The sequence below is a fragment of the Megascapheus bottae genome, chromosome 7 (assembly GCF_031878675.1).
Source record: "Megascapheus bottae isolate mThoBot1 chromosome 7, mThoBot2.hap1, whole genome shotgun sequence".
Classification (NCBI taxonomy): Eukaryota; Metazoa; Chordata; class Mammalia; order Rodentia; family Geomyidae; genus Megascapheus; species Megascapheus bottae.
In genome coordinates, this window is record NC_143515.1 from 41,262,836 (window position 1) to 41,321,469 (window position 58,634).

Sequence of the window (58,634 nt, forward strand, 5' to 3'; positions counted from 1 at the left end):
GGAATTACAGCTGTCTAGCCACCCAGCTAAGACTCCATCTTACAATATAGTACATTAATTAAAAAAAAAAACTAATGCTGTATTTGTTAATCTCATATAATGTCCTATTTTAATACTTCTACATCATACCATTATACAAAGGGTATATTTAGATTGATGATTTTTTAGTAGTATGTAAAAAATGCTACATCTTACAAAGAATATGGTAAGTCATCATGTAATATGAGCAAACCAGATTTAACAAAGAATATGGTAATTCATCATGTAATATGAGCAAACCAGATTTACCGAGCTCTTTAAAAACAAAAGTACCTGCTGGACTTCAATAGCTCACTCCTGTAATCCTAGCTACTCAGGAGGCTGAGATTTGAGGATCACGGTTCAAAACCATCCTGGGCACTAAAGTCCATGAGATTCTCATTTCCAATTAACCACCAGAAAAACTGGACATGGCTCTGTGGCTCAAATGGTAAGCAATCAATAGTATTGAGCTTAAGAGCTCAGGGACAGCACTCGGGCTGAAAGTTCAAGCCCCACGACCAACCCAAAAAAAATAAAAAAATTAAAAGCCCCTAAATTCTATATTTGGTATATTGAGATCTGAGTCAAAATAACTAAAAATTTTCAGATTTACTATTAGCTCTAAATAAAGTTCAGTTTTTTTTTTTTTTTTTTTTTGCCAATCCTGGGCTTGAGCTCAGGGCCTGAGCACTGTCCTTAGACTTTCTCAAGGCTAGAGCTCTACTACTTAAGCCTCAGCACCACTTCCGGCTTTTTTTCTATGTATGTGGTACCAAGGAATCGAACCCAGGTCTTCATGCATGCTAGGCAAGCACTGTACCACTAGGCCAAACTCCTGGCCTAATTCTTTTTAACTAAACATTAGTAATATCTACTTCCTAAAACTTGGTTAAAGTTGACTCAATATTTTACCAACTACCAACTCTAAATGGTACTATCTTATTATACAATGTACAATGTTGTATCTTGCCCTAATTCTTTAAACTCACTGAAAATAGCACAATGCTTACAACCTTCATGACTAAGTAAAAAAGTATGCAAGAGATTTAAGGATAAAAACAGATTACATACTGAGCTAGAGAAAGACTTACAGTTTAATGTTACTGGAACAGTTTCTGGGGGAAAAAAATGGCCTCTTCGCAAAAATGTAATCAAATACACAAAAATAAAGATTAGTACACACAATAATTAAAAATACAGTGACTTTATTCCCACTTTTATACAGTCTCCAGATTCTATCTGATAAGAATCCTCATCTCTAAAAACACAAAAATATTTTATGAAAGCAGGTTATGAGAGAGTACATATAAGCAATAGTTTGGCAGAATTTTATCGACTCTAGTAGTTCATATCCCCCAAAAACAATTTTTTAAATTCAAAAAATAACAGCTTTATTTAATGTTATACCTTAACTTTTAAAATATCATGCTCTAGTTAAATATTTCATCAACAACACTGTATACAAATAAAATATTACATAAAATATATTTAAGAAAATGTTTTGGTCTTTGATCTGAACAATAAATAAAAACACAGGCACTTCTACACTGAGACAGGGAAGCAATCACTACTCAATTATCTTATATGTAAGTAACAATGTTGACAATATGGCAAGAATAGAATCCTGGAGTTTTCAGATGAAAAATCACTTAAGATCTGCAACTTCTATCTTTTCACCACAAGTTCAAAAGTCGCATATGCTTTTTCTGATCCACACTGAAAAGTCATTAGCCTATGTAATTGTCAGGGGCGGTTCAATCTTCAGTTGGCCATTATGGAACCACACTGATGATTTTCAAAATACTACAATTAGATAATTATGATCATACCACCCAGCAAATGAAATACAAGAAAAATTAAAACATCTTGCTTCTTATCATAACCATAAGACCACAACACAATACACTGGATGTGATACATGGTGATTTTCGTCTTGCAAAATGAACACAAGAGAATACTGTTGGGTGGCAGGAGATTTCTGACAAGAGTTCATTTTTTAGACAATTTTTTAACATGCATCCAAATATCATGGAAATAAATGCAGCTCCATTTTACAAAAATCTCTGGGTCTTGTATAACAGAATCTTAGTAGCCAATAGGTACATCAACACCTAGATTACAGATAAGGTAGTTGTTATAATGGAAGTAAAGAGTATTATGTAAAAGGGCAAAAGAAAAATAACTTAAAACAGCCAAATTCTAGAAACTTATTATTTCAGATGAGAAGGGGCACAAAGAAGAAAATAGTGATCACTAGTCAACGGGAAGGATCAGAACCATTGATCCTATATATCCCTATGAATACATCATCATCAGCTTTCCCTTGTCATAACAGTACCAAATTGAAGGGCTCAGAAGCCCTCACATGGATATCCACTATTACTGAAGGCAATTCTGATGGCTTATCAGAGAAATTACCCTAAAGTGAGGATACAACATAAGTAGTAGTCAACATATGCCTTTCTATGCAAAATTGAGCTTCTATACTGCTTAGCATTTTAAATGAGCACTTTGCAAACGAGACCAGATATCAATCATCTCTTGAGGTTTTCTACTATGTACTAACATCAGATCTACGTAAGAGCAAATGTTATTCTTGTTTTTCTCCTCAATATCAAATGTCCTGAAGCCTTTGTGTTTCTCTGGAACGAGGCCCAGTTTCTGAAGGCACATTCCAGTATAGACATCATCAATGGGGTACAGATGGACCCGGTCAGTTATATTGTACAACCTCAGGGCCAGGTGGCCAGAATAGAGGAAGCCACCGCCCCCAGCGTAAGGTGGGTAGACCCCAGAGTAAACAACTTCTGGGATGTAGTACTTTAGTTTCTTATCCCGATGAGGTCCAGCATTGTGGATCACGTCACCAATAAACAGATCTTTGGCTTTGTTCTTGGATATGCTATTCAAGTAATTCAGGATGTGATGGGTATTCACAAAAACATCGTCATCACCCTTGAACACGAACTCGGCGTCTGGGCAGGAAGTACTCACCCACCTGAGAAAGAGCACTTCTTTCAGAGACAAGTTAAAGAAAGTGTCTCTGTAGTTCCACATCAGAATGTCTTGGTGCTTCTCGCTCTCAAATTTCAGCATATCTGAAAGGTCAGGGTGGTTGTCCTCTGGAGGAGTCTGGCCCAGCAAGAAAACTCTCACCACTGTCTGGTTGCCCACATTCGTTTCTCTACCCCAGGATTCCCGAATTGCTTGCCTCCTGGCAAAATGAGGAGTGAGGGACTTAATTGCCAGCAATAAGAAGGGTTTCTTTGCACATTTATTTGGTTGATCTATAAGCAGTGAATAATTTCGACACCTCAAATACAGAAGAAAGTCTTTAAATCTGTCTGGCAACTGGTTAAAATCTGTCACAACTGATGTGACCCTCAGGTCAGGCTCACAAAAATTCAGATGGCTTATATTTGAAGGACCATACATATCCCCTGTCTGGTTGGCCAGCATGCTCAAAATGGGATTGTACCGCCTGTTCAACTTCTCTTGTTCTCTGTTCCAGTATGCCTGGGGAGGGGTAGATGTTTTCCAGAACTTTTGTTTGGGTATTATTACTTCCCCCTTTACATTTTTTTCTTGGCTACTGCTTTTGGAGACTTCCACAATCAAATAAATGAAGACGTTTGCCATCATCAGGATACCCAACAACTTTACTCTTCGACGTCCAACACTCATGTCTCATATCTGGAATAAAAGGAAGGGGTGTGATGATTATCAACTTGCAAATACATTTTAACTCATTTACTTTAAGAGCAAAGACTTCAGACTTGCTGGTTCCAGTTCAAATCATGGCCCTTTTTCTCTAGTGTTGTGGTTTCAGACTGACAGCATAATTGATGTCTCAGCCTCCCTGTCTATTAAAAGCAATGATAATTAATCCCATTATGTAGGATGACTGTAGAAAATAGATGGTTTTGTACAGAAAGCTTTTAGAAGTCTGTCTGACCCATAGTAAGCTCTATGTAAATGACAGTGAATATTGCCATTGCTTTAAATACCCAGAAAGCACAGGTAAGGATTACTAACCAACCTCATGGCTGATTACTTTGCCTACAAGGGTACACATAAACCAGTACTTTGCAAACTGATTTGTTTACAAATTGTCATAACAAATTTTATATTGTGATCCAATACACACATTTGTGTACTGAAATGTATATTGTTCCATGTCATTCACTTTAAATATCTATCATACTTCGTTTTTTGAACAATACTGGCCCTAACCCTGAATTATTTCCCAACCTACCATTTTACAGATGACAGAACTGAGGCAGAGAAATTAAGACACTTGTTCAGTTGCAAGGTTAGGAAATGTATTAAGCAACAGAGAAAACATGAAGAAATAGAGAAAAAATGAAGATTCCTAACAGTGTTGTTTCAAAAACCAAAATGGAGACTACCCAAATAGCATCAAAAGAACATGGTAGGGGCCGGGGGTTTATTTAGCCTAGTGGTAGAGTGCTTGCCTAGCATGCACGAATACCCGGGTTCGATTTCTTGGTACCACATACATAGAAAAAAGCCAGAAGTGGTGCTGAGGCTCAAGTGGTAGAGTTCTATCCAAAGACAGTGCTCAGGCCCCGAGCTCAAGCCCAGGACTGGCAAAAACAAAACAAAAAAAAAAACCCATGGTATAATAAGAACAACAATTACTGGCACCAACAGTACACGATTAGTGAAAGCCAGACCTCAAATTTCTTTTAAAGATTTTGTTTGTTTGTAGTGCTTAAACTTAAAACCCAGCATATGCTAGCCAAGCACTCTACCACTGAGCTAGATCCCCAGACCTTAAATTTTCATTTATATAAACTTCAAGAACAAGCAAACAAATCTAGGATATAGAATTCCAAAAAAAGACGATAGAGTTGGGGTTTGGAGAGGGTCAGGAGGGAACTTCTTGGGGTGTAGAAGGTACTGTGCGTGTGCTGATGTAAGGGTTTGACCCATGAACCCTGAAAATCTGTGCATGATGAGAAAGAGAAATGTTAATGAAATTCCAGGAAATCTCAAAGGATTTTAGGCTGTGAGCTACAGAGGAAGAACAACAAACAAACATACAAAAACTAAAGAACAATTCTAAGATCCTAACACTACTGAAATAGATGGCCTGAACAAACACAACGAATCAGACAAGCCTGCAATTAAGATGACTCAAAAGTCAAAAGGAATGCACAATAAGGAACAATACAGATTTTCTTCTGAGGTAAATTACACAAGTAGGAATCTACCACTAGGCATGTGTATTCTCCTCTCAGGGGCAGAGGTGGAGGCTCAGCTAAAGCCAGGGATTCTTTTTTTTTTTTTTTTTTTTGCCAGTTCTGGGCTTGAGCTCACGGGCTGAGCACTGTCCTTGGACTTTCTCAAGGCTAGAGCTCTACATTTGAGTCTCAGCATCACTTCTGGCTTTTTTCTATGTATGTGCTACTGAGGAATCGAACCGGGGTCTTTGTGCATGCTAGGCAAGCATTCTACCACTAGGCTAAACTCCAGGCCCAAGGCCATCAGATTCTAATGGCAGCCTTTCTTCTCCAGCCCCTGAAACAAAGTTGTCTAATTAAGTCTAGAGCAAAACTTACTTTTTCAAAAATACAAGTGGATCTTTTAAGTTTACTGGGGTCTAGTAAACAGTCCCTAGGTGAAAGGATACTGATCACAGTGTGGATGCTGTAAAACAATTACAGGTGGGACATCCAGGGCAGATCAAAAGAATCTACAGCAAAAATCCACAGATGTTCATGAGTCTTAAAATCTACTACATCTCAACCTAGTGGTTTCTATTTACCACTGCTAAACAGCTTCAGTTAGGACATACTGTCAGCCCTCCACAGCCACAGACCAAATATGTTCAAAGAAAAACAGCTGGGTCTTTCCCAACACACCTGGGCTTTTCGCATTTATTCTTCTTCCCTAAATACCGCAGCATAATAATTTATACTTTAGTGGGTATGATTTAAAAGTACACAGGAGGATATATGGGTGACAATGACATCTATATAGGAGACTTGGATATCCATGACTCCTGGTGTTCTGGAGTCAAACTAATCTCCACAGGTACCAAGGCTGTATTTCTTTTCCTTATGTATGTAAAAGAAAAAAAATATGCTTGGACTCAGAGCCTAGGTGCTGTCTGAGCTTTTTTGTTCAAGGCTAGTGCTCTACCACTTGAGTCACAGCTCCAGAGGTTCTGGCTTTTTAGTGGTTAATTGCAGATAGGAGTCTCACAGTCTTCCCTCCCAGGCTGTCTTTGAAGTTCAACCCACAGATCTCAGCCTCCTGGGTGGCTAGGATTTTCAGAAATGAGCCATGAGTGCCCAGAGTCCCCTTTACTTATTTATTTTTTGAGAGACAGAGTCCTTGAACTCCAAAGCTCAAGCAATTCACCCGCCTCAGCCTTCCAAATAGCTGGTACTACAGGTACTCACCACCACTTCACCCAGCTTTGTTTTCTACCAGCCTCTAGCCCAAGCCCCCAAACGTTTGCACATTATATCTACAGGCATGCCAGATGAGTCAGTAGATTCCCATTCGCACACCATCTCTCCTCACTCCCTCAGCTGCCTCCCGCCTCACCTCTACCTCTTCAGACTGAGCCAGCAGAAAGAAGTGCCCTCTTGTACCTCTCTTCCAAGGAGGAAACCACCAGACATTTCTTACTCCTTATAGTTTAAAGGCACCCTAGGTCATATTTCCTGAATAATTTTGAACTGTCTATACCTAAACCTCAGTTCTTAAAGAGGGTGATTCTTTAGGTTAGCTCCAATCAAACAAGCTTTCTTTCTTCTTTTTTTTTTTCTCAAGAGGCACTGATCCTTGCTTTATTCACTCAATAATATTCAACATTGGGAATCGTGTGGGAAGATAAAAAAAGAAAAAAAAAAAAAAAGGAAAGTTGGGATCATCACAGCAATGGCGACAACTCATGAGCTTTCTTTCTTACAGGCTCCCTAAAGGTATGAGTCTGCCTGGCAGGCAACCTTCAGCGTCTTGCTAGAGGCCTAACTCACAAGGGCAGAACGGAAATGAACAGGAACTGCACAGGTATCTGATGCAGGTAAATAATTACATCATCTATTTTAGAAAATAAATCACAGATACAGTTAAATTAATTGCTGTTGTTGCTTCTCCTTTTTTTTTTTTTTTTTTTGGTGGGTCATGGGCCTTGTACTTGGCCTGGGTGCTATCCCTGAGCTCTTCAGTTCAAGGCTACCACCCTACCCTTGAGACAAGGCCCACTTCCCATTTTCTAGAGGTTAATTGGAGATAAGAATCTCAGGTCCTTTTGTGCTTGGGCTGGCTTTGAACCTTGATCCTCGGATCTCAGCCTCCTGAGTAGCTAGGATTACAGGCGTGATCCACCGCCGGCTCTGCTTCTTCTTTTAACTTCCAGATTTGAGCCAAAATACTTTATTTATTTATTTATTTTTTATTTTTTTTATTTTTTGCCAGTCCTGGGCTTGAGCTCAGGGCCTGAGCATTGTCCTTGGACTTTCTCAAGGCTAGAGCTGTACCACTTGAGCCTCAGCACCACTTCCAGCGTTTTCTATACATGTGGTACCAAGGAATCAAACCCGGGTCTTCGTGCATGCTAGGCAAGCACTTTAACCACTAGGCCAAGTTCCTGGCTCCAAAATACTTTTTTTAAAAAAATGGTTATTTCTAAATTATAATAGCTCTCTTAATGCCAAAACAGCCCTCCCGCATACCACTACTGGCCTCTAGGTCATGAACTCTACCTAAGCTGAAAGCTGCAACAAGGGAAGGAATGAGGATGAAAGGAGAAAAAAAAAAAGCTATAATAAGGAAAGATTTGGAAAGTACTCACATACTGTTCACAGGCAGCGATCAAATACTAGGCATCAGTTTTCAACCCAGTAAAATGAGACAGTTTCTGAAATTTCTAAGGTAAAAGACAATAGCTTATATAAAGAAAACACAGCAGGTTGTGAACTTCAAGAGCTTTCTCTGTCTAGGAAAAGATTCAGGATAAATGATACATAAAAAAGAAAAAGACTGCAGGTAAGCTAACAAGTCATACAACCAATTAACGGGGAGGACAGGGATGACTGGGATGCAGCCCTAACACCACGGGAAGCTTCTGTCATGAAGCCACCAGACCTTCTTGCTGAGACTACTTTGACTAATACGTAAGGTTTGCTGGCCTTGGTTATAATGACCAATCTCATCTGCTAGAACGCGGCCTTTAATTTTCCCCATCCTCACCTTGCATTTGTCTCAAAGCTTCAATCTGCAAGGCATCCTCCTGCCCACTTCCCACCTGCAGCACATCCCTCCTGAAGGCTGACAGGATGCCACACTATCAGGAAGGAAAATGGAGGTCCGGGAAGTATTATGTAAGAATTAAGTGAGATGAGACCTTCTGCCTCCCAATGTTGGTAGGGTTCTCTGCATGTCCTCTTCCTCTACAGGGCACAACTGCATTCTCATAACCTCGCACAGGTCCACAGTGAAGTCTGAGAGACTTCATTGAGAAAGCAAAAGACTGAAAGGACCCAACGCCTGGGGCCATGTACAGCTGATGTTACAAGTCATCAAAGCAAGGAAAATGGGAGCCATACATACCGGCTTCTGCCTCTTCAGAAGAGGACCAGTTTTTCTTGTAAGAGACTAAATGCAAAAGGGCTCAGTTTGCTTTACTTGCTAAGGATCTTGCTAAGGCTATTTCTTCCAAGACCACTTGAGGAGGAAGGGTAAAAAAGGCAATTATTCTCAATTCCCAGAGATTAGATGTTGGCTTTCACTTGGGACTCAGGCACAGTTCTTCACGAGCACTCTGCTTTTAGACTCTCGGGAAGAACTGAAGTGCACAGAAAGGAGATATAACACCATGACTCCTATAAAGCATCTGTGGGAAAAAGCTAAGTATTTGACTAATTATTCCCACTGCAGAAATAAAACCCAATTCAGTGTCCTTTTTTGAACAGGAAGTTACACTTTAAAAAGAATCTGAAGAAAAATTACTTGTCCCAAAGCTGGGGGAAAATATATATAAATCCTCATGGTGAAACCTGGAATTTTTATTGTAATAGAAACAAGAGAACAATCCCATATTCAAACAATGAATTTAGCTTTTCACTTTGTTCCCAACATGGGCAGGACAAGAGAAAAAATTCCATATTCAGACAAAAAATGACCTTAGACTGTTACCTCAGAGGCAGTTTTCTAACTTGAACACTTCTCTGTTTAATAAAACACAACTTCCTTATTTTGCAACTAAAATGTTTAGAAAGACAATGTGGGAGCAGGAAAACATTTGCTAAAAATGGACTGCAAGACAGAACTGACATTGTGCTCAAACTATGTGACTATCCAGATTAAAAATACAAAGGCACAGGCCCAGTTGATGGAGAGCAGCGGAACTGGAGGCCTGTTGTTCTGGAATATTGCCCAACAGCTGCCACATCAACCCACACCTCAGAGGTACAACCGTTGCTGCACATCTGAAGACTACCTGCCCCAGGAGGGGAACCATAGCATGCCCGATGATGCGTTGGCTCCCACCTCAGGCAGCCCATCTGCGGCGACCAGGTCCCCCCTCCCCCCCCCATACCCTTAATCACCCTACCTGACCCCTGCACTGTTTTGTCACCCCATTCTGCAGCATCAGTCTTCTCCTTAGGCTGTCATGGACTAGAAAGGACTGACTCCTGCTTCCGATCATGTGAACACATCTGTTTTATTTTAGGCAGTGTGCACCAGGAACAGGCAATCCAAGGATGCAGCTACTCTGAACACCCCTTCAGTTTGGGGGGACACTGAGTACAGAGGACTGAACTTGCCCAAGGTCACAAAACTGGTAAGTGGATTCAGCTAGGATTCAAACCCAAGCAATGTGTGAGGTTCTAGTGTATGAGGTTTAAACTACACTTCAAGTGAATGCAGCCACACAGGCTTCTGATAAAAGAAACTGAAGAAATGCTAGTCTTTTTTTCAGTAGTAATCTTCTTACATTTTTCAAAGCTTTATATACTTACTAAGTTAAAAAAAATTAACAAATTATAAAGAGTCAAAACCCAGATACAGAAGACAAGGAAAAGTAACATTTACTAAATTAATGCTCTAGCAAAATGTAGACCAACTTTCTCCTCTCCTCTCATATGAAGAAATGGGGAAAATGAGAATCCCAGGTTTCTAGCAGCAAGCAATGGAGTAAGGATTTGAGCTGTGTGTCTGGTCCCTGGTTCCTACGTCCTGTACTAGAAAGTAGGGAAAGATTACCAAACCATAAGAACAGTGACACCTGCAAACTTTCTGACCTATAGAAGCCATTTCTCACCCTTGCCCCTTAGTTTTTTAACTAAGAGGCTGTTTTTCATCCCCCTCAAAACCATCATCAAAGACATCAATTTTTTCCATTAGCCTGTTGTGCTATTAAGTAGTAGCCATAATTGGACTCCCTAGGGCCTCCCTCCTGCCCACCCACAGGAGATGACCAATACTCCAGCATTAAGAAAGGCCTTCCATCAGTACTCCAGCCATGAAGATTTTCAATTTTCTTCTAGACTGTAACATAGCAAAATGATGCCACTGTCTCATTCATGGACCCGGGCCTGGAAGCCACTCAAGTGGATGATGCTAAAAGGTTCTCTCCAGATCTAAAAGCTCCATAACCACTAAGGCAAAGTGCTGGCCATCAGTCCAGGCACGTGTGACGAGGGTAGCAGCAGCCTTCTCATGGAACACGGAAAAAGGAACAACGCCAGTGGCACACACCCTAGGCAACATACTTACAGCCCAGGCCAACATGCCCTGTAGCTCCCCTAAATACCAGGGTTTTATGATTTGGATCTTAAATGTCTCCAACCTCCAAGACCAATGAGCTAAATTAAGGCTTAATGGACAGCCTGTACCACTAACTGGGGATAAGAACTTTAAGAAGTCAGTCTTTGAGGTAAGAGATTACTAGAGGCATGTCCTGGAAAGGGATACTGGAAGGTTCCCCTCCCCCTCCTCGAGCCCTCCCCCCTTTCTCTATGTCACTTGTTTTTTGTTTTGTGCCAGTACTAGAGCTCGAACTCTCATTTGGCTTCTTCTCCTCAAGGCTGGTGCTGGACCAACGACTTGAGTCACATTTCCACTTCCTTTCCTCCCCTCCAGAATAAACTGTGGCACCACAGGCCAGAGTAATAGAACCAAGTGAACATGAGCTGAAGCCTCTGAAATAGTAAGTCAAAAGAAACTTTTTCTTCTTTAAGTTGCCATATCTCAGGTATTTTATCACAGCAACAAAAAAAAACCTAACACACAGATTTAAGGGTAAAAGAGAGGCAGAACCCACTTGTAATCATGAATTGAAAGAATCAACCAACTCCTACCCTACCAGACTGAGGAATCCCAGCTTGTGGCTTGACCTCCAGCAGTGTGTAAGTTAGCAGCATCCGCTTGAAAAGGTCCTTCATCCTGCTCAAACATAACAACTCATGATGCTCAAAGATACAGAAGGCCTATTACAAGAGATATGGAGTCTCCTTAAGCCCCTTGCTCTAGAAGCCTGTCCAGAGTGGCTTTCTTAACATCACCTACTATGCTACCACATCTGTTGTCTGCTCCTCGCCAGCCCTTCCCAAGCTCTGCTCAGACAAACAGGGGCACAAACCATGTGCAGCTAAGTGGTTCTGGGGGAGGAAAGAGCTCCCAGCATCATGCTGCAGATGGCAGTTGAGGAGGCATGAGTGTGGCAGCTCAGTGGGACCAGAGGGCCTTGGCTGTCCCTAAAGTTCATTCCCTAACAAGAGAAGCAATAGGCCAGGGTTGGAGCCAGGAAACGCCAGGGATCCCTATTCCCTCGAGAGACTGGCCCAAGGCTATGTGTCTCCCTCTATTTTCTGGTCTGTAAGTCATAAAATTATAAGCTAAGTTTAAGGAATTTGGTGCCTAGTTATTAATTTTTCCCTTCATGACCAAAATTGAAAGGGAAAAGTATTTCTAATGAATCTGTTCATCTACAATATCGCCACAGGCAGCATTGCGGATCAAAGTATCTGGCAGGGCATGTTCTGGTACTCATTGTTACGCCTCCCTCAAAGCCCAGGGTGCCTAATTTGTTCAAATTGTATTTGTCATTTAAAATAAAATTAATCACAGGGATGGAGGTGTAGCTCAGTAGTAGAGCATTTGCCTCGAATACAAGAAGGAGATCCTGGATTCCATTGTCAACAATGAAAAACAAGTCAAGACAAAAAATGGTATTAGCCACTGGACTTACTCTCCAAATAAACACAGAATTTTCAAAAAGGGGGGGGCAAGGAAACAAAATAATAACACAGAGAAGTCAATGTTTCTTGCCTTTAATAAACTGAATGTGTTTTAGGTCCTTAGTAGGAAGAATATATAACTTGTATTTGTGTGTGTGTGTGTGTGTGTGTGTGTGTGTGTGTGTGTGTGTGTGTGCGCGCGCGCGCGCGCATGAGTGCATATCCTGGGACTTGAGCTCAGGGCCAGAGTGCAGTCTCTGAGCTTTTTTACTCAAGGCTACAGCTTTACCACTTGAAGGTGCACACCTCTATTTCCAGCTTTTTGGTGGTTAATTGGAGGTAAGATTCTCATGAACTCTCCTGCTCAGGCTAGCTTTGACCTGAGATTTTCAGAGCGTAGCCTCCTGAATAGTTAGGATTACAGAGGCATGAGCCACCAGCTCCTAGATGTAATCGATGTAATTGGGTTTGTTTGTTTTTTAAGTTAAGGCTAGTGTAGCCAAGCACTGGTGGTTCCCACCAGTAATCCTACCTATTCAGGAGGAGGCTGAGATCTGAGAATCATGGTTCAAAGCCAGCCCGCCCAGGCAAGTCCATGAGACTTTCATCGCCAATTAATCCTAGAGTGCTAGCCTTAGCTGTAAAATAGCTCAGGGACAGCACCCAGGCCCTGACTTCAAGCCATAAGGCCAACAGAAGAAGAAGAAGGCTAGCAGATGTTTGAGGGTGGAGATGTCCTAATCCCTCTTCAGTCTGAAAACCAGTCTAGCATCTTCAGTCGGATCAGAGTTCAATTCTGCTGGGCCTGTGGCAAGTTATTTCACTTCTTTCAGTCTCACCTTTTTCCTTATAAAATGAAGATGACATAACCAACCACATCAACTTGCTGTCGACCATGTCATGGATGTTTAGTAGTTCTTAAGGGGTTCTGCTTCCTCTACCCAAAACTAAAATGATAGCACATGTATCAGGTGGTGTTCTTGGCTGCCTCTGTAGTAAGTTTTCTTCTGTCTACTGCCATACTTAGTTCACCTATAAAAGGAGGACTCCCCATTTTAAGCTTCTGAATGGTTTCAGAATGTCTCAACGCAGCCTTCTAGTTGGGCCTCCACTTGTTATAGGTCAAGTTCCAAGTATCTGGTTGAAAAGCCCGGCATTTCTCTGAATTGCTTCTTTTCCTGGCTCCAAGAGGAGTGCAGTGTTTGGCTCACATCCCTCACATCCCATCTCTCACCTCTCCTGTTCAGTTCACCCTAGGCCACTATTCACTTCAATACTTTCTAATTACTCTCTACTCTGCAACCAGAGCTTAAGCTCAGGGCCTCATAATCTCTCTCTCCCCTAAAAGATGATTTACTCAAAATGGCTGGTCTGACTATCACATTAACCTTCTGGGAATCAGAGAATCTGTCTTCTTCTAGCCCAGTTGGCCCAGCTGACAGTCATCTGCCATCATCAAGGTGATCGATCATCCTGAACCACAACACTTTGCAATTGTCATGTGAAGGGCACTCAGGATTTATCAAAGGGACAGAGGTGTTGGTCATGTGGTCAAGGTCATGAGCACAGTTGGAATTAAATAGAACTAGGCTAATTAGATCTATACAATGGAAAAAACTTGGAGGATTTTCTAGAACTCGAGGAGTTTTAGAAATAGTTCACATTAGACTTGAGGAGATAAGAGTTAGACTTGAAAAGGCAATTGGCTGTGAAGTGCAGTTGAGCCCTCATTCTCAGTCAGGCCACTGTACAACTAAGCAGGCCATGCAACTAAGTCAGGCCTACATATGACAAAGCAAGCCAACCGAGCATCCTCCTGTGTAAAGATGCAGTGTGTGGGATTCAGCAATGCTTCCAGGTAAGGTTCCAGCTCTCCTCCATGGCAAACCCAAGCTACCCTCTTCCCCACCTCCAAATGGGGGGAGGGGAACTCTATCTCCCCACTAGCCCTCAGCAAATGTTACCTACAAGGAAAAGATAGTGAACATATAAGAAATGCCCTAATACTGATCTACAACCTGGGGGCAGGGGGTATCTATTTACTTACCAGGGAATAATCATTGTAGAAATGATTGCTGGTATAGTCCCCTCTGGGGAAGGATATAGGTGGCTTAAAAGCCCTTGTTAAGAAAGCTGTATGTGGTGTGGGATAAACATTTCCACTCCAACCTCTAAGAGCCATGTACAAGCAAGTAGAGTCTAGCAGGTTCCCAGTGCAACCTCAGGGGGCTCTGAACACTGACTCTGCAGACTTAGCTGGTCTGCACGTTTTTCAGTCTGGAAACATAAACCTGTCTGTGATTCAAGCAAGGAAAGCTTAATTATACAAAGATATGATGTGTGTGTAACTGAGAAGATGGAGAAAAATTTACAAGGTGATTTTTCATTTACAGATGAAAAGTACCCACAAAAGGACCAGTTTGAAAAGAAGGGTTTCAAAATTTGTTGAAGAAAGTGCTGATGGTGGAAAAGTTCCTGAGATGGTCCACGGTCACCAGGGAAGCAGGAATAACCCTCTGTGTTAAGGGATGGATAGGTGAACTGGTACACAGAATGGAGGGCGGGCAGGCAGAGGGAGGTATCAGGGTGCTACTGGAAGTGGCAATGAAAGTGGCCTCCTCCTGTAGAAGCTGCAAATGAGTGTACAGGTACAGGTGAACAAGAGCAGTTCAAGGAGTGCTTAGGACACGAATTAAGTGGCCAGCTCACTAGGTGGTCATCCCATTTGGCCAGGAGTACATCACAGGCTCTGGAAGAGGATATGATGCAGGCTGGACAAAGTACAGACAACTCTGTCTCAGGCTTCCTGTCTCACCACTGCTGCCAGTGGAAAAAGCAGCAGCTGTGTGCTGGTGAAAGCTGTGTCCTACAGCCACCACGCAGTGCAGGGAAATCACTGGTTCTCTAGCAATCTACAGTCTCACATACACATTCACAGTGTAGACAACACGCTCAAAAAGAAAAATCCTTTCCTCTTGCAAAAGGAGTAAGAACCCTCAGTTTACACAGAGGACAAAAGACTCAGATCCATTTTCAGAGACAAGGCAACAACCAGCAAAAATTTGACACATATTATTGTCATGTGCCATTTGTTGTCACAAGTCATAAAAGTCTGTATCATCCACCCCAAATCATCTCTAACTCCAGAGATGAAAGGATAGAAAACGTAAGTCCTGTACCCTGACTTGGCAGACAATCAAATGAGTGTTCTTTGGGTGATGGTAGGGGACTGGAGCAGGACCCAGTCAGGCCTGCACAGGGCAGAATACAGAATTCAAGGGCCAGCAGAACAGGCATGGGGTGGGATGGGATCACACAGTATCTGCCAGCACCAACTAACACAGCCAGATCAAGGGCAGATAGGCACTGAGGCCACCCTAGAAAGAATGGGTTGGAGCTGCTGGTGGGGTCTAGGGTCTCTCCTAGGAAGAAGAGTCCTGCTCACAGCTAGCCTGACACATGCTGCTGCTGGATAGACTGTAGAGACAAGTCTTCTCTCACATTTCTATTTAAAAATTGAAAACTGCATCACATGGGAATATAACATAAGGGAGAAATGAAGGACTCCAAATCAGATGTCCACGATGATCATAAATAAAGTGGACATGTGTTCACTAAGACGTAATTTCTATAAAGCACAGGTTTGCTTTGTCTCTTTTCATCAGACCTCTAACACACACATTTCTGACAACTTACAGGAACATTCTTACCAATTGCTAACCAAGAGGCACAGGCTATTTCTAACATCAAAAGACATGAGAGCAACTTACTATAAGCATATTTTTTTCATCATCATCTGAACATTTCTTTTGAAAATTACAAAGGGAGCACAACCTTTTGAAGGCATTTTAGTGTCTAACCAAGACATTCCATGTACCCTCACTGGCCACCAAAAAGGAAGGTCAGACTAAATGAAGCTCTCACAGCACATCTAAGGACATTGTGAAGTGGTCCATACTTGACCAATCCTTACCTGACACCCACTTGACAAGCTTCCTTCCTGATTTCCCTACTCTTTGTATCCTTTTCCCATTCTATGTCAGGACACTCTCCTCTCACTTAACCTTCACAACAAGCTCAAAACTGTGAAGCAGTTAGGTTGAGGTCAGAAAGCTAATCCTCATGGACACAGTTTGTGGACTGAGGAGCCAACCCTGCTTTAAGTTCTTACATGGTCCACCAGCAACAATGCCACTTAAAGAAGACATCAAGGAACCCCAAATGACATTACACTTTTTAAAAATAATTAAGGGCTGGGACTTTAGCCTAGTGGTAGAGTGCTTGCCTAGCATGCACTAAGACCGGGGTTCGATTCCTTGGTACCACATACATAGAAAAAAGCCAGAAGTGGTGCTGAGGCTCAAGTGGTAGAGCTCTAGCCTTGAGAAAGTCCAAGGACAGTGCTCAGGCCCTGAGCTCAAGCCCAGGACTGGAAAGAAAGAAAGAAAGAGAGAAAGAGAGAAAGAGAGAAAGAGAGAAAGAGAGAAAGAAAATTAAGGAACAGAAATCACTGCATGTGTGAACATCCAGGAAAGTGAAACAATCCAAGGGATTGACATCTTTTTTTAAATCAAATTAAGAAGGAATGGTGTGAACAAAATGATTGAGTGGGAACCACTCCCACACAAGGAAGCCTTAGTCCAATAACACAGGTCCCTTCAGTGCCAGAGTTAAGATTTCCTGCTAATGTGTTTTATAACTCATGAATAACTTTTGATTCATTTCCATTAAAAAAGGAGAAATCAGAAGAACTTAAACTCATCTAGTTGCACTCAAGTTCAGGCAAAGCCTTCAGGCAGAGCTATTTATACAGAGAGGGACTGAACCTTCCTTCTACCACCCTGCAGCACCACAGCCTCACTGAAATGAACCCCAAGGACCTAGATGGACCCTAGCCATCCTGCTCTGAGAGAACGGTCAGCATATAACAGGAAGACAACCAAAGAGCCAGCAGTAGCCGTCCTGACCAACCAGCACTGGACAGTCTGACCTCCTGGTTAATTCTAAAAAGATATACACACATTCCATACAGGGATCACAGCTCATCCATTACCAGGAAGAGCAAAGAGCCACAGGAGGAAGCGACATCAGCAAGGAGAAGAACCAGGATTGCCATCATTTCCTAGCAGGATTGTTAATCCAGTAATGAAAATTATTTAGTGACATGGTCTTTTTCCACAGTCTACAGTTTCAATTCTTAGCTATCAACACAAAAACAAACAAACAAACAACAACGAGTTCATTCATCCCACTCACTTCCTCTGTCCCATTATTCTCACTGCACTTAAGCTTGTTCTTATTAATTCCTTCTGTTGCAACATCTCACCCACATTGCTCTGAATTAGCACTCTGTGATAACATGTCTGACACTCCACAGGATGTCTGGGCTGTATCTCTAGAACAGTCTGCCTCTCAACAGGCAATAAATCTAATGACAGTAAAGGAAATAAAGGGAAAAGGACCTACTTAAAAGGAAAATCTTTTTTGTTTGACCTTATTGATCAAGAGTCTTCAAACTGCTTGAAACAATCATTACTGGATAATTTCATATACAGGACCTAAATTTCTAGGCCCACTTGTTTTTTGTTTTGTTTTGTCAGTCATGGGGTTTGAACTCTGTATCTGAGCGCTTCAGGTAGGTCAAGGTTAATGCTCTACCACTTTCAGCCATAGCACCCTTTCCAGTTTCTGGTAGTTAACTGAAGATAAGGGTCTCACCAACTTTTCTTTCCCAAGCTGACTCTGATCCTCAGAACTCAGCCTCCTGAGTAGCAAGGAGGCATGAGCCACCAGCACCTAGCTCAGGCCCACTCAAACCATCTCTCTCCTGGTTCCTGGCCAGTCCTCTCTGTCAGAGTCATAAGCCTTTCTCAATTTGTTTCCCTTCAAATACCCCATCCATTAGGAGAACATTACCTGCTACCTTCTCAAGGCAGTAAGCCACCTGAAAACATCTCTCAGGAAACAGTCACACACAATTAAATAAACCTATAAACAAACACAGGCCCAAGGGATGGGGGAAGGGAGGAAGAAGGCAATTAAAAATTAATAAAAACGCTCATGCATAAATCTCTCTACTGGACTCAAGCAGAATTTCATTATATAAACTGGCCTTGTGTAATTGCTTCTGGATGTAAGTAGGCCACCAGCCCTAGCTTGGCAATTTTGTGTCTAGAGATAGGGCTTACAGGGAGGCAGCCAGTGTCTAATTTAATGTCAGGTGGCTCTACTCAAGCCTGTAGGTACATATACAGAAAAGCTGGTGAAATAAATTAAGAAAAAGTATTTTCTTATAGGTACTAAAAAGTGACTAATGAGCCTAGAGTTTGGCCTAGTGGTAAGAGTACTTGCCTAGCATGCACGAAGACCCGGGTTTGAGTCCTCAGTACCACATATATAGAAAAAAAGCCAGAAATGATGCTATGGCTCCCATGGTACAGCTCTAGCCTTAAGGAAGCCCAAGGACAGTGCTCAAGCCCTGAGTTCAAGGCCCAGGACCGGCACACACAAAAAAAGTGACTAATGTCATTGTACATAGAAAAATGCATCAAAATTCCAATTAATAATCAGGCAAAATTAAAGATGACTCCCTTAAGAGTTTTTTTTTTTTTTTTCGGTCAATCCTAGAGCTTGAACTCTGTCCCTGAGCTTTCAGCTCAAGGCTAGAGCTCTACACTTGAGCCACAGCACCACTTCTGGTTTTCTGGTAGTTAATTGGAGAAAAGAGTCTCATGGACTTTTTGTGCCCAGGCTGGCTTTGAACAGTGATCCTCAGATCTCAACCTTCTGAGTAGCTAGGATTACAGGTGTGAGCCTCCTCGCCTGAGCTCAAACTCTAGATTGACTTTTTAAATGACATCACCTCCACTACTTAGTTCCACAGGCTGTAATAACTGACTGTAAACAGAGGTAGAAAAATTTTAAAACAATCACTTTAATACTAAGCACTAGGAAATAAAAGACATGATGCCATTTTTCCTGCCATAAAGAGTCAGTGAGGTATGGTGACACTTGTACTCAACAAGCTAAGACAGAAAGATTTCAAGTTTGAAGCCAACCTAGGCTTTGTAGCTAAATCTCTGAGAAAAAGAGGGGTGGGTGGAAATCAGCAGGAAGCCAGGTGCAGTAGCTCACACCTGTAATCCTAGCTACTCAGGAGGCTGAGTCTGAGGATCAAGGTTCAAAGCCAGCCCAGGCACCAAAGGACCTGAGACTCTTATCTCAATTAACCTCTAGAAAACTGGAAGTGGGGCTTGTTTCAAGGGTAGGGCTGTAGCCTTGAGCTTGAAGAGCCCAGGTGTAGTGCTCAGGCCCAGTTCAAGGCCCATAACCCCCCTCCCCCCCACACACAAAAATCAGCAGGAGCAGAATGAATAAGTTTTATTTCTTTGTTCATTGTTGATGGCTTAAAAAAAATTTCCCTGTGTCATTACTGTGAACATTTTGCTTTATGGTCAGTAAATACTGGGGAGGTAAAGGACAGGGAGGAAGCTAACAATAGCCCACAGTCCCAAGCATTTCTTCATAGCAGTATGCATTCCTTTGTAAGAAAACATTTTGTGATTTTTTTTTCTTAAATAAGCAATTGACAATAACAACTTTTGGTGGTACTTTTTTCTTTTTCTTTCTTTCTTTTTTTTGCCAGTTCTGGGGCTTGAACTGGGCCTGCGTGCTGTCCTAGGGCCTCTCTCTGATCAACGTTAGCACTCTACCACCTGAACCACAGCACCAAGTCTGGCTTTTTCTTATTGGAGATAAGAGTGTCTCGTGAACTTTTCTTCCTGGGCTGGCTTCAGACCACAATCCTCAGATTTCAGCCTTCTGAGTAGCTAGGACTACAGGCATGAGCCACTGGCACCCTGCCTAGAGATACTTCTTACAAGACAAAGAACAAATAACACACTTACTGACCACTATGCCCTGGACCCATCAGGTGCACAGTTCTAGAAGTGGTTATTAAGGTCTCCTCACTTTAAACAGTCCCTTCTGTGATGCTCCCACAGGATGGAAGGGCATACAAGAACTGAGAACTCAAATGCCCCCATAACTTTCAGCATAGAACAGTGAAGTTGGTGTGCCAGACTGGAGGGGAGACAGTCACCCCATACTCTTTAAACACTCCCACAAGATCTGAATCTAGATCCAGACATATCACCCTTTGACCCCATTCCTGGAGGCCTCCTGCAGGACAGAACCTTTAAAAACCACAGCTGCTCTCCCCATCCCCGTCACTGCTCAGGCCATCCCCACTCCACCTGACTGTCCTCTCCCGTCTCAGTCCTCCCTCATCCTTGAGGGCCTAGGTTCCAATCCTGCCTCCTCTTCCGTGAACAAATTGTGTCCCTCAGGATCCCCATCCAAACTGAGGTTTCTTTAAAGAGAGATCTAGGCACCTGAATCCACCAGTTCCAGTAGCAGTGCTTCCAAATGGATTAGCTCCAGGATAGCTGAGATCCATCCCTGAATCCCACCCCAAATGCTTTGGAAAGGACCTGCTTCTGGGATCCCAACGATTAAGTGACAGGTACCACTCCTCATTCACATGATGCAAACCCTGGGATGCCACTTTTCTCTAGCCTCTTCTCGAAGATTATTCTCCTGGCAGAAGACAACCTTCCTAGTGACCCCAATGCACCCTGGAGGAGGGCACAAATAAACCAAATGGGCCTCTCCTCTAGATTCTACCTGATTCCTCTCCTGCCTCTTCTCCCTTTCTCAAACGTTGATTAAGGTCTATTGTTGCTAAGTTGCTAAGAAAAAATAAATAAATCACCTGGATTTAAAATACATATCTCCTCTGGAAGAGTGACATTTTGGCCTTTCATCCAAATGAGCTTTTAAGCAAGGACAAAGGAATCATTCAGTCATTCAACCAAGACTTATGGCTACATTTGTAAGGAGGTGAAATAGTAACATAGCCTTCCACAACACTTGCCAAGAAAAATGTGTGTTATGTTACCAAAGTAAAAGATATGGTGTTTAGTCAAAATATAGGCAGACTGATGAGCTAAAAATCCAGTGTCTTTTAACAAGAAAATTCAAAGCACCCCAGTCTGAACTATTTCAGAAATGGCTGTTATCACATACTGAAGAAATGACAAATGTGGAATCATCAGAGACCATAGCAATCCATCTTGGCACCTCCATCCATCTATGCTATTCCACTAGACCTTGTTTTTGTTTTGTTATACTGTCCCTGCATGATCTACCATTCCCACAGTTTTCCTTTCCTTTCTCTCCCTCCTAGATGGTGTCATGAGTGGGGTAAGGATGAAAAACTGTCATGCCATTCCCCAAAACCACTGGTGTCCACCTGAGCCTTCACTACACTACTCAGTGTCTGCCCTTGCCTGAAATTTCCATTAGAAAGAGATTTCTCCCCCTAAAAGGACCTATCAGAACTTAAGGAACAGAAATTCAAAAGAGAAACATTCAGTTAAAAATAGGAGCATTCACAAGAGATATTTTAAGTTCATTTGAAGAAAATAATTCCTTATGTGGTGAAGAGAGAAGAAAAGTAAAATGGCTGCATCTCATTTAAAGAACAAAAGTTAGAAAAGTTCCTCAAAAGCTTAATTGAGCCACCAAATAATACATGTAAAAATACATCTCACTAGTTCCAAATGCCAAATGTAGTTGTTCCTTGGTACTAAAGAGGGATTGGTTGGTTCCAGAACCCTGGAGGATCCAAAAACCCTGAGATGTTCAAGTTTTTAATATGCGGGGGGGGGGAACAGTATTTGCATATGAACTACCAACAACACAATGCCTAATACAATGTAAATGCTGTATAAATAGCTGTACAATGTGTTTAATTTATTATTGTTATATACCCTCTATTGGAAAACTCAGATATGGATTTAGAAAAGCTGACATCATAACAAAGCCACTGTGCTCTTTCAATGTTAGATAAATATAGTTGATTGTGAAAATTACCAAGCTTCCCATTGAACAAGCTAGGGCCCAACTTGAAGGTTTTGATCTTTTTAAAATACAGTTTTGCTACTCCTTGATCACGATTAGGAAAAAAGAAGCACTAGGATGTCAAGTGCTTTCCAAAGAAACTACATAACTTAGAAAACTTCGAAGCACAATTCTGGTTTATGGCTCCTAAATACCTTGCTAGAGTGTTAACACCTACAATATGAATTCCTGACATCAGGGGACTCATACAATGCACCTGAGAAAGTGGCTGTTCAGGTTTTACATTATTTTGCAAAGGAAGGGGTGTGTAAAGCCAACACTTAGGGCTGCCATGGTTACCAAGATATCTGATGTCAACTTTGGAACCAAAACCTCCTTCCACAAGATCTCAATCACTAGTCAGTCATCCTACCCAGGGTCGCTCTTACAAGACTCTCACCCTAGTTAAAGTCCTGTGGTTCCCCTGGGGTCTTCTACAGACAGAAATCTTCTCTCTCTCCCCTCACCCCCCCCCCCCCCGCCCTCTGGCAAAGCTCTCCCTCTTTGGTAGCTGTGGCAAGTTTCCTTTGTCATGTTCCCTGCTCTGCTCTGCCCGGACCTTTCCAATCTCCTTTACCTCTACAGACTTCAAGATGCCTAACTCTGCTGGCCACATTTGTACCCCATCCCAAGCTCAAGACTACACCTCTGGCTCTCTTGGTTCCTGGCAGCTTTGATTTTGAGTCTTATCTCTCTCCCCCACCCCCAAGCAGGCCTCAGCAGCGCTGGGTTAAGCTTGTTGCTGCTCTTCCCTTACGCCTTGTTCCCAGGACACTCAGATGCCACTATGCTGGAAGAAAAAGCAAAGCTGCCCAAAGCCCAATATCTTTCTTTTTTCTTTTTTGGCTAGTCCTAGCACTAGGACCTCCACGCTGTCCTCGAGCACTTTTGCTCAAGCCTATAGCCCTCTGTCATTTGAGCCACAGCACCACTTGCCGTTTTTTTCTGTGTATGTATGACCAAGGAATAGAATCCAAGGCTTTGTGCATTCTGGGCAAGAACCCTACCACAAAGCCACACTCCCTGCCCAAGTTCAGTATCTTAACTCACCTCCTCCACACCTCCCTTAACTGCTTTCCTTATATAAATGACCGTGAGTCATTTTATCTCTCACCTTTTTAAATACAACATACAAGCACACACACTTTATACTGTACCATCCCTGCTCTGTGAGGCCCCCAGTGCCCCCACTCACAAGCTAATTAGGTGGTCTAAGTAAACAAATCTCTTAACTTACTTAAACCAAGCAGTATCTGTCTAAAACAAACAACAACAAAAAGAAGTTACAGGGCCAATCATTAGGCCAGTAAGTGCTTAGGTGGAAACAGGGAACTGAACTGAGAATAAGGACACGGCTGTGCTAAGCAGGATACTCAGGGAGAGAACAGTGGGGTAAGCTGAGGCAGAGGACACAGCAGGTACCATAGCCAGAGGCAGGAGAGCTAGTGAGGAAGAAGCAGGTGGGAGAGGAGGGTAGACCACCAGCAACTTGGTAGGTGACAATGGTGGAACTTTGCCTTCATTCTGAGACATGGAACCAATGGAGGAGTCTAAGTAGATAAGTCACTTTAAAAAGATCCCTCCAACCTCCTTCAGAGAAGAAAGAAGGGAAAGGGGGAGCTGTGCTAGGGGCCCTGAACAGCCTGGACTCTGACCAGACAGGTCACCACACCTGCTCCACAGCAAGAACTTTCAGTAGCTCCCATTACCTCTGAACTATCAGGTGCGGTGCTGTGGCCCACTGCCCTCCTCCAGGCTCCCCACTGCTCTGCTGGCAGGTCTCCAGGAGCCTTCTGCATGTCCTCTATGCTCCTTGCTACAACCCCTCAGCTGCCTGACTTCCTTTCTCTGCCCCTGAAGTGTTATTCATTCTGCCAGGCAAAGCCCAAATGTCACTGCCCAGGAAACCTACTGCGAGCTCCAAATACAACTGCTCATCCCTCCATTCCCAGTTAAGTATCCACCTACTGCAAGACCCAGAACTTCCTGACCCCTGGCATGTGTGAGATGCTCAATCCGTGCACGTGGGCTAGTACACAGGCTTCCTGCTCACTAGCCACTACCCCGAGCTCTTAATGATGGGCTACTACTGTCATGTGGAGGGGTTCCACTGACATAGCCACTGGGTGACAGAACTCTTGACAAGCTGGACAACCACAAGGAGTGGACAAACTTGAATCTAGCCTTTGGTGACTCCTGTCCTAGTGTGCCCACACAGTGTCACAGTTGCCTAATGTGGTTTTACTTAAATCTACAAATGCAGAGAATAGCACTCAGAGGGACTAAATCAAACAGTTAGCAGCAGTTACAGTGCCAAGTCATGGTGGAATTTCCATTTCCTTTATCTTGAATATTATTTCTAAATAAATAACTTATAAGAAAAAAGAAGCTTTTTAGGAAGAATGCCAAAATAGCACCACATCATAAAGAATGAGTCCAATTTTTTTTAAGTATTCAATATACATACACGTGAGAGGACTGGCTATTTAATACACTAACACAGAAAGATTACCAAAGTTAAAAAGGTTTAAATAGCTTTTTGGAAGTAGCAATTAAAACAATTGGCCCTGTGCTCTTATATCTGAAATAATTGTCTCACAACGTTAAGTGGTGTTGAGGATCTTGGGCTCTTATCAAAGTCTCTCATCTCAATCCCAGGTGCTCTGGAACCCAGTGTATATTATTATATTAGCTCCTGCACATTAGCTCCAGTCACATAAGCGAGCCTGCCACCCTGCATCGTATGTGTCAGGGACGACCCCAGCGAGGAAAAATGTACATTTAAACGAAATGCCTCATCAACGAAGTGTTGAATCAAGAGATCTGACTCTGAAGAATTCTATGTAACTTTTGAATGAAATAGTTATTTAAACAGAGAAAATATGGTTGCTTTAGTCATCATTTTTTGTTTGTTTGTCAGTCCTGGGACTTGCACTCAGGGTCTGAGCACTGTCCTTGGGCTTTCCTCAAGGATAGAGCTCCACCACTTGAGCCTCAGCACCACTTCCAGCTTTTTCTGTGTATGTGGTACTGAGGCATCGCATGCATGCTAGGTAAGCACTGTACCACTAGGCCAAACTCCCGGCCTTCATCATGTTCTTCATGGAATAAAAGAGGGGTCAGGAAAATGTATGTTACTTAGATGTATCCTTCACTCAGGTCAGGCAATGCGTCTATCCATAGTCACACCATGGAGTGGCAAAAATAAAATCTGAATTCAACCAGGTCTTGTGAAACAGAGCTGGGTGATTCATTGTGTGATTCTACTTAAATGAAATTGAAGAACAGACCCTTCCAACACACACACACACACACACACACACACACACACACACACACACACCACGGAAGTGGCACTGTGGCTCAAGGGTAGAGTGGTAGCCTTGTGCCTTAAGCTGAAGAGCTCAGGGACAGCACCAGGCCCACAGTTCAAGCCCCTATGACCTATAAAAGAAAAGGGGGGGAAAAACCCTAACCTGTGAAAATATAACAATGAAATCCCCCACTGTACAGCTAATGAAAACTAATTTTTAAAAATCTATACAGAAAAGTTGTAACAATTCTCTTTATGAGGTGAGGGTATTGACTAGAGAGGAACTCGAGAATCTTTTGGTAAAACAGACTTCTTGATCTTAAGTATCAATGCCCTTTGCATACACAACTCTATGCTGTATCTCAAGAGGAAAGAACAACTCCACCAACGTATTCCAAATTCATGCTCTTAAACATCACCCAATCACTGACAGAGCCTGAACCCAACTCTAGAATTGATATCCTTGGATATTCCCTTTATTAAAAACATTGTGGTAAGCATGCATATCCTCAACACATCAGAGTTAATACATCTGAATAACAAATCTGGTTTAAAATGTCACAGAATGAAAAATAGAAAGTATCAGTTTCCTAGCTACTGGGAATTTCCCCACTGCAGCAACATCAGCTTTGAAGAGAAAATGAAAAAATAAAATAAAATAAACTCTGCTCAAAGGGAACACTTACAGGAGCACAGGAAATAATTTGTGACAATTATTTTAAATGTGGAGTTAACACAAATATTTCAAGGTACATTATTCTTTTATCAACAATGTAGATGCTTAAAAAGTTGAATTTTATTATAATAAGCCATGCCAAGAAGACAAAGCTAGCGAGAAAAAGGCATTATATTCACAGATGGAGCATGCAAACACCTTTACCCAGCTCAACAGAAAACTCAGTACAAATATCTTTTTCCGGCAGTAAAGTAAGCAGAGGCCCTACTAACATTCTCCATCAAATAACAAGCTCCTCTCACTGAGGCTTTGTAAGGAGTGAAGAGCCGCATCACCAGTAGATGATGATGAAATCATTACATCAATTCTCTCAAAGCCTTACCCCACACATGCACACACCTCTTATCCAAACAATAATTGCCTCTCCAGAGAGAGGACTATATTCATCCTACAATTTGGAGATAGATTGGTAAGTGCCTCCTAACAGCTAGGGCACCTGAGAGCAAGGAGAAAAAGACAGCTGGATCCACACCTGTTGGGGGTGGGCTATCCTCTTTATAGGGTGTGTTCCATTGTGTAGCCAGGAAATATGGCTTCTAAATGGCCACAGCCTTTTTTCATTAGTGTTTTAACCTTCTGTACCCATTAAGCAATTGATGAAAATGACTTTAGCTTTCCCTAAGCATTTACATAGAAGACTAACTGGCCATTAGGAGAAATTTTATTCTGGTAATTTATGCACCACTATCAGTCATATGACAATGGATTGATCGCATAATCAAATAACCCAGTTGCAAGATTTCGGTATTTATAAATTAATCTTGTGCATTTAGGAACTTTAAAAGTTTGAACAGACTGTGTAATAGTTCTATCAAAAAAAAAACTCATTAAGTTAGAATAAAAGCAAAGATTAGTGTCAAGGACAAAGAATTTCAAGGACAAATCAGTCAATAAATTATGGTAAAAAGAAAGAGAGGGGAGAGAGAGGAGGGGGGGGAAGAAGAGAAGAGAAAAGGAAAGGAAAGGAAAGGAAAGAAGGAAACCAAAGACGGGGAGTTTGGCCTAGTGGTAAAGTGCTTGCCCAGTATGCACAAAGACCCGGGTTCAATTCCTCCGTACCACATACATAGAAAAAGCCGGAAGTGGTACAGAAGATAGAGTGTTAGCCTTGAAAATGCCCAAGGACAGTGCTCAGGCCCTGAGTTCAAGCCCTAGAATTGGGGGAAAAAGAATCAAGAAAGAAAGAAAGAAAATCAGAATTGCTAGGAGACATTAAAAGCTTTCTCTTTGAACAAAGGATTTATCTTTTCTCCTAACCCTCCATCAGGTGAAAAGGCTCCACACATTTGTCGAGGACATCCCTGCTTTATACAATCATGGAAAAATAAAATGATTAATGTTTTTGGATTCAGTTTTTTAAAACAAAGACACTCTTAGGGGAGGAACACAAAGGTGCAATGCCTCAATGCCTCTGATCATATATTTATCCAAATGAACTCCAGTAAATAGAACAAGAGCTTTTTTTCTCTCTTTTTATCTTGTTTGTTCATTTATCTGTCTTTGTAAAGGGATAAAAATGGGTGAACAAATGCAGCAGTGGTACTCACTGTCCAACAATAAATGTATTTATTTCCTGACTTATGAAACAGTAGCCCCTCTGTATATCACCCTTATAATTAAAAAATATATATTTAATGTTAAAAAGCAAAGAAAATACACATTTGAACAAACAGTACATAAACAACCATGAAATATCAGCTCCACTTTTCTATTTTTAGCATAACTGTAGTTTATCAGAATTAGAGAAATCCAACTGAACTCTTAAAATAAATCCTGGAACCTATGTGCCCAGCTCCTTCACAAGTCCAGAAAAATCAATTCATAGTATTTTTACAATAGACAAATTATATCTACTTTCCTCAAATGCAATTTCATTCTTTGAATTTTAAAAACCTACTATCTGTGTCTGCCAAATTCCTGATTTTGAATCTACACGTATCTGATCAGTCCCCATTGGATCATGATTTTTGGCAAGGAGAGGCCAGCACTTCTTAACTCCTCTGGGGCAGTGCTAGGAGATCGGCAACCATCCTATTTTGTCTTCAAAAACAACAACAACAAAAAAAAACCATCCTGCTAAGCAAGGTCCCAAATCGAAATAGGGGAAATGAGGCACAAGTAAATAACAACTTTCTCAGGGTCGAGGAACAGTGGTGACAAAATCAAGACTTGTAAAGGCTGGGAGGAGGGACAGGTTTATTCTCTACTCAAGTGGAGTTCCTTCCTCCCACAAGGCTCCAGCACTTCTCTGACCTGCAATCCTGATCTGGTTTTAAGAACACAGGTATCCCGGGTAAAGTTCCCCAGATCCCACCGAGCTGAATCATCTCCATTCAAAAAGAAACAAGTGGTAGCTAGGGCGGTGGGAAGCGATGGCCCTGCTCGGCCAGCCCTCCCTGTGGGTCAGCTCTCACGAGAGCCCCGTCCCCCGCCCTCCACGTCCTACTCCAGGCCCGGTCGTCGCCTCCTTTACCATCCCATTACCTCCCGAGGCACAAATAATTACGCTGGGAGAATTAGTTATAAAACGCAGCCCACATTCACCAACCGGCTTCACAACCTGAAAAGCTAGGCTCCAACAAGCGAGGAGCAGGAAAATAAGGTTCTAATTGTCCTGAACAATTAAGTTTATCGAGTTGGGGCGGCCATTGGGGAGGTACCGGAGCAAAGATAAACAAGCAGGAGAACCCTTCCCAACCTAGATTATGCCGTATTTTTGAAGATGACCTTCCACGCCGTGGCACTTAGGAGTTGTTTCTCGCCTGCCCTTCTACTTGATGGAAGACCAGGGGAGTTCAGCGGCTCTCTAATCCCCGGGGTGCAAAACACTGAGGGCTAGGAATGAATCGGGTGCTTCTGTTTTTACCGCCTTCGGAAGGGTCCGAGGCTCCCCACCTCCTGCGTCCCGGGCGAGTTGCCGGGTTAATCATTCAACACGGGCGGCGTGTGTGTGCGTGTGTGCGTGTAACTACATAGGCATACATATATACTAGAGGTCAAAGGAAAAGGTTCCCCCTAAGTTACGCAGAAGCCGGTCTGGGGGCCCCCGCGGCCGAGCTCGCGGTGGGGGGCAGGGAGAGGCTGCCGGCGGCTCCCGGGCTCGCAGAACACCTGATCTCCCCATGCGGCACCGGAGGCCGGCGCAGCGCGAGGGTGGGGTGCGGGGGTGCGGGGGCGCAGGGCGAGGGCGCCGGCGAGCGAGCACACACCGCGCGTCCCAGCCCCCCACAGGCGCCGGGGCGCCCCAGAGCAGAACACCGAGCCCGCCGATGCCCCTTCCCAACCCGGCGTCGTCCGCCCGGGAGCAGGAGACCCGGAAGATGAGGTGCGGCGGGAAGGGGACCGTGTCCAGGCCCGGGGCGGGAGGGTGCGGAACGGAGCAGGAGGCTCCGCAGAACCGCAACAAGGTTTCGCCATCTCCTTCCTCTGGGGTGCCGAGGTGCCGAGGCCCATAGGCGGCTGGAGCCACCCAGGAGCGGCTTCCTCGGCGGAGGCGCCGAGACCCGGCCGGAACTGCAGAGGGGTGACACGGGAGAAGGGGTGCGAGGGAGGATCGGGGGGCGAGGAGGTGGAGGCATGGAAGAAGAGGGGGGCGGCGGGGCGCCCCCACAGTCAGGGCCCTACCTTGCCCAGGAGCAACTCCAGCTCCGGGGGGGGGCGGCTGGGGCGGGGGATCCCGGCCGCATCCACGTCCCGGCCGCTCCGCGCGGCTCAGCCCGGGGACCGCCGCCGCTCACGCTCCATGCGCGGCGCCCGGGACAGGTGGCCCGGCGGGGTTGGCGGCGGGGATGGATCAGGCTCCGGCTCGCCTCGCCTCTGGCACTTGTTGCCGCCACCGAGGCCACAGTGATACACTCCCAGCTCCGACTCCCGGCGCCGCCGCCGCCTCGGGGCGCCAGGCTGGCCCCGCCCCAGCCCCGGTCCGCTTGCCAATCAGGACTAGCCCCGCCCCTCGCGTCACCACCCCGCCCGGCCGCCAGGCAGACCCGCGCCCCAAGTTTCGGGAAGGCCGGACTCGGGACATCTAGGCGGCTCGCAGAGCCATCCCTGTTTCGAGTACCCTGCGCCTTCCAGGGGTCTTCCCATCCCCCCGCCCTCGCCAGAAAAGCCTAGGATTTGGGTGGGGAAAGAAGGCTCCAAAGACAGGCAGTCACCCCCCGCCCGCGCCCCTCGGTTTAAAACTCTCCAAGCCTATCGTGCCGCAAGTCCACCCTAAAACCCAAACTTCTTTTTGTCGTCGGTGAGAGACTGAGGAAGAAACGACTGGGAGGAGGACTCCGACGACCTTTCCTGGCCAGGCCCGTGCGTAACTGGGTCCTAGACGGGATCCTGGCGGTCCCTCAAGTACTAGGGACGGCAAGAAATGATTCCACGATGGGGGAGAGGGCAGCCTGGGCCCAGGAGGAGTCGGGAGGTTCTGGGTTCTTGTGGTGAGGTGCACAGTGTTTTCTAGAGGTCCCGTTCAAGTCTCAGGAAGCAGGAAATGCAAGGTGCGGAGGGCACTGGGTCGCAGCCACGGGGGCTGGGCTGATCCTAGGCGCAAACAGCTGAGCGCTGACCCCCGGGAGGCCGCGGGACTTCGCGGGCTGGAGGTGGGCGGAGCGCCAGTCACACCCGCCCCGGGCGGGGGGACCCCGGCCCGCCGGCGCTCAGCGCCCCTGCAGGCGCCCCAAAGCTCTGCACAGCACAATGACTCCAAGCTGCTGTCGACTGCAGTTTGGAGCCCTAAGGTAAACCCGAGGGTCGGGGAGGGACCCAAGCCCCGCCCGAGGCGCACCGCTGACCTTAATTCTCACCTCCACTAGTTGAAAACCATACCTTCCGGATAGGCATAAGGAGGGATTGAGAACACTCAGCCCCAACTACTGCATTTTGCTTTTTCTTTCAAAAGACACCTGGCAGTCAAACTCAGATAATGAGGTATACCTTGCCATAGGGTACTGGTGGCTCACGCCTGTAATCTAAAGAGCTACTGAGGAGCTGAGATTTGAGGATTTCCACTGAACTCCAGCCCAGGCAGGAAAGTCAGTGAGATTTTTATCTCCAATTAACCACCAGAGAACCGGAAGTGGTGCTGTGGTTCAAAGTGGTAGAGCACTAGCATGGAGCCAAAAGAGCTCAGGGTCCGGGCCCAGGCCCCAAGTTCAAGGCCCATGATCAACAGGATGCATAGTCACGTGGGTGTGGCTCTCTAAATGGGAATTCTCAGTAGATCTGGAAATGTTATAGTTTTCAATCTTCAGGCTTTTCTACTTTGATCATATAACTCTCCTAAGACTGACACTAGTTGGTCTCTGTATTCACAGAAAAGAAATCTGGAATGATGATACATCATGTGGACTGTTAACCAAGGTTACCAGGTTTGGAACTAAAGAAGGCAAAAGAAGATAGATTTTATATTCTTATTGACTGGACTTTGTTTTTTCAGCTTGACTTACTTTCATAATTTAGAAAGCTAATAAAACTTCTTTGTTTTTGTTTTGTTGTGGGGTCTAGTCTTCATAAATGTTTTTTAATTGTACTGAGAGTTGAACTCCCTAGGCACCTCTGAGCCACCCTAAGGTCCTTTTGTTTACTTTTTTGTCTCCCCCCACACTTTGTTTGTCTTTATGTTGTTTTTTGCCAGTCCTGGGGCTTGAACTCAGGGCCTGGGATCTGTCCCTAAACCTTTCTGTGTTCAAGGCTAGTGCTCTACCACTTGAGCCACAGCACTATTTCCAGCTTTTTCTGTTTATGTGGTACTGAGGAACTGACCCCAGGGTGATGCATGCTAGGCAAACACTCTACCACTAAGCCACATTCCTAGCCCTCATTGGTTATTTTGAAATAGGGTGTGTTTCCTGCCCAGATGTGTACTTGGGTTTCAAACGCCCCTATTTCAATCTTCCCTATTGTACAAGGAGAGTCTGGAATCAAAGACCTCTGTGAAGGCTGCTGTTGCACCGTGATCTACCCAACTTCAGCCTCCCAAGTAATGAGTATATGTGAGCCACCGGGTATATTGCTCCTAATAAAACGTTTTCAAGGAAACAGAAGCAGGAACCAGTAACTCACGCCTGTAATCCTAATTACTCGGTCTGAGATCAGAGGGTCACAGTTCAAGTCAGCTCAGACAGGAAAGTCCAAGAGACTCATCTCTAATTCACCACCAAAATACTGGAAATGGAGCTGTGGCTCAGCCTTGTAGAATGCTAGCCTTGAGTAAAAAGAGCTCGGGGACAGTGCCCAGGCCCTGAGTTTAAGCCCCATGACTGACAAAAAATAAATCAGAAATTAACAATTCCACAGAGTATAAATTAATAGATAAGTTGAATCTGTTCTTTAATTCTATGTCAAAGTAATTTTTTTGGCCAGTCCTGGGGCTTGAACTCAGTGCCTATACACTGTCCTGGGACACTTTTTGCTCAAAGTTAGCACTCTTCCACTTGAGCCACAGCACCACTTCTGGTTTTTCTCCTGTATATGTGGTATTGAGAAATCAAACCCAGGGCTTCATGCATGCTAGGCAAGCACTCTACCACTAGGCTATGCTCCCGGCCCCCTCAAAATAATCTTGAGTCTATGTTCACTTTGGTTTAAAGGTTTGCTGGGCTTCTGCTTTGATCATTAAGTGTTATAAAGGGACAAAGCTGACATCTGAAGATTTTGCTGCATTATCAGACTAGTATTTTTTTTGTTTTTACTACAGTGTGTTTGGGTCTGCATCTTCCTTTTAAATGCTCTCTCAGTAGCCACAGACATGCTTTCAAGGATTGCCAGCCAAGGAGTTTTTAATTCAGGAACTGTTACAATGTCAGCTGGCAACCCACAGGGACATTATGCTTGTGTCCTTCACAGCTGCCAAAGGCTGTCCAGGCCCTGAAATTAAAACATAAGGGCATTCTCTCCATGGCGCTATTAATTAGTGCAGCTGGAAATGCATCAACAACAGTTTACACTTGTGACTTGGAGAAGTAATTCAGTGCTGGATTCTAAGCTCATTTTGGCTCCAGTCCTTTCTTTTAGAGGAGGACTGAGCTTCATCAGCAGGGAGAGATATAATATTCATTTCTTGGAGATAGGACTGAAGTGGTGTCAGTGGCAGACACATTCTTAACAATGTGCTTAACAATTAAAGCTGCCAGAGTTATGTAATTACTATTAGGTTATGGGCCAAAGCATAGTGTAAGGTGGGAGGCCCATTTAGGAAATCCAAGAGAAGCTCCTGGATGGCTCTGGTTACAGAAGGGCAAGTTGGGAGGTAAGTAGAATGCAGACTAACCAGGGCGTGGTATACCATGGTATTTGTACACCAGAGCTTGAACAGTCTCTGAAAAGACCTTGTAGGTAGGAATTGTACACTCACATGTGTGATTTGGGTAACTCACTCTGACCACAACGTGAAGAAGAAATAGAGAGGGCAAGCGTGCAATGGAGGGGCAGTTAGAAGAGTATCTGCCTAGACAAAGAAGTAGAGCCAGTGGAGAGAAGCCAGACTTGAACAGTTCTTGGGTAATTGCTTAGATGGGGGGAATCTAGGAAAATCCCAGATGACAGTGATGCCATTTTCTGAGTTGCCGAATCTAGGAAAAGAGGGTTGTGTAAAGCCCACCAAAGCTCAAGCTTGGTCAAGGCCAGTTACCGGTGAAACATCTCAATGGAAGGGTCAAGTGAGGAGCTGGTTGTAAAAGTTGATTCTCTGGAGAGAGTCTGGGGCTGGAGAAACTGGGGTGGCTGTGATAATAAAGGGATAGGAGTGAAGTCATCTCCTAGAAGAGTGTAGACCTGAAGAGGACCTACGACTGAGTGCTAATGAGCCTTGGACATATATCTAAGGGCTGGATTATTTCATAGAGGAGGTGGAAAAGCTGCAGAGATGGAGAAAGAGAAAAATCTAGGAGCTTGGAGAGGTGAGGGTTGCAAAATTCAGAGAGCAAAAGTGCTATGAGGAAGAAGTCAACATACCCAAAACTCAAATGAAATGAATATTGAATAGCATACAGTAACAGCCACTGGTGTAACCGAGAGTGGTGGAGGGAAGAGGTGAGCCCTAAGCTGGAGTGGATGGAGGAGTAAATGAGTGAGACGTGAAGAGCGCAGATGACTCTTGAAAGTTTTGACAATGAAGAATCAGAAAGAAAAAGCTATAGATTTATTCTCGCTTGTATATTTTTATTGTCATATTTTAGAATGGAAGAGATGGAATACATTTCAGTGCAGATGGAGAGGATTCCATAGGGAAGAAGATTAAGGTATAGCAGCGAGAAGACCATGGATTCCTGTACCCAATCCAAGATGGGTGTGGTCAAGAAGGGGATGGATGATCAGACTGAATGGAGAGGTTGAGTTCATGCAGGGATCACTTTTTCCATAGGGAGGTAAGGGGTGGGTCAAAGACAGATGTGAGACTTGAAAAGCAGAGAAAGTCTCACCCAGTCATTGCAGGTTAGTAGGGTTGTGATGACCAGAGAAACAGCCAGATACTGAGGTAGCTTGACCATCCATTTGAGGTTGGTTGCTATGGGCTTTTAAGGTGCCCTTTGGCACCTCTAACAGATCAGTCGCCTATTCTAGCTCAGGCTCAAGTAGCAGAATTACTAGGGCAGGAAGCAAAGGAACTAAGAGCCAAACCAAGGATGGCCTATCAGAGAGAGAGAGAGGGAAAAACAGACCAAAGGGGTCAAGTTCAAGTCAGATGAGAAGAAAAGACATTGGGTCAAAACAAGGGCTTAGAGCCGGGAGTTTGGCTTAGGGGTAGAGTGCTTGCCTAGCATGCGTAAAGACACGGGTTCAATTCCTCGGTACCACATACATAGAAAAAAAGCCAGAAATGATGCTGAGGCTCAAGTGGTAGAGCTCTAGCCTTGAGAAAATCTAAGGACAGTGCTCAGGCCCTGAGCTCAAGCCCAGGACTGGCAAAACAACAACAACAAAAAAAAAACACAGCAAAACAAGCGCTTATTAAATAAGAGATTTAGGAAGTGAAGTTTAGGTCCCTGGCAAAAATCAGACAGTAATAGGGAAAGAATAGAAGGCAAAGTCATTGGAGAAGATGAGATCAAGGGGGTACCGAGGGCCTATGTCAATAGATTGTTTGGGATATGTCAGGAACTGAGACTGTGGCATTGAAATAAAGAGATTGGGTCTAAGTGACATGGCCTTGTCCTCACAGCCATTCTGGTGACTTGCTGGTGGCAGGGGCCACTCAGCTCTGAAAAGCCTAGAGGTGAGAGAGGCCATTCATTGAATTGCAGAGGTGATGCTATTTAGCCTTAGTAGAGCTTTTGCTACAGAGAGTGCCATTCCTTGATTATCTCCCTAAATGGTTAGATTCACTCCCCTGTAAGTACCTCCCTATGGAAATTTGAGGCATATCCCCTATATGAAAAGTTTAAACTGACCACTGAGCTACTCCCCTACGTGGAAAGTTCCAGTGGTACCTGAGCATTTCCTTACATGGTCCGTTTTGTTGGATTTGGATTGCTGCCTCAAACATGGAGGTTTTGACTTTAAAAGCTTTGTTCAAGCTCTGCCCTGGGCTGCAAGTCTTTGAGACAGGAGTCCACGTGCAGTCACTGGCTCTCCAATAAAGACTTTCCACTCCACCTCTTAAAGCATGGCTTCTCAGTTTTCTCGTGACTGAATTCCAATAAAACAATATGAAGGCCAGTGAGACAAAAAATAAAGTTTTAAGTGTGTTAAGTTAAAGGAAGTGACCAGATCAGAAGATGGAAATCACCAGGAAAGGAAAAGGAATTTGGCTGGGAGGCAGTTCCTCAAGGGAAAACAATGTCAGAGGTAAAGAATGAAGAGATAAAACACACCCCCATTCTGGGCCCTGAAGGACACCAGAGTAAGAGACTGTTGCCTCATCTCCCAGCCCTTCAGGGAAAGGAAAGAAAGTGAGAATTTAATTCTGAGCAGAGGTTAGGAAGAATGAGTGCAGGCATGCATGCTTAAGTTGATGAGCCAATCTTTGATGCAATTTTCCTATTGAAGTCTGTAGTTCTGTCAGGTGTCAGAAAGGATGGAGGGCTAGAGTCCGTGGTTCTCCTCTTTCCCCACCCATTCAGCAACGCTGGGGATTGACCCCAGAGCCCCACACTTCATGCACACACTGACACCAAGCTACAGCCTCAGCTCTTACAATGGAGGGGTAGAAGATCCATGCAACAAAGTTTAAAAATGAATGGCACAGTGATTTTGCCTCTATAAAGCCTGATTCAGAAGCTCTATAAACCTTGGTAGTACCCTGCTCACTTTTTTCCTGCCCAAGATTTCCACCAGAGTAAGACATAAGATAGCCTCACATCCCTTCTCCCCCTTCCTTCAGGTCTTTGTTATCACTAAGATCCAGAATCCAAAATCCCAGGTTTCTCTTACCGCTCTTCCTCAGAAGGATATTGACTTCTTAGACTTGGGGATATTTGCAAACTGAGGCTTCTAAAACACAACTTTCTCTCAAGGTTATTGCTAGGAACAGAGTAGATTAAATCAAAGTACTCTACACTCTGAAGCCTGGTATGAAAGTGAGTGAACCCCAAATATGCCCCCAGATACATCCACAGCTCTCCCAATAGCCCTCCAAAAAAAGACCCAGAGTCCCTGCTTCAGAGGAAGCTGTAATTTTGCCTCAGAGACAAGACAGACACACTCAAAACAATTAGAGGAATACACAGCTGTGTCTGATTAAGTACTAAATTGTAAAGTACAGACAATAAAAACTCTGAGATTAGGAAAAGGAACAATTAGCCAGAGCTGGGAAAGTCTGAGAGACTTCCTGGAAAAGGTGGAATGAAAGGTGCCCAGACTGCTCATTTATTTTAAGAATTCCTTAACCATTCCTTCTTGGCAGCGAAGACTGCTGATCTGCCATGGATATCATGGATCTACAAAAAGGACATAGGTAGCCAGGTGCTGGTGGCTCACACCTGTAATCCTAGCTACTCAGGAGGCTGAGATATGAGGATCACCGTTCAAAGCCAGCCTGGGCAGGAAAGTCACTGAGATGCTTATCTCCAGTTAATCACAGAAAACCAGAAGTGGCACTATGGCTCAAGTGGTAGAGTGCTAGCCTTGAGCTGAAGAGCTCAGGAACAGCACCGAGGCCAAGAGTTAAAGCCCTATCACTGACCAAAAAAAAGGATATATATTTTATCTAGATTGGTTTCCCTCCAACCTTTGCTACTCCTGGAGCCCTGCCCATCTATCACACTCCAGAGCCTAGGCAACAGTGTAAGTGTATATAGTTTTCCCTGGGCCTCTCTAACCTTTGACTTTACTATATCATGATTCACTTTTGTGATGAGGAAACCAAGGCTCTTTCCTTCCTTCCTTTCTTCCTTCCTTTCTTTTCTTTTTCCTTTTCCTCTTTGTCAGTACTGGGGCTTGAACATAGGGTGAGTACTGTCATTTAGCTATTTCACTGAAGGCTGGTGTCCTACTACTTGAACCACAACTCTACTTGTGGCTTTTTTGGTGGTTAAATGGAGATAGAGTCTCATGGACTTTCCTTAGACTGGCTTCAAACCTTAAACCTCAGATCTCAGGCTCCTGAGTAGCGAGGATTATAGGCATAAACTACTGGTCCCTGACTCTGAGGCTGATCTGGAGTAAGTTCCCCTGTCTCTTGATGCTAGCTGGTATTTTTGCCTAGCTAGATTGCAAGCTGTTGAGAAAGCAGACCTGGATGTCTTTCCTTAGCTCTCAAGCTTTATGGTTAGTTTCAGTGCACTGAGCTAGCCTAGACCACCTGCATGTCCACAGAGACAAAGTCCTAGACTACACCTGCTTCCTATGGTCCTCACTGCCTTTGCCTGGCTAACCAGGGGCATCCACCAACCCACCATTCAAGAACAAGACCTGGACCGGAAATGTGGCTTAGTGGTATAGTGCTTCAGTACCACATAAACAGAAAAAGCCAGAAGTAGTGTTGCGACTGAAGTGGTAAAGTGTTAGCCTTGAGCAAAAAGAAGCTTAGAGACAGTGCCCAAGCCCTGAGTTCAAGCCCCAGGACTAGCAAAAAAAAAACAAAAAGAAAGAAAGAAAAGAAAAAGGAAAGAAGGAAGGAAGGAAAGGAGAGAGAGACAGAGAGACAGAGAAATAAGATCCACAGAGCTGCTCTTTCAGATCCCAAACATCCACTTGTACAGAGCTGGCTTCCATCTTCTGGGTCCTGCCGCACCCGGCTCCTGAAATCCTTTGGACAGGGCTCAGAATGAAAGAATCCTTCCACAGAGACAATTCCACAGCTCCATGGCCTGGTAATACCCCCTCCTCTTTCATCAAAGACCTAGCAAAGATTCCAGCATGCTAAGGACCAGGCACACAGATGGAATGAGCAGCAGAATTCCCCCAACTGCAAGTATACTGTGAACTTAGGTTGATCTAGGATAGCAGACAGTATTCTTGCTAGTCTGTTAATCAATCCCAGGAGGGACTATGAAAACAATAAGCACCTCTGCCAATGGGTGAAATATCAGTTACAGATGGGAAGTGTGGAATCTTGACACTGGAATTCTTGGAAAAGGCCCCTAAAGTGACTTTCCAGAGGCCAAACTACCTAATACCACAGATAATTTCTTGAGTGTCAGACAACTCACAGGTTAAAAAAAAAATCACCTAGCTTCTAAGGCAGAAGCTTTGCTCCCAAGGTTACTGTGACTTTGCAACAATGGTGGGGTAGGGGGAACATGAAGCTTCCTTATCAGATACTAAAAACAAATCTTATCATTCCCAGGGGACTTGCTCCATATCCCACATGCTAGAAGAACTGAGGAAATTCCCAGATTAGTGAAGTCCAGCTAGTACAGGACGTTGGGATAGACATTTGAGGAAGCATGAATAGTTTGTTGTCTCCTCTAGGGTCATCATTTTGTGTTGGAAATGGAATTCTCATTAAGGAGAAATGCAAAATCATATTCCTAATTATCATCAAACTGCAAAATTGTATTTGAGAAGAGAGGTCCCAAATTGCAGCATCAAACATAAGACAGTGCTACTAATATGATTTAGCAGGACATAAGCCTATTATAGAGTTTAATGCCTCTTAGCTGGTATCAGCCCTCCTAAAGCTTCCCAGGGTCTAGAAAACCATCTCCATTGTAAACACAACTGTTATCAAACAATGACTTCCAGGGGCATAAGAAAAATCCACTGACATTTACCAAAGGCCAACACTGCCTGGCTAAAGAAAAAGAGAATGTTTCCGGGAAATAAAGACTGATGAACAGCACTTACTGAGAAAGGATGTCTATCTGGCTCTGAATCCCAAAAGCCTTTCAGAAAGCCAGCTGTGGATGTGATGGTGAGGTCTACCCACCACCTGGAGATACTCAGCTAGGCCACGTTTTGGCTGCCGCTAGTGAAAATCATAGTAGAAAATGCTCAGATGCAAATCCCACACTGGAAAGAAACTTAGTGTTGGTCTTCCTGAGGATAGCAACACTCATCTCAAAGAATTCCAGGGGAGGGGGTTGGTGAGGAGGGAATGAGGTTGTTTATGCCTTCAGACACTAGGTGACTAATAAGTGTTTGTTTCCCTGCTTTGTCTTGGTGATGGGTCCAAGTACATACCTGGTATGCTAGGCAAGTCTTGACATTTATCCTGGGTCCACAGAAGGTACTGCCATCCTGTCTCATTCTGTTAAATCACCATCATGTAGTACAGAAAAACCAAATTGTCTATTCCTGAGAAGAGCCAGTGGCTTGGTCTATAAAACCCAGTGGCTTAAGAGAATAACAGGCAAGTCTGTCCCATGGCTAAATCATCACTCAGAGGGGCAGAGCTTCCTCCTCAAATGTCAGCAAATAGGAAAATTAAACAACAATGGGTATCCACGAATAGTTTTCAAAGAGAAACAGGATACACATAATGACACAACATGTGAAAGAAAGAAGTCACACAGAGAATACACATGAAGTTCAAAAACAGATAATAATAGCTAATCTACCATACTAGGTATTAGAGTAGTGTTACCTCTGGATAAGGGCAGAATTTATTGAATAGAGGAATGAGCGAAATGTCTGGATTCATAGAAATTTGACTAGTCTCTTGACTAGAATGGTGGTTACATAGGAGCATACAATTGTCACAACTCAATTTCAGATTTTTTCCATTTCTTTTTCTAGAGGAAAAAAAATCAATCTTTTAAAAATTAATTGAGAGACATGAACGTATTTTATGGTTTGTAAATTATACTTCAAAAAAGGAGAAAAGAGGGGCCAGGTGCATAGCCTAGTGCTTGCCTAGCATGCATGAAGCCCTGGGTTCCATTCCTTGGTACCACATACACAGAAAAGGCCAGAAGTGGCACTGTGGCTCAGGTGGCAGAGCACTAGCCTTGAGCAAAAAATGAGTCCAAGGACAGTGCCCAGGCCCTGAGTTCAAGCTCCAGGACTGGAAAAAAAAAAAAAAAAAGAAGAGGCATGATGGCTTAAACCTGTAATCCCAGCTAATCAAGAAAGAAAGCTCAAAAAGATCACAATTCAAGGCCAGTGCCAGCAAAAAATTAGGAAGATGTGCCTTATTTCAACAAAAGAAACTCAAAGGATGGAAAAAGGCCACCGTCAGTGTTCTTACAGCAGCTGGCAGTGCTGCCACCCTCTCCAAAGGATGGATTAGCATCCCTGTGGCCCCTCCCAGCCAGCCTTCTCAGAAGCCAGCTGCCAGCTGCAGGGCCCTGATGCCTGCCTGTCAGCACCCCTGCATGTTGACCCTTCCCTGACCAGCCTCCAGTTCCTGGAAAATTGCCCAAATCACTCCTACTTAAGACCTTTCCTCTAAATCAAACCAACCAATTGGTCTTGATGGTGGCCTCACCTCAGGAGAGGAGATGAAAAGAGGTCGTTTCCTGCCCCCTAATCTCATGGGCCCCATCTCAAAATGGACTACTTATTTCTGGTCCTGCCACTTGCACTTCCTAGTGCCCCTCACTTTTGCTTTACAATGAACTCTTACGCTGGAGGTGTTTGCTGTTGTTGCTATTGTTTACTGTTCAGACAATGAGGACCCACTCACTCATGTATCACAACTGTTATCCCAGCTATGTGGAAAGTATAAGTAGGAGGATCACAGTCCAAGCTGGCCTTGGCAAAAACACAAGTTTGAACCTTTTGAAAAACAGCAAAAACCAGAAAGGGCTGGGGAGCCAGGCACTGGTGGCCCAGAGCTGTAATCCTAGTCATTCAGGAGGCTCAGATCTGAGGATGGTGGTTTGAAGCCGGCCCAATCAGGAAAGTTCATGAGATTCTTATCTCCAATTAACCACCAGAAAGCCAGAAGTGGCACTGTGGCTCAAAGTGGTAGAGCACTAGCAAAAAAGCTCAGGAACAGTACCCAGGCTGTAAGTTCAAGCCCCACTGTACAGGATCTCCCTAATAACACGAATACCTTTGTTGGATCCTCAAGACTGCCAAAAGAAAAGGTTTTTAGGCATAAGGAAATAAGGGCAAGAAAGAAAGAAAAAAAGTTCCTTACCCATCAATCCTACACTACCATTTTAGACAATGGTAGTGTCTCAGTGCCAAACTCTAGAGCAGTTATAAACCAGCATTTCAAAACAAAGTACAGATGGGAGGAGATGAATTGTTCTAAAAACTCATGTCCTAGTCTGATAATTCAAATGTACCCTTTTCCTCTCAGTTTGAAAGCCTTTCATCACCACAACTTGTCTTTCTCATCTTAGGAAATTAGGCTTCGGAGTCAGCATCCCTCCACCCCTATCAGTGCACACATGTTATTGCGCAACATCGGCTCTATAAATTTTGTGACTTAAAAAGTCCTATTTAGTTGATGTACTATGGATGACCATCAAAAAAAAATCTGAGCCAAGAGAGCTGGGATCAGCAGGAATCTTCCAAGAAGAAGGAATATTGCCCCAAATCCAAAGGTCCCCAGAGGGTAAGAAAACAGGACAGGCAGTTGGAACTAGAAGAAAAATAGCACATTGTAGATTCAATTCCATCATTAAGTACTGCGTGACAAATCCCTTCTGTGCTGTCAGGGGGATTTATAGCACATGACAAGAAGACCGTAGGCAGGGTAGGCTCCAGCCCAGCCTGTTATGGCTCTGCTTCAGCTCGACTTCTCTACAATTCTCTTGGCTCTATCTTCTCCCACATCTGCTCCGTTCTACAGCTATTTCAGACATCTCATTCAGAGCCAACAGCCAACAAAAGAGGAACAGCTCTTTTCCACTGTCTCTTTACATGACCTGGGGAAACCTTTCCTATGATTCCCAGTCAGATTTCCCTTTCCATCTCATTGGCTGGCTCGGAGTCACATGACCATCACTGGCAAGAGTAAAGAATGAACTTTTTAAAACAGGAATGAATGAATTTAAGAATGAATTTCTTAAAACAATTAAGGTTTACTGTAAGTCTCCACATAAAGAGTATGGACTCTGCTGGTCCAAATTGCAGACAGGATTTCTTAGCTCCAAGAAAGAGATATTTACAAGTAGGAAGTGCTCTACACCAGCACCTGAGGGGAAGTGAAGTAAACAGGTACAGATAGAGAAAATCGGAAATGCAATGCAATCATTACATTTTAGCCCATCCTTTAAGGGAGCTGTGGAGTTGGCTCAGAGTTGCTCCATAATGGATGACAGGATAAGGCCTTTTTACTTGTACAATCTGCCAGTCATTAGTTGTCAGCTGCCTTTGGTGAGATGAACATGACCTCAGGCAAGTCAGCTCTCTTCAACAGAGGATAATTCTCAGAGATAGACTCGGGGGAACACTGGCTGCCATCAGTGTAGTAGAATGCTGAGGGAACGAATGCTTCAGTCCTGGAGGGAGAGATTGGGTGCCCAGCAGGCCAGGCACTGCAAGGAAGATGGCTGCTGCATGGGCAATCTTTCAGGTCTCCAAGAAAACAAACGAATCCACACTCTTGTCTGCAGAAAACATTACACAGCCTTTACCAGGACTATCTCAGGAGTCCCATGATCTCCTTCCCTGGCTTGGTTCCCTTAGAGAAATAGACAGCCTCGCGCATCAGCTCCTGGTCTCTGGTCTTTAAGAGGGCAGCCAGGAGATGGTTGTGCAGACTGAATTTGGGTGGGGCCCAAACCCTCAGACTTAAGAGGCATGATGCTCACAAGAATGAAAAGCTGCAGGATTAGTCTTGAACAAGCCAGGAGCCTGCTAAGCCCTGGCATCTGCCAAACTTCCCAAATCACACACATTAGACTGTTCAGTTCCACATTCCCAAAGCGTGCTTCCTGCCAAGCTACCCAACACAGTTAACACAATTGGAAAATCAACACGAGCAGTCAGAGTAATTATAGATATGCAGGTTAAATACATAAGACTTTATCTAGAGTTTAAATTGACAGTCAACAAGGGTCTAAGCCAAAACTGAGCTTTAGACCAAAAAGGGGGGAGGGGCCTTTCCAAAACAAAAGGGATGGAAAGGATATTTTATGATTTTTTTCCCTCACAAAATATAACAAATTAACTAGTCTTCCATGCTTATCTGGCCTCTATCACCCTACCCCCCACTTCTCCATCCTCTATCCTGAACATTCCCTAGCTCCACAGCCAAGTGGACTACACAGCCAAGTCACAGGAAGTGTTAGGCACTGGGGAAATTACTTAGCACACTGTTAACAGCTAGTTCAATGACCTCAGAAGTAAAGCCAGATATACGAGTTTTGGTGTGCACATTGAGGAAGTATCAAGATTATGTACTATGGAAACCTCAAGCATTTCAACCAGGCAAATAGAGTGAGGAACTTGAACCCAGTACTGGACTGCTACAGAAGCAGAGACTCAAGAAATTTCTAATGATTATTATTACTATTATTTTACAGTGCTGGAGATCAAACCTATGACATGCTTGCAAATGCTCTGCCACTGAGCCACACTCTCAACCGCTATTCTTTTTTTTTTTTTTGTACTTTTTTTTTTTTTTTTTGCCAGTCCTGGGCTTGAGCTCAGGGCCTGAGCCCTGTCTTTGGACTTTCTCAAGGCTAGCACTCTACCACTTGAGCCTCAGCACCATTTCCGGCTTTTGTCTATGTATGTGGTACCAAGGAATCGAACCCGGGTCTTCGTGCATGCTAGGCAAGCACTTTAACCACTAGGCCAAACTCCCGGCCCCTCAACCGCTATTCTTGTTTTAAGAAAAACAAAAACAAAATTTTTCCTTAGTCTAGCACTTGAGACACCACCAAGTCTCCTTGGAAGGAACGACAAGAAGATCCCTTGCTTATATATATATATAAGGTCAACAGATATTTGTTGTTCTGAGTAAAAGAAAGTGACTAGGTTTTAATTATTATTGTTGTTTTTCCCTCTCTGTCCCTGACAAAGGATACACACACACACACACACACACACACACACACACACACACACACACGGGATGGGGTGGGAAGGGAGAGAGAGACAGAGGCAGTGCCATGTGGAATTTGGGCCAAAGATGGCAGGCCAATTCCTCAGCTTTCTGTGGGAAGCCCTGAAAGGAAAGGGCCTAGCACCATTTCAGAAAGGTGCTCTGGGAATTCACAGTAAATATGAGATCTAAATGTAAAGGGAGAGAAGACAATGTGCTCTCTTTTGCATATGGTATTTACTATCCTTATAATCAGCATTCATTGTTGTTTTATACCTGAGAGAGTAGGCAGGTAGGGTAGAACCAAGGAGAAACAAGTTTTTACCAGTGTGACCAGCAACCACTTAGAATCAGGATGTGCCAGGCAAAAACTAGAATAGGACTTAATGGGAAGCTAATTCTACTTCTTTTTTCTTTTGGTTTTGTAGGCTGTTGATTTAGCTAAAAGGTGCGTTTCTGTATAAGGTAACAACTTTTACAGGAAAGAGCATGTTTTTTTAGTAACTTGATGACAGAGGAAACAAGTTAAGGAAGGAGGGATAACAAATGGACATGAGGATGGGATGAAGCTGTGTCACGTAGGAGTCATTGAGTAAAATGCTACACGAGTGTCAATTAGAGCAAGATCCAACAATGGAAGATATGGTCTTTGCTCCTAAAACATGAGCTATTTCATTCAGACTCACAATTTTATTCTCTTACAACATGGGGCCTGGTAAATAAAAGGGGCTCAACCAGTCTTTCCTGAATGAAATATCAGCATGTCTGGTCTTGAAAAGAGGTGGTGTTCCCTTTCCATTAGAAAAAGTTTCCATAAGCCAAGCGTAGGGGCGCATTCCTGTAATCCTAACTACTCGGAAGACTGAGATCTGAGAATCAGGCACAAAAGACTCTGAGACTTTATTCTCCAGTTAACCACTAGAAAACCGGAAGTGGTACTGTGGCTCTAGGGGTAGAGTGGTAGCCTGGAGCTGAAGAGCTCAGGACAGCTGCCAGGCCCAGAGTTCAAGCCCCATGACCAACAAAAAAAAAAAAAAAAAGAGAAAGAGAGAGAGAGAAAGAAAGAAAGAAAGAAAGAAAGAGGAAAACTTCCCATATTCTTTTCTTCAACACTTTTAGGTTAGAGTCCCAATAGGTATCTCATGTTCTAAGATATCAAGTACCATTTCTGTTCTCTTAGTATTTAATACTGCACTCCATTAATAAGTACTGGCCTTGAGCTGAACACCAGTGGTTCATGCTTGTCATCCAAGCTATTAAGAAGGCTAAGATCTGAGGATCATTGTTCAAAGCCAGCCTGAACAGAAAAGTCTGTGAGACTATCTCCAATTAACCAGAAAAAAAAATGCTGGGCTACAAATCATATAAAGTGAAGTAAACCAAGCTAAGAGACATAAACGATATGTATTTTCTCTCAAATATGGAAGCTAGATCTAAAATATACTGGGGGAGCCAAGAATTTGGCCTAGTGGTAGATTGCTTGCCTAGCAAGCATGAAGACCTGGGTTCAACTCCTTGGTGCCACATATATAGAAAAATCCAGAAGTGGCACTGTGGCTCAAGTAGTAGAGCACTAGCCTTGAGGAAAGCCTAAGGACAGTACTCAGGCCCTGAATTCAGTCCCCAGGTCCGGCAAAAAATAAAATAAGATATACCATAACAAGATAAGTTATACAGGATGCCAGGCATTCACATACAGGGAGACCAAAGGAGGGTACACTTAGAGAAACACAAAGGCACAATGCCTATGTGCATGTAAAATGTAGCCCAGGAAATGGAAGCAAGGGAATCTTTTTTCCTTAGTTGTTGTTTTTTATTTTCTTTTTGTCTTGTTCATTAGTTTATCTGTCTGGGAGATAATAGGAGGCACAGAGATGGAAGAAAAAAGAGTGAACTAAGAATGCAGCAGTGGTACTCACTAGACACTATGTTGAAAATGAACCATAAATGAACCATACAACTTGTATGTGAGGATGGGAGGGAAAAACTGGGAGAGAGTGAGGGAATGAATGACATTGTCCAAAAAGAAACGGAATTATTACCTGATATATATAACCATATCCCCTCAGCATTTCTCCTTATAATAGTGATTATTAAAAAAAACTTAAAATTAAAAAAATGCTGGGCAGGAGGTGTAGTAAGGTAGTAGAATGCCAATCATGAACAGAAAAAGGCAAATGAGAATGAGGTCTTGAGTTCAAATACTGGTATTACTATCTCTCTCTCTCTCTCTCTCTCTCTCTCTCTCTCTCTCACACACACACACACACACACACACACACACACACACACACACAGCTCTGGCCTTCAAATTTCCAAGTATTAGAACAAGATTCAGGCCCTACCTAGATCCTCAACAACAAGAATCAAAGATGGGGAGGAAAAGATGAGAGTGAACAGCTGAGCAAGCAACCTATGTCCAGACTGCCGAGTCCTCAGACCTCAAGTTAAATAAGCCATTCCGGCTATAAGAAGATCCCAGGATGGTTTCTACTCTTTTTAGTGACTGTATCCGCACCTAAATGATGTGTTATCTTTTGCTCCCAAAAGTCACTTTGAAGTTCCAGAAAGAGGAAGTTACAACTTCTATAGTCCGGAACACACGCTGCAAAACAGCTAAAACAGGATTGGAAATTTCCCTGAGGAAATTCATTCAAATCTTTCCCTTCACCACCGGTCAGCTCCTACTCTTCACAGAGAAATATCCCCTCACATTGCTGTTCCACTGAGTTTCTCAGGGAAGAGTCTTCCAAAGATTTGCTAATTTGGTTTAGAAAATGATGTAGAAATCCCACGTGCTTTTACAAGAGCAGCAGTTGCGTTCTGTCTGAGTGGTTATAAGCCCCAAGTGGAAGAAGCTAAGGGTATTTCTCTTAGCAGTTTTTACTGTGGCTCACAGCTCTTAATTTCCAGCCAAAAGAATTCTAGCCCCCAAATCCACTCAGGAAGAAAACATTTCTGTGGCACAAGCATGGAAGCCCTATGATAACCATAGAAAGGCCAGCCCTGAGTACCAACTCCTGTGTTGCAGGACAGGAGGGAGGGAGAGAGAAAAGGAGACACAGAAAAAAGACAGAGACAAACTGAGACAGAGAAACAGAACTTTCAGCTCTGTTCTGGGAGGAATCCATGAATCCAATCTCTCCATCCAATGCCAGTTTCAAGGTCAATCAGAGGAGACCCCCTCACTTACTCTTTCAGAACTATCAGTGCATGGAACTGAGCCTAGCCTGGGTCTGGCCACCAATTGCTGGGAGGTATTTGAGATAAAAAGAGATCATTGTCCTCAACAGGATATGCCCTTCACCAGTTTGTCTCACCCATCCAAACCACAGGTTGGCTTTTCTGCCTATGAATCAACATCCTTCTCAACAAATACTAAATGTCTTTGTGTGTTAAAAAAGATCTTTGTGAAAGATTCGTTGAAACATCTGTTTGTAATTTCAAGCTCATTCACCCAGGCTTATCTAGTAAATGTTGACTGAGCGGCTGGCCTATAGAAAATGATACCATGTGCTAATGGAAAGCCAATTTAAGACTCAGGTTCTGAGATTCTGAGCTTCCTGACCTCAGAAACCCACGGTTTAGTAGGAGAGGAACTGGAGTGCATTAGCTACAAGCTCTGCCATATCCTTTGTCCCCCAAAGCCTAGATCTTTTTTGACTACCTTGTGTTAGGTCCACCTGGAAGAAACAACTTCTTCCCCTGCGCTCTGGAAATCCCATCCAGCACCTGTAACCCTGGCAACTGGCGTGCCTGGGGGCAGTGCAAGGTCCCCCAGTCTGAGGTATTTGTCCATCCTTTAAGATCACATCCACTTCCACTGTGGCCACACTCTTCCCCCTATATAATCTCTCACTTTCTACCATAAGCTCTCTTGCTCTGCCCAACTCCATCTTGGGTCACAGGAGGTCTGCTCTCTCCTCACACAATAAACCCTCTTATTCTGAACTACATGGAGTTTCCTTTCGGCAAAACTGATACCTGGTTTTGTTCCATGTCTTCTATTCCTTACAATTCCACTAGCAAATATTCCTTGCTTCAAGAGGCAAGTTGGCTGAGAGGACTTGCTCAAACTGGCTAAGTTGGGAGTGAGAGTGATGGGGTAACAGGAAGGAAGGAAGGGAGTTACCCCCAAGGCTGATGAGTATGTTATATAAAATCTAAATGAGTAGATGCTTTGCTTGGTAGCCACTTCTCAGAATAAAGTCTGGGTACTAACTGCTCCTCCTCCCCAGACCTAGACTTGAACTTCATATCTGATTCTTTCACTGATTGGCTGGTGCTCTATCACCTGGTCACACTGCAAGCCCTGGCTCCAAACTTCTATTAAGCCAGAAAGTTTTCTTTTTCAAATAAAATGAGTTTCATTAGCTAAAAATGCTTTGTTATGAATATTTTATTATGCAATCACAAAATAATGATCAGAAAGTTTCTCTTGATGAGAAGAACCATTGTTATGCTTTAGCTATACAGTTAATTAACTCAAATTAATGCAGCAGAAGAAAGATGAGGGTAGAATCTTCTTTTTTGTTCTTTTTTTTTTTGGTCTAATACTGAAAACTCAGCTCTCAAAAACAAGGGCTACTGGGCATTTCAAGCTGTGCTCTTTCAGCTTTTAGCATAAGGCTAAAGAGTAAGTGGAAGCAGTAGGATTTGTTTTATTTTTATAACAATTTGCCCTTTCTGAACAAACTAATGGGAAAAAGTACATTTTAGATCTTCTAAAAAGGACATTAAACTATCTCAAATGCTCCTAAGCTTCCTCTTGCCTCTAAATTAAAAAAAAAAAAACTTTTCTCAGCTTTTTAGTGCACATTATCTTGTCTGCTTGGTATCTGCTTTTAAAGCACATTTCCTACCAGGCAGGTTGGATGGCAGTCTAAAGACAGAAATGTCAAATTTTCTACCTAAGATGAATGGAAAAACACAGGATCTGAAATCATTTGTCTTATTCCCTTCCTCATAACTTTTAAATAAAGTCTATATTCTTTAGCCTTAACACTTTCGGCAACAGCCATTGTAAAGAAAGAATCATATGGTAATTATTAATTTTGCATGGGATCAACTCTGGCCTCAGCTTTCATTTGCGATGCAGTTACATGAAAACAGACTGTGTTAATTTCATCCCCTCTGGGGTTGCTTGGCAACAAGGCCTTCTTTCAGATCATCTGTTCTTGGCCCAGAGTGATCTCTTTGGGATAACATTCACTTTAAGGCAATCATCACCTTGTTGCTGTTTCTTTTGAATGTCCCCATGCAGTCCTGATGCTCCACCTGGGAAACTTGGCTTCTGTCATAGCATCTGGAGGTTCTGCATGTCAGTCCAGAGAATGAGCTAGGCTTGGGAATTCAGGATTTGCATAGGACAGGCTAGACAGGAAAGTAAGGAAGCCTGAGGATTGTCAGGTAATGCTGAAGGCAGTGGGACTGAGATTGAGGTCAATATTAAATTCCTTTTCATGAAGTATTATTATATTCTGATTTGGAAATATTTCTATGCCATCTTGCTAAATAATACATTAGAAGACCTAGACTAGTAACCATAGTATTCTAGCTTCTATATGTGTGCAGAGAGGGCGGGAGTTCAGAAAAATACTTCATTCATGTTTGCATAAAGAAAACCACAGATGGTCACCTGCTGATGTTTATGAGGGCTGAGGCCAAAACAAGATTTTTCACTGTGTAGCCCTTCATATTGTTTTGTTTCATAAACGGAAAAAAAAGCATTACTTACTCCAAAGGCAATTAAAAACTAAAAAAAAAAAAAGCAAACAAATACAAGTTCAGAACTAGAAAAATTGGTTGAAAGATATATAGGAGTTCTTGACATTCTTTTTGCAAAAATAAAAAAATTCTTTTTTTGATAAATCTGGAATAACTTCAAAATTAAAAGCTGAAAGGACTATTTTCAGTATCAGCAGCCACATAAGATTGTTTATACAGTTTTCCCCTTACTCTCTAACACTATTCTTACCATCTGTTGTGAAAAAGAGAAAGTCTCCAAAGTGTCCGGGTTAGGCACTCAGCTAGGAACATTAGCCTAAGAGGGTGTGTCTACCCCTGTGGTAAATAGCTTCTGCTGTGGTCTCTAAAGATCCAAAGAAAAAGGCTGGGAATTTGGCCTAGTGGTAGAGTGCTTGCCTAACGTGCATAAAGACCTGGGTTTAATTCCTCAGTACCACATACATAGAAAAAGCTGGAAGTGGTGTTGTGGCTCAAGTGGTAGAGCTCTAGCCTTAAGAAGGCCCAAGGACAATGCTCAGGCCCTGAGTTCAAGCCCCAGGACTGGCAAAAAAGAAAGCAAGAAAAAAAGAAAGAAAAAAGGAAAAGATGGCCGGGAGTTTGGCCTAGTGGTTAAAGTGCTTGCCTAGCATGCATGAAGACCCGGGTTCGATTCCTCGGTACCACATACATAGAAAAAAGCCAGAAGTGGTGCTGAGGCTCAAGTGGTAGAGCTCTAGCCTTGAGAAAGTCCAAGGACAGTGCTCAGGCCCTGAGCTCAAGCCCAGGACTGGCAAAAAAAAAAAAAAAAAAAAAAAAAGGAAAAGAAGGGAAGGAAGAAAGGAAGAAAGAAAAAAATTCAAAGGAAAATAACTGACAGCCTCTCTGGAGACTGACCACTCTGTATGTACAATATCGTTGGCAGAAAAAGCATTCTGCTCAAATAAGCCCTTGAGTGCCCTCCTGGGCATCTCTCATGTTTCTTTTTGCAACCAATGGCCATCTCTCTTCATCCCATTTTCTGTGCCATTATAAGATTGCAAAAAATAAATAAAAAATATTTGGTCACATTCTGCACTTTTTCCTGTTAACCTTTAATCTAAATGAGTTTTAAAATTTTTTACACATAGCCAGGCACGGTGGCTCACACCTGTAATCCTAACTACTCAGCCTGGGCCCTAAGGTCCATGAGACTCTTATCTCCAGTTAACGACTAGAAAAGGGGAAGTGGTGCTGTGGTTCAAGGTAGGGCAGTAGCCTTGAGCTGAAGAGCTCAGGGATAGCATCCAGGCCCAGAGATCAAGCCCCACAGCTGAAAAAAAAAATATTATACATACTAAGATTTTTTGTTTGTGGTGTAATGTTCTACAGGTTTTGAAAAATGTATATATTCACCATTAGAATATCATGCAGGATAGCTTCATTGTCCCAAAACTATACCCCATACTTCCTTTATTCAAGCCTATTATACCCTGAACCCCTAGCAGCCACTGGTGCACTGGTTTGTTTACCATTGCTAGTTTTGCTTTTTAAAGAATGGACTCATAAAATAATACCCCCTTTTTTTCAGGCTGATTTTTTTTACTTAGCTATGTGCATGTAAGCCAGATACATCATAAATAGTTCACTTTGTTCTTAAACCTTTCCTTCCTTCCATTTTTCCTTCCTTCCTTTTTTTTGTTTTATTTTTTTTAGATGAAGTTTTGTTGTATAGCCTTTGCTAACCTTGAACTGAGTCCTCCTGCCTCAGCTACAAGAGCGCTGGGATTATGGATATGTACTACCACATTTGGCTTTGTGTGTGTGTGTGTGTGTGTGTGTGTGTGTGTGTGTGTGTGTGTGTGTGTATTCATACTGGGGCTTGAACTTCAGGCTTCAACTTTCACTTGTTTTTGTTTTTGTTTTTCACTCACAATATCACTAGAGCCACACCTCTAATTACAGTTTTTTACTGATTAATGGGAAATTAAGGATCTCTCAAATTTGTCTGCCTGGGAAGGGTCTAAACTGCCATTCTCAGACGTCACCCTCCTGAGAATGTAGGAGTACAGCAGGAGCCATCAGTGCCTGGATTTTCCTTAATGAAAAGCAATGGGTTAATATATTTTAAATGAGAGGGATAGGGAGGAAAGTTTTCTTATCCATTCACCTCTTGAAGGACAACTGGGTTGTTTTTACATTTTGACATCCACAAAAAAAACAAAACAAAACAAAACAAAAAACACCACAGTGCTAACAGTTCATGTGAAGATTTTTATTTATTTATTTGGGGTTTTTTTTGCTGGTCATAGGGCTTGAACTCAGGGCCTGAGCACTGTCCTTGGGCTTTTTTCAAGGTTAGAGCTCTACCACTTGAGCCACAGTACCACTTCCAGCATTTTCTACGTATGTGGTACCGAGGAATGGAATCTGGGTCTTTGTGCATGCTAGGCAAAATCACTCTACCACTAGGCCAAACTCCCAGCCCCAGTGTGAAGATTTTTGTGAAAGCATACATTTTATTTCTCTAGAGTGCAATTGCTGAGTCATAAGGTAACAATACACTTAGGCTCCATATACTATGCATGTAATGTATGGACACTGCACTTGCTAAAGCTTCAGTGATCTAATTTTTATTCAGCCTTGACATTATCTAAGTCATTCTAATAGATGTGCACAGACTTTCTTTTGGAAGATGAAGAGCTAGATAGATTTAAGGGATATACAGAGAGATATACTAAGGCAATTGAACCCTGTACATCACCCTTCTGTTACTACAACAAATTCTTAAAATAATCAACATAAAGAGAAAGGCTCATTTTGACTCACAGTTGTAGAGGTTTCTGCCTGTGGTAGAACATGGCAAAGCAAAAGCATTTACCTCCTGGTGGGGGAATAAAAGAGAGGAAGAGGAGGGCCAAAGTCCCAGGATACCCTTTGAGGGCATGCTCCCAAGAAGCTAAAAGCCTCCACTCAGTCCCGTCTCTTTAAACTCCCACAACCTCCAAACAGGACCTTCTTGAGGATCAAGTCTATGGGGGAACATTTAAAATCCAAATAGCAGAAATTCAGCTATTAACTGGCTAATATTTCATATGTGCCTGGCTGCAAGTTAGGCTCTTAAGAAGTGGAGAGAGAACTCTTTGCAGATGAAGGACTGGAGAAGCAAGTGTACAAGAGGAAGCCAGTCCCTCCCGTGCCAGCCCTAGGAGCCCTGCAGGCTCATTTGTAATGATGTGTGTTGACTGACCCTGAAATCCTAAAATCCTAACAAGAGCCTGAATTAGGGACACCTTCGTGTAAACTATTACTGAGTTCAACAAAAACAAAACACACAGCTGCAGAAACCCAACTCGATGGGTTACTGTAAACAGTAAATCACTGTCCGGATCTAGGTGAGGCTTGAAGCTCCTGATGAAGAGACGACGTTTACACAGTTTGGGGTCTGCCTGTGTTTTGCAAAGATTTGAAATAAGAAAAATGAACAAAAGCTTGCTCCCAGCATGTGGCAAAATGAGACTGCCTTTTTTTTTTTCCCCTAAAAAGCATATTATCCTTTCTCAGTAGATTCTGCTAAAGAAAATACCCAGGTTACTGTCCAAGTCCAGTTCTAGCTTTCTCATTTTCTTTTTCTTCTGTCTATTGTACTATCAATAGGGCAATAAGTTCTATTTATTGACATTTATGAATATGGACACAACCATAGTGATAATGGTTTATAGATGATTAGTGGATCTTGGTTATCTAAGCAGGACTGTGACTTGATGTATCAAAAAATACAGCTTCTTAAAAACAGTTCTTTAGACAAAGGCCAGTTTTGTCTGGAATGACACAGAACATTGTGCTCAGAGAAAAAAAAAATGCATCAGAGAACTTTCTGTCCTTCTTGGCATACCTTCCTCCACCCCGGCCCTTCCCCCCTCACCCCAAGGGATATCTATTGTCCTCACTATAGTCAGATTTTTAAAAAGTATTTATTTATATCCTGCCCTACTCCAAAAAGGCTTTGAAGAAATTAAAATATGTTCCTCTATAAAGCAGGACAACAAGAGAAAAACGAAGTAAAAGGTACAAAAAACAGACTTGGTCATATTTGCCTTTATCATGCACAATGCTCCGGTTTTGCTTTAAATAGTCTTAGTATCTAACACACAAATGCAACAACACTCTTCTTAAAAACCATTATTTGACTTTTCCTGTATGGAGTTTTCTAAGTCCAATGTTTAGACTTGTACTCTTCATAACTCCTATTTCACTCTTTTTTTTTTTTTTTTTTGGTCTGAGATCAGGACATGAACTCAGTACCTGATAACATTCACTCACAAGCTGGCATTCTATCAACTGAACCTCCCCTCCAACCCCTCCCCTCCATTTTACTGTCCTGGTTCTCAATGACTGGGTTCTTCACGGCTTATCCATTTAAATATCTTTTTTGTATGTGGGTTATGGAGCTTGAACTCTGGGCCTGAGCATTGTCCCTGAGCTCTTCAGTTCAAGGCTACTGCCCTATCCCTTGAACCACAGCACCACTTCCCCCTTTCTAGTAATTAAGTGGAGATAAGAGCCTCATAGTCTTTAGTGTCCGGGCTGGCTTTGAACCTCAATCCTCAGATCTCTGCCTCCTGAGTCATTAGGATTACGGATGTGAACCACCGCACCTGGCTAACTTAAACATCTTAAGGACTTTCCAGGGGCTGACTCCAGAGGATGACTATTATTCTTTCTGACAAACAATACAGATAATTTCTCTGCTACTATTGGAGTCAAAGATAATTTGTCTCAAAACTTTCTGATGATAACTTCCAAAGATGTGATTAAAAAACAAAAAAACAAGTTGGGTGTGGTGGCTCATGTCTGTAATCCTAACTACTCAGAAGACTGAGATCTAAGGATCTTGGTTCAAAGTCAGCCTAGGCACTAAAGACCAGGAGACTCTTAGCTCCAATTAACCACTAGAAAACTGGAAGTGGCGCTGTGGCTCCAGGGGTAGGTGGTAGCCTGGAGCTGAAGAGCTCAGGGAGAGCACTCAGGCCCAGAGTTCAAGCCCCATGACTTAAAACCAAACCAAACAAAACAAAAAAAAAAACCAAACAAAACAGAACACCCATTGCTGTAGACTGAATGGTGTCTCCCAAGACTCACACGTTGAAGTTCCAACCTCCAATTCGATCACAGTATTTGGAGTGAGGTTCTCTCCCTCTTCCTCCCCTCCTCTCTCATATCTCTCTCCCCATGTTCCTCCTTCCTTCCTTTCTTCTCTCCATCCCTTCCATATGAAGACACATGAGAAGGTTTATAAACTAGGAAGAGGGCCTTTACAAGGGACCAAACCAGGAACCTTTATCTTAGAGTCCCCAGACTCTAAGCTGGAAGAAATAAACATGTATTGCTAAGGCACTTGGTCTATGATATGCTGCTAAAATAGCCAAGGCTTATGAAGACGGTCAAGTCAGATATATTGAGGTACTCTTGTTAACACACCATCTGAAGATAAGGTCCTTTTTATCTTGCCTATTTCTGTGTCCTAATACAGTGCCTAGGACATAGTAGAGATTTAACTACTGCCCCCAAATCATTGCATATCTTTTCTGAGCAAGATACTGTTCTTTCATCTGAGACTATGCAGAAATAAAAAATTTGAGGTTTTATGACATTTACTCTCCTCCTCATCCCCCACCCCGACACCAAGCCCCACACACATACCCATGGCCCATCACGACATGTTTAGTCGTTTCCTATACAAAGGCCTTTCAGAAGAGTCAAGATTCCCCTGTGATTCCTGTACTCTTGGGAGGCGGTGGGGACTGTACACACCTATCATATGGTAGTAAGAGGAGCGTATCATTCACTGGAGAGGGCCTGAAAAGCCTTGGCTCATTACAGGTGATGGGAATCTGCCTTGCCCTCATAACCCAACGTTGTCCCCATGGCTCATTGACTGCCCTCCCTTCAGGTCTGTTATCCTACTGCAGGGTGCTTCTTGGGAAAAAAAAAAACAAAAACAACTCTCTCCAGCCCTATCTGGAAGTACACACGAAACTTCACCCCTGCTCTGTCTGAAAGTGCATATTGAAACTCAGCCCCTGCCCTACCTGGAAGTGCTTGTTGCCCCGAGTGGGACCTGGGGGCGGTTTGAGTCATAACTCAACAGCTCTGCTCCTCTATGACATTTAAGCCTCAGATCTCTTGCCTTCTGTGTGCCTTGGATCTCCAGCTCCACTGGGTGGTAGTTGGCGCCCCTCTTCAGCAATGATTATCTCTGATCTGATGCGTGGAGGTTTTTGTCCCTTTTTCTTCCCTTTTGTCCACTTGATCTTATTCTAACACAGAGTCACCCCTCCCCCCACTTAGCCACTCAGCTTTGTAGTCACAGAACTGCAATTTTTCAAGGAAATAAAATCCAGAGCTCACATGCGAGCTAGGGGAATGACTGGAGGGCTGGAGGGCCAAAGTGGGAGGCCATGAACTCCAACTCCAGTGTTGCCAATAGACAGACAGACAGACAGACAGACAGACAGACAGAAAATAAAGCATTTGGTCATTTAAGTTCTAAAAATGTGATTTATTTCAGTGCCAAGCTACAGACCTTTCTAACCCAAGCCACTGACTCCTTAGCTGCTGCTTCTCATCTTCTCCTCTTTCCACTTTTCCATGAGTTGTGGGCAAGTGGGGGAGAGGGGGCAGAGGCTATAGTTTCTTTAAGCTTGGCCCCTGCTTTTTCAAGCAAGAGGCAATTTATGTTGGAAGAACCAACGGAATGATCAACTAATAAATAAATGTATGAGACACACTCACACACACATTTCCAAAGAATGCTAATCCAATAAACTCCTCAGTTTGCTAATCAGACCATAAAGCTTCTTTCGGAGGAGAGCAGATTTATCAGTGCTAGCACTGCTAGTATTTGATCAGATACTTTGTACAAGAGCTGCCCTGTGCACTCGAGGATATTTAGCAGCATCTTGGGCCTCTTAACTAGTAGATGCCACAGGAGCCACACTCAGTCAAACAGGTCTACCAACATGGCCAGATGTCCCAATTGAGAACCGCTGGAGTAAAGGGAGTACCACAACTGGAAGGCCAAGCACACAGAAAGCCAGCCAGGTACCTCAGCTAAAAGCTGATACAATTGGTCCTGAAAAAGAAGAGAGCCAGGAAATGTGCAGCTTTTTGCAAACTTTGAAATTGTTTCCAAGGGGGGAGGAAAATGGGGACCAAGACATGAGAAAGGGTATCAATGTATGTGAAGTAATGCACTCTCTGTCTGGTGAATATAATGTAACCCTTCTATTAATTACAATAAAAATATATGGGAAAAAAAGAAATTGTTTCCAAATAAAATGTAGAAAGAAAGTGAGAAGCAGCTTGGATTCCAGCTTGATTTCATCAAAAAAAACCTTATTGAGATAATTTATTCACCAAATTATTGATCCATTTAAAGGGCAAATTTAAAGTCAGTGTTCCTAAAGTTCATTTCAACATTCTATTTAAAATCCGTGCTTGTATATAAATACAATGTTTCCCTATTATCTTTTATTGTATTTTTTGCCAGTCCTGGGGCTTGCACTCAGGGCCTGAGTACTGTCCTTGGACTTTTCTCAAGGCTAGAACTCTACCACTTGAGCCACAGTACCACTTACAGCTTTTTCAATGTATGTGGTACCGAGGAATCAAACCTGGGTCTTTGTGTATGTTAGGCAAGCATTCTACCACTAGGCCAAATTCCTGGCCCTTGTTTGTTTGTTTTAATAATTTCACAGGGTTGCACACATTTTATCCCACTGTTTTTATATTCATCTCTTTCACCATAGTGATTCAGTAGTAATGCCACATAACACCCCAGGCAGCTATTAATCTACTTAGTCTCTACAGATTTGCGTATTCTGAATATGTCATGTAATTATACAGTATTTTTTATGTGTGAGTGATGACTTCTTTTACTTAAAATGATATTTTCAAGGTTCATATATATAGTAAATGTGTCTATTTTTCTTTTTATTGCCAAGGAATAGCTTTTGGCAAGTTTTCATTTCTCTTGGGGTATATAAATGGGAAAGGAACTGTTGTATCATAAGCAACTCTAGGTTTATGATTTTAAGAAATTACCAAACTGTCTTCCAATCACATTTATCCATTTTATAGTCTCACTAGCAATATATAAAAGTTTCAATTTCTCCACATCATCCCCAACTCTTTTTGTTTGTCTGAGGTACTCAGATTTGAACTCAGGGCCTTACGTGTGTACCACTTAAATAATGCCTCCAGACCTTCTTCAGCCCCTCCTCCCATACATGTTGTTGTCTGGATTTTAGATTATAGCCATCTTCTGTCATTGTGGCTTTCAGTTACATTTTTCTA

At 43.1% G+C, this 58,634-nt stretch overlaps 1 protein-coding gene across 1 annotated transcript; it reads right to left on the reverse strand.

Moving 5' to 3' along the window:
- Positions 1 to 1,209: 1,209 nt before the first annotated feature.
- On the reverse strand, positions 1,210 to 30,095 carry B3gnt2 (UDP-GlcNAc:betaGal beta-1,3-N-acetylglucosaminyltransferase 2). Its single transcript, XM_090336838.1, has 2 exons — positions 29,879 to 30,095; positions 1,210 to 3,714 (listed from the first exon to the last, which is right to left on the reverse strand). The coding sequence occupies exon 2, from the start codon at positions 3,703 to 3,705 to the stop codon at positions 2,512 to 2,514; it is 1,194 nt and encodes a 397-aa protein (XP_090192964.1). The 5' UTR covers positions 3,706 to 3,714; positions 29,879 to 30,095; the 3' UTR covers positions 1,210 to 2,511.
- Between the last annotated feature and the right edge of the window lie 28,539 nt (positions 30,096 to 58,634).

Bases quoted from the DNA above. Each gene is read 5' to 3' on its own strand.
- B3gnt2 (XM_090336838.1), bottom strand. From the start codon at position 3,705: ATGAGTGTTGGACGTCGAAGAGTAAAGTTGTTGGGTATCCTGATGATG.